Source organism: Vulpes lagopus, chromosome X, assembly GCF_018345385.1.
Source record: "Vulpes lagopus strain Blue_001 chromosome X, ASM1834538v1, whole genome shotgun sequence".
NCBI lineage: Eukaryota > Metazoa > Chordata > Mammalia > Carnivora > Canidae > Vulpes > Vulpes lagopus.
Window position 1 is genome coordinate 29,640,127 of NC_054848.1, and position 72,089 is coordinate 29,712,215.

The 72,089-nt window shown below is 35.5% G+C and overlaps 2 protein-coding genes across 2 annotated transcripts; both read left to right on the top strand.

Annotated features, from left to right (window-relative positions):
• Positions 1–5,075: 5,075 nt before the first annotated feature.
• On the top strand, positions 5,076–5,794 carry LOC121483141 (ferritin heavy chain-like). Its single transcript, XM_041741437.1, has one exon. It carries the CDS (start codon positions 5,243–5,245, stop codon positions 5,792–5,794), a length of 552 nt encoding a protein of 183 aa, XP_041597371.1. The 5' UTR covers positions 5,076–5,242.
• A 12,911-nt stretch (positions 5,795–18,705) lies between these two features.
• Positions 18,706–40,222, top strand: LOC121482465. Its single transcript, XM_041740381.1, has 3 exons — positions 18,706–18,807; positions 39,283–39,517; positions 39,843–40,222. The coding sequence occupies exons 1-3, from the start codon at positions 18,706–18,708 to the stop codon at positions 40,220–40,222; spliced, it is 717 nt and encodes a 238-aa protein (XP_041596315.1).
• Positions 40,223–72,089: the final 31,867 nt, after the last annotated feature.

A 72,089-nucleotide genomic window follows, 5' to 3' on the forward strand; every position in this document is an offset into this window, starting at 1 on the left:
GTGCACACACACACACACACGTGCTATAAAAATTCTTATCACTGCCAATGCTTTCAAAGAATCAGCACTTTCCTGGCAAGAGAAAATCAGGGGATAACATTACTAATAGACAACTGAGGGATGCCTGGGTGGCTCAGTGGTTGGGTGTCTGCCTTTGGCTCAGGGCATGATCTCAGAGACCGGGGATCAAGTCCCACATCGGGCTCCCTCCATGGAGCCTGCTTCTCCCTCTGCCTGTGTCTCTGCCTCTCTATGTGTCTCTCATGAATAAAAAAAAAGACAACTGAGTCATAAAGGCAATATCATTTGGCAGATTATTAATGAGCATTTCCTCATTAATTGTCATTCAAGAAATCATAACTTAAGGGCACTACCTGTATAAGCAAAAGTGAAATGTTCAATAATCTTTCTTACCTAAGGAATACATCCCAATCCATTCATTCATATTGAAATAAATGAGGTTTAGAATTCATTTTGGCAGAAAGCTACTAAGTATCAGATATTCCCTAGGAATTTGAAATTCCCTAAATAGGGACCTTAAGTATTCAGAGATGTTTTTGGAAAATGGCAAGTCTTCAGAAAATGAGTCAAAAGGACATTGTTTATTTTTCATGCATAAGCAAGAATTAAAGAATAAAAGCTCAAAGGGAAGATAACAAATGTGAATAATACACAGGAAGCACTTTACAAAAAACTGCATTTTTAAGTTGTGATTTTCACTGACTTTTAATATTTGCTGGTACAAGTAATTAGATTTTTATGAAAGAGGAAAACATCAAATAAGCCATTTAAAATGTGGAAGAAAAGTTTAGAAAATTCAAAAATGAGAGTAAATTGGTTATTCATGTCAAATTATGAAGAATAATGATCACATTAAATATAAGCTTGTCTTATTAACACTGGGTTAATATCACAGTAAGGTATGGAATAATAGGAAAATTTAAAAAATATATTTTTTCCTTAACAACTTTAGAAAAACATATATAAGTGTTTAGTAAAACAAAATACCTACAACTTCAACTAAGACATTCTGGATTTTTAGGTTGTGAAAACAAATAAAGGAAATCTCATCTAAATGGAGTTGGAGGGCAGCCCGGGTTGCTCAGCGGTTTAGTGCCGCCTTCAGCCCAGGGCCTGATCCTGGAGACCTGGGATTGAGTCCCACGTCAGCCTCCCTGCCTGGAGCCTGCTTCTCCCTCTGCCTGTGTCTCTGCCTCTGTGTGTGTCTCATGAATAAATAAATAAAATCTTTTATAAATAAATAAATACATACATACATACATAAATAAATAAATAAAATGAAGTTGGAAAGACCTGAACACTTCTAAACTGCCCCTCCCAATTTCCTTCTTTTTCCTTCTAAAAGAAACAGTTTAAATACATATTCAACATCAACACCCACTCATTTTTTTAATTTGGAATTAATAATGAGACTAAGGTTTTTAATAGACCTCTAAATCTTATAATTCATATTTTTGAGCCCCTACTATGTGAAATTTAGCATCAAACAAGTTAAACAGTCTTTGTCTTTTAAAGAAGCTCATCGTGATGGTCCAGCCAAACTTTCCAAACTACCTAGAGAAAAAATCAGTTCAAAATGTCACTCTCTGCTTTTACAAGATATGTACTTGAGCATATTACATACTGTCTAATTCACAATTTCTTTACCTGTAAAATATGAATCATAAAATAAAAATTAACTCAGAGTGTATCTGTAATGAGACCATACAGAATTAATAGCCCAGAGACAGATTAATATTGACTTTGGATTAATAGATAATATTGATTCTGGATTGATACATTACTTTTCATTACTCCTCATTAAATGATTTCTTTATACATATGCATACACACACATACATGTACACACATATATGCATATATACACACACACATATATATACATGTATACACAATTTATTTATGGAGAGTGACATAAGCTACCAACTACTGCTATCTATAATCCACTTCCCTACGAATATATCATCAAACCTACTGCATGTATTAATCTTTAAAGAAGTGATTAAAAAATAAAGAAGTGATTATATGGAACATTGAATAGCACCTCAATGCAAAAAAATGAAAATATGAGTTTACAGAACAAGCTTTTATGTTAGTACTAAAAAAATACCCAGCATAGGGCACCTGGGTGGCTCAGTCAGTTAAGTGTCTGCCTTTGGCTCCGATCATGATCCCAGGATCCTAAGAACGCGGGCCATATTGGGCTCCCTGCTCAGCAGAGAGTCTGCTCCTCCCTCTGCCCCTCCTCCCTGCTCAGGAGCTCTCTCTATCTCATGCTCTCTCTCAAATAAATAAAATCTTAAAAAAATACCCAACATATACTAGGTGCTCACTAGAAATATACTGAATGAATAAGAGTTAATCACTGACACTGTGCCAAAATTTACCGTCTAATGATTAGTTCTGTAACATTTTTAAATGATGAATGGAAGTAAAAGTCAAAGAGTTTTCACATCTATGGCACCACCATAAGTTTTCTGTGTTGACTCTGCACTTACTATGAATAATACTGTGATGGCTAATTTTACACGTTAACTTGACTGGGCCAGGAAGCACCCAGATATTCAGTCAAATATTATTCTGTGTATGCCTGTGAGAATGTTTTTCCATGAAATAAACATTTAAAACAGTGGACTGAGTAAAGCAGATTGCCCTTCCTAATATGGGTAAGCCTCATGCAATCGTTTGAAGGCCTGACAAAAATGGAAGGCTGACTTACCACTAAGAACCCTTCCTGCTTGATTGGCTTTGACCTGGGACACCGGGTTTTTTTCCTGTACTTTGACTTGAATTTTCTGGATTTCCAGCCTGCTGGTCTTTAGCTCTCCCAGTTCTCAACTTTGCCAACTGCAGATTTTGAGTTGTCAGCCTCCAAAATCATGTGAGCAAATTCTTTATTTTTATACACATATAATATACATGTACATATACATGTACTGTAAATAATATATATATACATATACACACACTTTTAGATATATATGTGAACGTGCGTGTATATATATACATACCCTATTGATTCTGTTTCTCTGTAGAACACTAATACAATACAAACACCACAAACATTTCAAGGAAACCTTTTTTTTTTTTTTTTTTCAAGGAAACCTTTATCTTATAGTTCTGTATAAATATTTTTAAGAAAAAAAATAAGAAAAAATATATATTTTTAAGAAACATGATCTGATTTGAAGTCTTCACATTCTATGCTTATATTTAGTTTTATATTCCTTATTTTAGAAAACCTGAATGCAATACTTTTGTTGATATTTATGTATATTTCCTTTGTGGAAATTTGAAGTTCCAGCCTGTGCTTCTTTATTGATTTCCCTTAGAAAAGTTGTTTTTTAAGTCTTAGGTTTCTTTTATTTCTCTTCTTCCCTAGGAGGTAATGATGAGGAATGAAATATTTGAGAAACACCATTATCACCCCCTTAGAAACCATTCAATAGTATTATTATTTTAAATATTTGAGGAGTATAATTATAGGGATAAATTATTAAATAATCTTGAGACATAATGAGAAAATGTTCTACAAAATCAAGATCTCCTCTACTTAAACAGAGTCTTATAATGAATTCTACAATGGAATCTCCCAAGAAAATTTTCGAAGTCTACAATTATATTAAAACTAAACACTGTTGTTAAGCAAATAAGGATTAAAATTTTCTCATTGAGAAATTGATCATGTAGTTCTTTTCCATCTGCAGTATGTGATTCTATCATTAAGGTCAACTTATCAAATAGGTGTTAGTCTATTTACAGAATCAACAATTAAATGCCTCTAAAACTGCCTAGGTAAGTTTACATCATGACATTTGGTATTTGTAGGCATTTTATCCTTAGTTTATCTGAGAGTACTTATAATAATCCTGTCACTCTTTGACCTTGAGAACAGAGACCACATTTGATTCTTCTGCATATCTCCAGAATCAAACACAGTGTCTGACACATATGTGGAATATCTACATTGTTGTTGCATTAATGCACAAATAAATGAATTATAAATACCTAGGTTGGTTTTATGTCTTCCATTATAATATCCTTGAGTTCTAACAATATATTGTCTTTTAAATTAAATTAAATTAAAAGGCAAAACTATAGAGACATAAAGTAGATTAGTGGTATGCAGGTCTGGGGAGTGACTGCTTATGGGGAGCCAATTTCATTTTGGATTGATGAAATGTGAAATTTGATTGTGGTGATGGTTGCACAACACCATGAATATACTAAAAACCTTGCAAATGCTCACTTTAGAAAGGTCAGTTTTATAGTATACAAACCGTATCTTAATAGAGTTGTTTTATTCTCGTTTGGGGGGAGGGGCAGGGAGAGAGAGAATCCTAAGCAGGCTACAAGCCCAGCACAGAGTCCGACCTCACAACCCTGAGATCACGACCTGGGCTGAAATCAAGAGTTGGGTGCTTCACTGACTGAGCCACCCAGGCACCCCTAGAGTTGTTATTTTTAAAAAGGGCCTGAAGGCAGTCTGCACCGGGACCCCTGGGTGGTGCAGTGGAATAAGCGGGGGACTCGCTTTCATCTCAGGTCCCAATCTTAGGCTGGTGAGATGGATCCCCAGGTAGAGCCGGGCACTTGGCACAGAGTCTGCTTAAGACTCTCGCTCTGGGGATGCCTGGGTGGCGCAGCGGTTTGGCACCTGCCTTTGGCCCAGGGCGTGATCCTGGAGACCCAGGATCGAATCCCACGTCGGGCTCCCGGTGCATGGAGCCTGCTTCTCCCTCTGCCTTTGTCTCTGCCTTTCTCTCTCTCTGTGACTATCATAAATAAATATAAAAAAAAAAAAAAGGAAAAAAAAAAAAAAAGACTCTCGCTCTGCTTCTCACCCCCCCACCCCCAACACTCTCGGTCTCTTAAATAAACAAAAAAATCTTTTAAAAAAAAAAAAGACACTCAGAACTGCCCTCGGCTTCCTGCCCCGCCCAGACTCAGATGGAACGTTGAAGGGGTGCCCCGTCGTGCCCCACGCCTCGCCCGCTGGCCCCGCCCCCTCGCCACGCCACGTGCCACGCCCCCTCGCCACGCCACGCCGGTCACGCCCTCGCCACGCCCCTGCGTTGTGACCACGCCCCCTCACCTAACGGATTCCACCTCCCCCCTCCACAATAACGGACTTTAAGGGACTTCACTCCTGCCACGTGGCATCGCCCGAGCCTGTCTTCGCACCGTGGTCGCCGTCGCCCCGCTGCCCGGGCCGCCAGCCATGGCCACCGCGCCCATCTCCCAGGTCCGCCAGAACTACCACCCCGACTGCGAGGCCGCCATCAACAGCCAGATCAGCCTGGAGCTGTACGCCTCCTACGTCTACCAGTCCATGGCCTTCTACTTCGACCGCCACGACGTGGCCCTGAGGAACTTCGCCCGCTTCTTCCAGCGCCAGGCCCGCGAGGAGACCCAGCACGCCGAGATGCTGATGGAGCTGCAGAACCAGCGCGGGGGCCGCATCCGTCTGCGCGACATCAAGAAGCCCGACCGCGACGACTGGGAGAGCGGCCTGAGGGCCATGGAGTGCGCCCTGCACCTGGAGAAGAGCGTCAGCCAGAGCCTGCTCGACCTGCACCAGCTGGCCACCGACAGGAACGACGCCCAGCTCTGCGACTTCCTGGAGGCCCACTACCTCCGCGAGCAAGTCAAGGCCATCGAAGAGCTGGGAGGCCACGTCACCAGCCTCTGCAGCATGGGGGCCCCGGAAGCCGGCCTGGCTGAGTACCTGTTCGACAGGCTCACCCTGCGCGACAGCCACAAAGACAACTGACCTGGGACTGACCCCTCCCCCAGGCAGGGCCCAGGGGGACTTCCCCGGGGCACCCTGCCGAGCGTGCCTGTTGCAGTATTGCCTTGGCAGAACGTAGAACGTTCGGGTTGTTTTCTTCCAGTTCTGCCATAAATAAATAAATAAATAAATAAATAAATAAATAAATAGAAAGTTGTTTGGTTTCAATAAAGTTATTTGGTTCAAAACTTAAAAAAAAAGGTCTCTGGTTGATTCCCGCGCAAACCCTTCACCTTTTAAGTTTTACAACAGGTATTCAGGAGTCTCTCCACCCACCCCTGCCCCATCTGTATGCAGCTCAGGATCTTGGGAGATGGAGGGGAGGTATTCCATGGAACCTGGAAAACACAAATCAATCTTCCCCTGATAAACGATGTAACGGTGGGGGTGGGCTGGGGTGGGCCGGGGTGGGCCGAGATGGGCCCAGATGAGCCGAGATGGGCACAGGTGGGCTGGAATGGGTCAAGGTGGACGGGGGGGGGGGGGGGATGGGGGGGGGGGGGGGGGCAGAAGGGCTGGTATGAGCCATGGGACCCTGGAAAATAGAATATCAATCTTCCCGTTATAAACGACGTGGTTATATGAGGATGGGGGTGGAGTGGGATGAGGTGGTCCCTGGTGAATGGAGGTGCATGTGAATAGTAAAAGTATAGAAACTATCCCCTGAAGATCATGACTGCAGTTGCATCTGGGGAAGAGGAAAAGGAATGTGATTGGGCAGGGATTAAAATAAAGGGGGTCTTGGCTTTATCAGAAATGTTTATCTTCATTAAATTCTGCAAATACTAATGGTTAGATCTGCATAGCAAAATGGAGGTCTTGGAGGTCAGAATGTCAGAGTATCTCTGACAAGCTCATCCTGGGCAACAGTGATAATAATAGGAAAGGAGTCTTAGGCCAGATTCAACATAGACACCAGCAGTAACTTCCCGTGGTCACCAATGCCTGCAATACATATTGCAATTACAAAATGATCACTTACGTATGTTTTCTTTAATATGTCTCATATGTATATCTCTCTATATAAGTGTATTTGTATACATTCCAAATAGCAACAGAAGAGTTTATTGTGGATCTCCAGACGAGATCCTGAATGTTTGCTTAGGAAGACACTGTTGAAAAGCACTGGATTATTATAAATCAATTTAGCTGCTTCATAGACCTTTCCTGAGTCTGGTTATATCTCTGCCGTTGGGTTTCATGAGTCCAACTTTGATTTAGCTTTTGTTATTTGCTACCAAGAAAACCTAAACTAATATGTCTTATTATCATGCCTTTACCAGGCTCCACTGTAATTATTTGCAGTAGAGTAAATAGCTCCTCTAGAGTAGTAAGTGGCATTTTTTCTTTATCCCTAGGACGAAGTTCACTGAAATGAAAAAGGAAGGCAAAAAAATTTTTAAGTTACCTGGATGGAAATACAGAGTAGGTGAAGACTGCCACCATAGGCATCCCTTTCATCCAAAAGTATTCCCTTTATAACTTACAGGTTTTAATTCCTTAGACCAGCCTTTCCAAGACTGTGTTCAGTATTGGCCAGTGCCACAAAATATTAGCAGGTGTTCAGTGAAAAATGGATTCATGGATATATATAAACACACACATATGTATATATATATATGTGTGTGTGTATATATATATATAATGTAGTCCTTAAATTAGCAGGATTTTTTGTTTTATTTTTCAGTTTTTGTTTAGGAATTTTAAGTCTTTAATGCAAATATATATATATATATATATATATACAGTGAATTTATAACAAGGGGATAAAATATTCATCATTTCTCAAACATTCTATCTCACAGAACAATATTCCAAAGAAAATAGCTTCAGAAACAACGTTAAACGATCTCATTGTCTGTTGTTTGAGAATCACATACGTAGCATCTAAACCTCACTCACTTTCACTAAAAAGTCATTTTAAAAAAAACTGGAATCTTTGCTATGAAGTTTCCAGCACCATAATTTTTTTTAGAAATTTTAAAGACTTTATTTATTTGAGAAAGAGAGAGCCCACAAGTGGGGGGCGGGAGGCAGAGGAAGAGGGAGAAGCAGACTCCCTGCTGAGCAGGGAGCCCAATGCAGGGATTGATCCCAGAACACTGGGATCATGACCTGAGCCAAAGACCAACACTTAACCAACTGAGCCACCCAGGCACCCCCAGCGCACAGTAAGTTTTAAGGCAGAAGTGTAATACCGAGCCCTCGCCATGAAAGTAGATAGGTATTACACACCTTTTATTTGGTTTCCTGATGGATAACTCCCAACACTGTATTTTTTCATCATATTCTAATTTCCATTTCCAAAAGAATGGCTTCTAGAAATGATGACACTGATATTTCTCCAGTATTTAAATCAAAGTTGACAGAAGGTCCAAACCTGCTAAATAACTTATATTCTTCACCTCTTTCTACCTATGTATTCATCTCACCAGTAGTGGAATTCTTCATTTTGATTTTCCAGATTAGACTGCAGAATTTTGATCACTAATATACCTTTTGGTGAAAGCAGTTGGTCCTTGAATTTTCTGGAAATGAGTTGCTTATTCCTCTCACCAAAGCATGCTAAAACTCCTCAAAACTCAGACATTTAATTCTGAGGAAAAAATGCAGCATATATGCTGCAAAGCATTTTACTAGTTAAGTCCAGGATAGTTAAATACATATATAGTTAATAATGTGCTTAATGTGCAGCATCTTACACCTCCATCTTTTTCCTCCAATAGAGATCATCAACATTATCTCTATCATTATTTGATTTTGAATGAGCACCCTATTGCAGTATGTTCCTCTCTAGGTTCAATGGAGGACCTATCAAGTTTCTCTCCAGCCCTAAAGTACATGATGCAATTCTATAAATTGAGACTGCATTATTCCCAAACAATAGTGGGCATGAGGCAATATCTAAATGTGAACTCTTGCAGATTTTTTTAATGCAAATTTGTTCCCACAACTAGTCTTAGGTATCAACACTCATGATAGATCCAATGAATTTGATAAAGTGCCCATTTTTCAGGCAGATATCAACATAATACAAAAACTATTATCTTCTATATATGGAAAATATTCTATCATTTTAATAAATGATTATATTATGCTAGAAAATAACAAGGTGATTAAAGTAAGCTTCTCAACAAGAACAGTATCTCAGTCTGGCCCATCTTATTAATCACAACTTTCATCTCTCTACTGTTTGGCTACTTAATTTGATTCAACAAGAATTTATTCTTAATAAATGAGTTCATGCAAGGGAATAAAAGTTAAATAAGACATGAATTTGGCCTAGTTAAATCAAATGTATTAGCATTTTGCCAATTTTCTAAGAGTAAAATACAAGTCCAATGTGAGACTATTTAATAACCAATTAAATCAGGAGTATAGACAGAGAATGTTTTCATTTATCACTCTCCACTTTACAAAGAGGTATGCTACACAATCATTCAACAAAATTTCACAAATGGGAATGTAGCATTGTTCAATAATGTATGAGGAAGAATATAAGCCAGCTATTCTTCCACTCAGAACAGTGGACTAAACATTAAATCTAAAGAATCATCATAACGACAATCATCTGGGTAAATTATGCTGTCAAAATAACATGTTAAGAGATTTCCTCTTTCTGATAAGGAGGGATGTTACCTGAGGGGGACAGAAACTTTGAGGAAGAACAATAATGTAACATGAACAACAGATTAAATTTCAGCAAATAAGGTTACTCATTTGTTTACATATTTTATGCTGTTCTTGCCTGGAGAAAGAGGAGGCACTTGAAGAGATATTTTACTAGTGCAGATCATATAGGAGCCTTCTTAAGGACTATAGGTAAAGATAACCTAAAAATAAAAATTTAGGGCAGCCTTAATGGAAGGTCTTTATATAGGAAAAAAATACACATACTTATTGAAGGCTTTTACAGCGTCATTACTTGCATACATTAATAAACACCGCTTATACTTACTGAGTTTGCCATTTATCAGGCATCAAGTTATGACATTTACATGAATTACCTCATTTCTTCCTCATAACCACACAAGAGATATTGCTATTTTTACCCCATTTATACATGATCATAGCAAAATTAGAGATATATTAATTCTCTGATATCTCACAATAATGGCTAAACTTGAATTTGAACACACATAGTCTGACTTGAAGACCTAGGCACTTAACCATTTGTCTATATGGTAATAACTAAATGAGAATCTTACAAGTCCTATGAGTTGTGATAATGTGGCAAAGTTTGCTCTGAGAAATTAGTAGGTAAGAGATCCTACAAGCCTGATTGTACATATAGAAATCTCAATCCAGCAGGACACACCCATAACAGATTAATCAGTTAAGTACCAATAATAAAAAATGACACAATCTCTGGTCTAAAAAGTCAGAGACTTCTGGAATTTTTCAAAGAACAGTAAATTTGGACACAGGGCCTTACACTTTGTATTAATAGAACTGCAACGATCCAAAAAAGTGAACCCTAGCTGTGATTGGGCAGAAGTCAATTGCTGGGATCTTGTGAAGAAATTCATTGGAAATAGGAAATAAAAATAGAAAGATTAAATGCAAATAGGAAGAGATTATTTTAAATGGCTAATAGAGTGAGCATATTTAGCCAATCAATATAATGCTTAGTGAGAAATAAAGATTATATGAATGAGCATTGATTTTTCAATCCAAAGTTGTTTTTAATTTATTTTTTAGCATGAAAGCACATGTACAAGAGGGATGGGGGAGGTTGGGGGAGAGGGGACAGAAAGAGTCACAAGCAGAGTCCGAGCACTGAGCATGTAGCCCGACATGGGACTTGATCTTACAACTATGAGATCATGACCTGAGCTGAAACCAAGAGTTGGATGCTTAACCGATTGCACAACCCAGGTGCCCCCCAATACAACATTCTCTGGTTAGTAACAGAGTATAATTACCCTATTGCTACCAATCTGAATCTCATATTTTGAAAAAAGATTTTCAATCCCTTTCCTCTCGAGGCCTCTAATAAAGTACTAGAAAATGGCACTGCTTTTTTTGCTATATTCTCCCAAAGTTTGCCTTTCTGGTTCTAAACATCATAGAAAGAGTGAGAATAGCAGGTCCCAAGAGTCATTATTAGCCAAGAAGGAGAGGATGAATTTACATCCACAAGGTTAAATGCTTTCTCTAAGAATTCACCTAAACTTTTTGTTTTCTGCCAGAGAAAACAAAAGTCTGTACTTATTTAAGAGAATTGGCAAACCAGGTGAAGGGGGTGAACAAATCTAGTATATCACTGAAGAGATCATTGAAACTGTTTCAGGTTCAGACAAGGCAGAAAAAGTGTGTTTCTAGGAATGTGCTGAAAGAGAGATGGAAGGGAATGAAGAACAAGTTCAAAAAGGGTGAAAGATGGATTCATTGAGACTTTAGAGGTGGTGCTCTGCTGTCACAAAAATGTGAACCTGATCACAAATAGAAGGGAGAAAAGAGGAGTTACTGGAGTTAATAAAGTCTAGGAACTGAGCAGAGGCTTTCAGAAGTGTCACTAGCATCAACATGGGCTCTTTTCTATACATCTATGTGATCTGCTTTGTGTTCTGAATTTCATGTCTATAGGATGCCAAGACCTTAAAATAATAATAATAAAATAACTACATTTCCATAGTGCTTTATAATGTGACATCATGGTGGTCACTTTTTCTAATTTTCACCTCACATAGAGCCCTTTGTTCTTATGATTGCAAAATTCATTCAGACATTTTGCCTTCTATGCCAAATCTTTTTTTTGGGGGGGGGGGCTGCTTCTCAGCTTTTCTTATGTGTTCAGGAAGCCACTTTCTTCAGATATTGGGTTAGTGTATGTGCCTGGAGGTTTGCGATTCAGAGACCTCTCCAGGGGGTTAGGGTTCGGTTTAAATTTTAGATTTAGAGTTAGAGGTTAGGGTTACGGTAAGTGTTAGGGTATATGCCTGGTATTTTGTAGTTCAGAGTCCTTTCCAGATAATAAACACCTGACTTCTGCTGGGGTTGGGGTTAGGGTTAGGGGTTAGAGGTTTGAGGTTAAGATATGTGCCTGGTGTCCTGCAGTTCAGAGCCCTCTTCAAAGGTAAAATCCTAGGCTTCTGCTGGTGTTAGAATAGACATGTATGCCAAAACATCTTAAGAATGTGAAAGATGAATAGGTCAAGGTGTTAGATGGTAAGATGTTAAGATATTTTTAGAACTGGAAAATTTGACTATGAGCATATTTCTTAGGTTTGAGCAAAGCCAGTTTAAAGTGTGTTTGTTAAAACACACACACACACACACACACACACACACACACACGATTTAGCTGATTTGGGGCCTGAGAGAAAAAGAATAAAGGAAATGTATACAATGTGTTATGAGTTATTTAAAGAAAGCAAGAAGTTCTGGAATTGGTCCTCACATGCCTTCAAAAGACTCCATGAAGTCATGTGGGTAACAAATGTCTACTTTTGTCTTGAGTGGTTAAGTCCATCAAGGTATAGAACAGCAGTTGCCAGCATGGGAAATAATTGAGCTGCCAGGCCAAGTAGCAGCAAGTCCATGGCTCTGAGTGGTGAAAACAGCGTGATGTATATTTGTGCAAAATTATCCCAGTACCAAATTCTCAATGCTTGCTGTGTCAGCATTTCTTTCCCCAGTTATACAAAGTCCCCAAGTGCTACTGATATATTTATTTTTCTTTTTAAAGGGACATAAACTTTTGTATTGGTTAAAGTAAAAAGAAAAAACTATACATGCTTATAAAACTAAATGAGTTGGTTTCTGTAGTAAAGTTATAAAATGTGCAAACTTTGTGTCATTGCTCTTGCTTTGTGATAATATGCTTGCTTGTTTCATTTTTGTTGGAAGAGACTAATATATTTAATATAAAATATAAATTAGAATCTAAAGCCCACAGTGGGAACTGAAATTATTATTACAATTTGAAGAATGGGGTGATATTTGTGAAATTATAGCTATTTTTCACTGGACTTCATGTTCAAAGATGTCTCTTCTGATGGTGATTATAATCTCTGTGTGTGGGTGTGATTGAGAAGCAAATATGTGATCAGAATTTTAAGGCGATAATTTAACTAATATAACATTTTCAAAGTTCTGTTCTATTAGCAAGTGTGCATTATCACAAAAATCTTCCTTAAAGAGAGAACTACGTAATTAGGTATTTCTAAGAGCTCTCGTTTCTTTTATTTATTGTTCAGGAAGCAGTAACCTAAAAGCCGAGAGAATTTTCATATCTAGACAGTGAATAAATCAGAAAAGTAAAATCTCCCTTCTCTGAGCCGAGTAAGTTCTTCAATGCAAAGTTGACAAATGTTTTTCTTAAAGCAGCAAACTATCAGGCTGATCAAAATCACTAGTGCATTATGAGTCAGAGCATAACTTTTTTCTTTTAAGATTTCATTTATTCATTCATGAAAGACAGAGAGAAAGAGAGGCAGAGACATAGGCAGAGGGAGAAACAGGCTCCATGCAGGAAGCCCGACGTGGGACTTGATCCCAGGACTCCAGGATCACACCCTGAGCCGAAGGCGTAGACGCTCAACCACTGAGCCACCCAGGCATCCCCAGAGCATAACTTTTGAAGCGTGTTCCAGTGTGACCTTTTGGATATTCTTGTACCGCTCCCCTTTACACTTTCTCTAATTTAGTTTGTTGAGCTGTAACCCTTTCTATACACATTTTCCTTCTATCATGTATATGTTGCTAATAGTGAAAATGCTCAATCAATTCAACCTAAACCGAAGTGAATTATGTTTCTATTGCCTTACGTATCAGTCCTAAAGTGAAAAGTTACCTTAATCTCTCTGGTTTATTATGATCAGAAGATTTGGAAAATGTCTCATGTAATCTGCCTATACTCACTAATGCCAACATACAGGCCCTGTCTCAGTTTTAGAAAAAATGCAAGCCTTACTGGAAAGGGAAGTCGTGATTGGGATCAATACTCAGTTGATCTGGCTTCTCCTGTCGTTCTACTTTATGTTTCAATTCTAGTAACTTGATTCCTTCCTGGGGTCAAGTCCTCACCCAATGACTCTGTCTCCTATCTTAACTCTGCAATTTGTCCTGACCTTGATAAGCAACCCAGCACATCAAGGGATTCCTCAGGACTGGGATTTTGATTTTCTCATGCTTCCATCCTTGCCACTTGAGACAGGATTCTGAACCTCAAACTCCATGCCTTACATGGACAGGCTAGCTTCCTGGCTCCTCACGTCTGTTGACAAGTAATTGGCCTGTCTGCTTACCACATCTTAATATATTACTTCCCTGTAGAGTATCAGTTTCTTCCTTGTACAGCAGCTATTACTGTAGGTCCTTGGACTGAAGTTACCTATCAGTTTTTCTCAAGATAACTGACTTTTCCTATCTGGCTGGACTTCCTCATCCTACCAGCAACTTCTCTGGTGAGTACATCTAGTTCCAGGTCCAGACTCTTCAAGACTGGCCCTCTGTCTTGCAATCAAACCTTCTGTGAAGACCCATTCTACAGAAAAAAACCTGAAATCCTCCATGCTGGCTAACACTACTTGCTCCAAGATGTCTTTGAAGATGATTATCACAGCATTCAATATTATAGAGTAGATATTTATCAGAACTTTCTACAAATCTTTTCTTCTTTCTGAAAATAATAGATTCACATCTCCAAAATCCAGTAGACATAAGAGCTACAAAAATTTAGATAAAATACGCACATTCTTTAAAAATCTCTTTGTTTTACCACATGTAAAATACATCTATCAGAAAAAGAATAGCAACATTTTTGTTTCATTATTAAAACACATTACCTATTTAAAGGAGTAGTTATAAGCTTGTCATGTAAAAGACAGCAATGTAAACACCACAAAAGAAAACTACTATCTCCATTAACATGACATTCAAATTAGTACATGAACTACAGAGACAAAGAAAAGCCATCAAAACTAGAGAGGAAAAAGTATGACCTTGTACTTGCTTCTTTCAACATCTATAGATTTTTAAAATTGGGGTTAAGTTGAATTTGATTCACATTTTCGATTTGTGCTTGAACATACTTTTCTCTAGAAAAATGAAGCCTTTTTTCACACTAATTACTTTAATCTATGTCATCTTCACTTATAATCTAACCTGATGAAGATGTTACTTCCTTAAAAATACCTTACATTATACTCTCAAAATTTATCCATTAGTGTCATTTGACATAAGATATGGGAGGTTAAATGCATAATAATGTAGCTCATAAGCACATCTATCTTTCTGATACAGAAATTTTCAAGATGACACTAGGACAATAGTATCAGATAAAATATAAATTTTCAACAAAAGCCCCTCTATTTCTAAAAATACATTCAAAATCAATGGTAAATCTTTTTGAGAGGCAGTATATCATGAATTTTAAGAATTTGAGCAAGACAGAAATGGGTAAAAATCCTGACTCTATATTTGCTGTGTAACTTTTGACAAGCCTTTCCTCCATTTCATTTGTCTACATAACCATACTTTTAAAAAATACTGAATGAGCTAATGTATATAATAAACTGCTTAGCAGTGTGCCTACCAGGTAGAAAGTGTTTAATAAATAGTAGCTAATATTATCATCTTACTATCAGTAATCACTATATTCCTATCTATAGTTCTTGGCCTTTATTTTCACTTAACTTGTATTACAATATTCTGAAATGCCTTTAATGACATTTTATCACAGACTCTATGTGGAGATTTCTAATATTTAATCAGGCTGTGGTATTTTGCTTTTGCAAAAGAGTGTGTTGAGATATGTAGAAAAGACAAATGAGAACATTAAAAAAGGTGCATTTTAAGCAGTATATTTCTTGACAATACATTCAGAACACAGGAAAATCTATTATTTTGTATGCATTCTTTTGGAACCTCTTGCCCAGAGAGGCTGTAGAACCATTCATCATTTCCTACTGTTTCTACATCTATCACACCTTTTCCCTCTAGTCTCCATACAACCTCCCTAGTTTTTCTGATTGTAGTAGCAAGCAGAACTAATCATGAATAAATTCAGATGTGGGACAAGCAGAATATATTGGCCAGATATGACCTGAGGTCTCTACAGTCCATGGCCCTCAGAGTATTCTTATCTATCATGGGAAAGAGTTTATTAGATCCCAACAGTGCACAAGACGAGGCTAGGCATTAGAGGAAGCAAGTTAAATGGGCATAATCTGCTAGCCCTGTCAGGCATCTTTAGGTGTTGATTATTTAGCATTTATCAAATGTCTCTTGTGCTGCCTCTGTCCAAACAAATCAAGGGTTCTGTTTTGAAAAAGCTTGCATCTTAATACCTCCAAAAAGAAAATAACTAGACTAGATATATGTATAGGAAATGCTGTAAATAAACTTATGAATTTTTTGCTAAGGAAAGGAAAAAATTGAGTATGATCCATCGTTCTTTGTTGTGGCACTATGGTATTGGTATTGCTGAGCTAAAATGTTGACAGTGGAGAGAAATTCAAGATAATGTGGTGGTAGGAACTAATACAAACACATCCCCATCTCTCCCTTTATTATAGAAGTCCCCTTTCTAGTTCTCATTTTCTCTGTAAGTCAGAAAACTTGCATTAAATGTATTTAATGTTCTCATAATTGTTCTCTTTTTGGGGTGTAGATTCAAAATAGGGTATAGGACGAGCACTGGGTGTTATACTATATGCTGGAAAATTGAATTTAAATTTAAAAATGTAAAAAAATTAAAAAATAAAAATGTAAAAAAATAAAAAGTAAGTACACTATTAAAAAAACAAAAAATGGGTACAGTCCCTACTTTTTAAAAAGAGATTTATTTATTTATTCACAAGAGACACACAGAGAGAGGCAGAGACATAGGCAGAGAGAGGAGGCTCCCTGCGGGGAGCCCAAGGCAGGACTTGATCCCAGGACCCCAAGGGATCATGCCCTGAGCCAAAGGCAGACACTCAACCACTGAGCCACCCAGGCATCCCGGGTATAGTTCCTACTTTCAAAACCTTAAGAATTCCTCACCTTTAGGGAGAGGAGACACATATACTTAAAACGACTAGCAAACAATCATAATAAAAATATTAAATTCTACATGTTATCACATAGACAATAGGGGCGGAATGGGAGTGGAAAAGAAATCAGAGAAAACAGAATTGTTTAAAAATTATGAATTCAATTAAATTGTAAGAGAAGTTTTAGTGTCAAATTTAAAACATTGCATGGGGTTGTTTTCTTTATGTTTATTATTAATTTTTTCTTTAAGCTGTAGAATTATGAGAGAATACTCAAGATTTACAAATGCTATTTAAACATGTAAACAAGAGATAGATTCCCTCATAAAGAAGAAGGAAAGAGAAAGAGAAGACTCTTGCATAGGTTGATACACTCTCTTGTTCTGGGTGACAAAATTATAAAGGTAGTGACTAATTGAAGATCAATGGAAAGACCCAGCTTTTAAGGATTGGACAGAGGAAGAGAATTCAGAAGATAAGACCAAGATAGAGGCCATAATGATTAGAAGAGAGCCAAGAGTATAGAGGCCCAGGATATTAATTTTCTGTTGTTTCAAGATACTTTTGTTGTTGTTATAAAAGCACTTAACAGAAGATCTGCCCTCTTTGCAAACTTTTCTGCATACAAGTGCTGCATAACAAAAAGAGCAACTTAAGCCAATATTTATTTATTCTACCACGGTTATGTTGGTCTGGGAACAAGTTCTCACAGTCTAAAATCAAAGCATCAGCTGAGTTTGTCTATTATCTGGAGACTCCAGGGAATAATCTGTGTCCAAACCCACTGAAGCTGTTGGTAGAATTCAACCATAGCTATAGGACTGTAGGAGTGAGGTCCACATTTTCTTGCTGGCTATTGGTCAGGGGCCTCTCTCAGCAAGTTAAGGCTGCCCACATTCCTTCACACATGCAACCCTACTCTTCACTCCATCTTTAAACCAGCATTGGTGAGTGAGATCCTTGTTGCACTTGGAATCTCTCTGACTTCCTTTTCTAAAACCAACTGGAGAAAACCCTACTTTAAAGGGCTCACTACAGGCAGCCTGGATGGCTCAGTGGTTTAGCGCCGCCTTCAGCCCAGGGTGTGATCCTGGAGATCCAGGATCAAGTCCCACATCTGGCTCCCTACATGGAGCCTGCTTCTCCCTCTGCCTGTGTCTCTGCCTCTCTCTCTCTCTCTCTCTCTCTCTGTGACTATCATAAATAAATAAAAATTAAAAAAAAAAAGACCACTCGGTGGCTGTTCATTCAGTGGCATGAGCAGTGGGGTCTGCAGACCAGGCTTCAGTGAGGGGGCGGGCGGCACGCTCCAGTCTTGAGTAGGGCACCCCGGGCAGGCACGGACAGCTGCGGCGTCCCTGCACACCTGGCTGCGACCTCAGGTTTCGTAGCAGTGAACTCAGGTGCTAGAGAGTTCCGTTCACCCTGAAGATCCTCCTGGTTCATAGCCTTTTTAGCAGCAGCATGTTGTCCAATCTCTTGAGGATCTCTGTGGAAGTAGGGATAAGTCAGGACCTCCCCTGAGTGCTCATGGGAGATGGTGCTGCGCATGCGCAGAATCTCCAGGCCAGAATCCACTGCGTCTGATCTGCTGAGAGGGCGTGTGTGCTGTGTGAGGTGACCAAGTCCACGTAGCCCAAAGGAGAATCTGTGTGATACAGACCAACGGTAGGCAAATTAACTTACCACACCTCTGTAAGAGGCTAGAGGTCAACCCTGGGATATAATAACTTCTGGAAGTCACAGCTCCCAGAAAGCCACCTGAATCTGATTAGTGAAGTTTCTAGGAGCCAAGTGGCCAGCAATAGACATGGCCCTGCTGGCAACTACAACTTAAAGCACAGCCCACTGGCCAGTATTCCTGAAGGTTAGGATACTGACATCAGCTGGATTTTCTGTGGCAACAGTGGCATGAACTGCCAAAAGAAGGTTCTCTCAGGTTCTCTTCAGATTTATGATATAGATGCCATCACTTTTTCCTTTGTAGATGTCCTGTTTCATTTGGAAGTCAAGGTTGGTGACACCTAATTGCGTTTCTGCTGCAAGGAATTTAAGGACATCCTCCGTCTTCATTTTCAAGAAGTCACAAGGTACAGACATAGTGAACATTTCCCTTTCTGACAGGAACCTAGAACAATGCTATATGGACTCTTCTTTGAGTAGCCGGGAAAGGTAGAATCTATTTTTTTTCTTTTTAAAATGAATGCATATCTCTTAGGTCTCTACTAAAGTGCCCCCAAAACTGGGATAGCCTGGTAGAAAATGCAAACTTACCACCCAGGTAAAATTTCCAAATATTATTTTCCACTGAAAAGAACTACCAGAGCTTCTTGAAGATATATCTGATTCCAAGCTGTGATAAAAAATATCCAAGGTGAGCCTAGTTCTCTTGTCATTTCTGAAATCCTATACCTAAACTCTCTCACAGACTAGAAAGGACACAGGAGGCAAGGTGAAGAGACTTTCATTAGCCAAAGATAGGACAATCTGAGGTTCAAAAAGAATAAATACTGAGATGTAGCAAACCTATTAAAATTGGTAATTACACTTACTAACATAATTATACTTAATCCTTCTTGTTCATCTCTTGAGATTTTACTTAGGCAAGCAGCTCATTATTCAGGAAATTCAAACATAACGTGAAACAATGAGACTTGCACAACACCACTTATGAAATATTCTTGCCAAAATAAAATAAAATAATATGAAATAAAATAAACTGAATCAACTGGACATCTAGGTCTCACAGTTACATGAAATTTTGACAAATAAGAAAATACAGGAGAATTTTATTTTTTATTTTTTTTTGTTTTTTTTTTTTACAGGAGAATTTTAAACACAAAACAGAATAGTATATGAAAACACAATAAACTAAAAAATATAGAAGTTAGGAAATAATATAAGATCAGAAATTGATAAAATTCAAGAAAAAAGAAATTTGTAAAATTCAAAGCAAATACAAATAGAATCAACAAGATAAAAGTTGATTATTTTTAAAACATAAATAAAAACACTAGTAAAATTAAGAACAGCAGCACATATAAACAATATGAGAGAGGAAAAGGGAGACAAACAATAAGTAAAGATAAAACTCAGACTACAGGAAGAAAAAGCAATGAAGAATTTTATGACAATGAGCTTGAAAATGTAGAGAAAATAGCCAATTTCCTGGAAAATAATTGTTATAAAAACTGACTCAAAAAACTTTGTCTTATCACAAATAAATTGAATCAGTATTTAAAAATGTAAAACAATAACAAACACAAGGACTAAGTGGTTTTCAGCCAAATCCTACCAAATTGCAAAAAAAGGATAAATCAAATTATATACACACATTTTCAGAGAATACAGAAAAAAATAGATTACTCCCTAATTCACTTAATGATGAAACTTTAACCTCAATAGCAAAACCTGGCCATGGCAGACAGAAAGAGAAAGAGAAGGTGATGACTAAAGCACTTATTAACAACATAAATGCAAAGATCCCAACAATATTAGCAAATTAAACCCAGCACTGCAAATATATGTAATACATAGTGACCAGTTGGAGTTTTTAGAGATTTTCAAGATTTTATTTATATAACAGACTTCGGCTGCCATGTTGAGAAGAGACTGACATGGGAGAAGAGACAGAGGTGGAGAGCAGCTAAAAGTAGAGTTTCCAGTTAAATTTTTATTGGCTAATTCTGGCAACTCTAGTTAAGAGGCTATTGCAATAATTGAGTTGAGATGTGTTGTTGGCTTGTACCAGGGTGGTGGCAAGGCAGATGGTGAGCAATGACCAGATTCTGGAAACATTTTTATATTAAATTCAACAGGCCTTTTTGATGATTTGGATAGGGGTTATTTTCTATACCTTCTGTCTATCATCATTTGCCCCACTCTGTTCTAAGCCATTATCATCACTTACTGCAGTTCTGAAAGTTTCCTAATTGTTCTGTTTCTTCTAGCCCTGTCCCTTTACAGTTCCAAATTTCCAGGCTAAGTAATATTTCTAAAAATGCAAATCTGATTATTTACTACCTAAGTATCTTCAATGACTTACTTTTGCCCTTTGGACAATGTCTAACTCCTTTTTTTTTTTAAAGATTTTATTTATTCATGAAAGACAGAGAGAGAGAGGGGCAGAGACACAGGCAGAGAGAGAAGCAGGCTCCATGCAGGGAGCCCGATGTGGGGCTTGATCCCAGGACTCCAGGATCATACCCTGGGCTGAAGGCAGATGCTCAACCGCTGAGCCACCCAGGCGTCCCTAATGTCTAACTCTTAAAAATAGATGAAATTCACTCTGGAAGGCCACCACTTCCACTATGCAACCTTCATCCTCTGTCTGGCTAAGTCCTATTCATTCTCTATTTCTTAACCTAAATGTGTCATCCTCAAGAAGACCATCACTGTACCATTGCAATAGGCTTACATAAAATTGTAGTTTCTCCTACTGTTACATTCATCAAGCTACATTATAATCATTTATTTAACTGGATGTTTTCTCAACTGTTTTTGTGACTTAGAGGAGGAGAAAGATGTAAGTATCTTGTTTATTATTGCATCCCTAGACCTTGAAGAATGTTTGACACAGAGTACATAATAAGTATTTTAAATGAGTGATTAATAAATTAGCTAATTATGTATTTACATTTCATATTTGCACAAGGATTATTGAGATCTACAAAATAACAAATGCTATGCTTCATAACAGCACACAAAAAGGTGCCACTAATTATTTGCTAAAAATAACTACATAGAATGAGTTTTTTTAACTTAGAATATAAATTGGTATATATGTTACAAAACACAATTTTAATGGCACACACTTTAACATTTTACTTTAAAAATAATCTCTTCAATCTCTGATTAACTATAACTTACTTCATTTCTATATTATGAAAATAAAATGCACTTTTATTTCTATATTTCACTACCTAGCAATAAGATGATTTAAAAAAAAAACACATTAGAGAACATTTCTTTTTCTTACTGTAACCAATAGTGAAAGATAATGAAGTAACTCTAAAATGGAAGTCCATGAGGCATAAGAATTGTAAAAAAGGACATATTTAAAACTGTAGAGAAAGATTAATAATTTAAGTGTGTGTGTTACTGATAAACTCAACCTCACATCAAAAAAAAAAGAGATACAGGGGTGCCTGGGTGGCTCGGTTGGTTAAATATCTGCCTTTGGCTCAGGCCATGATCCTGGGAATCCCAGATTTGAGTCCCACGTTGGGCTCCCTGCTCAGCAGGGAATCTGCTTCTCCCTCTGCCCCTCACCCTACTCATGCGCTCTCTCTCTGTCTCTCTCTCTCTCTCTCTCTCAAATAAATAAATAAAAAAGATATAACATGAAACTAGAAATATTGTGAGCTTGTGGCCTTTTTAAAGTAATAACGTTTCTCATTCTAGCTACAGTTTGAACCAACACTAATCTCATCCTATCTACCCCACTTAGTCATATGCAAAAATCTGATACACAGCCCCCAATGCCCAGAACTTACTTTCTAAAACGTTTTCTCTTCCTTTGTAAAAAAGAAGTAGCACTTCTTAGACAATAGCTGATCTTGTGACCTGGAACATATTATGACTCCCCCAAAATGAGGAAGATTTCAAAGGTAACTGGGATAGTGCAAGGATTATATGAATTCAGCTAAAAAAGATTCTCATTGTCTAAGCTTTGATGATAGATGCATAAGAGGGAAAATAGTACTATAATTATTTTGAATAAGTTGAGTCTGTAAATAAAAGCATGATCTTTAGTTATAATCATAAAAAGAAAATTTAATATGAAGTTTAACAAGAAAGTTATAATACAAATGAAAGGTGATATAGTAATTTTAACTTAATTCAGTAGTTAATTTTAATAATAAGGGAGTATAATGTATATAATGTTCTTTTTTCTGTTAATTATCTTTTTATGGGGATTCCTGGGTGGCTCATCTTTTTATGGGGATTCCTGGGTGGCTCAGCGGTTGCGCATCTGCCTTTGGCTCAGGGTGTGATCCCCATCTGGGGATGGAGTCCTGTGTCAGGCTCCCTGTGAGGAGCCTGCTTCTCTCTCTGCCTGTGTTTCTGCCTCTCTCTGTGTGTCTCTCACGAATAAATAAAAATAAAAATTAAAAAATATGTTTTTATGAAGAGTAATTTATACTTTTCTCAATATTTGTTATGCAAGCCAGATTGTTTAGGAAAATTAAGATCCTATAGAAAATTAAGATCCTGATTATAGCTGGTGGTTTCCCACCATACATGAGAAGAAAGAAATTTCAAATGGCTTATGAAAGATGAAGAATGGACCAAATATCATATTCCTCACTGACTACGACATGAAATCTCCAAATGACAAAACTAAATATAATTGGATGATGATAAAGCTTACTTGTTTTCAATACTGATAACAGACTAGATCGATATATAGTGTTTAATTGGCACCAGGCTGTAGAGCATTGGACAAGTGAGAGTGAAAGAATAGATTACTTTGGGAAAGCTGACCAGAGTATAAGATATCAAAACTTAAGAGAAAGATTCAAGTTTGATATAATTACTGAAGCTTTATAATTAAAATAATGGGACCAAGGACTCCAGTTTCACTTATCTTAAAGGGCACAACTACATCCCATGCCCCACTCAAGAATTAATTAGTTGATATCCAGAACCTACAACTTTGACTGGTTTTCTTGACATTTGGATTGTTTCCAATCTAAATACCAGGATGACCATAGCTGTAAACTTCCCAAATCTGCTTGGTGAGACAGAATTTATCTGTTTAATTACAATGGCTTCCTAAAAATCAAAACACTTCATCAGAAGTATATGAAATTTAAATATTTGAATAAAGTTTGCCAAAATTTCATTCAGAAAGTCTGTAATAATATAAACCATAAACAATAGTGTATAAGAGTGATTTCCCACAGTTGCCTTCCTAAGTGTCTATTCTCTTCTTTACTAACAGAAAGCACATTTCATGTGTTCAGCCCAAAACTACATTTCCTAGTGACATTGCAACCAAGAGTGAGCAAAGAGTTGAAGCATAAATCAGGTAAGTCTTCTGGATATTCTACATTCTTCTTCCTTTTCCTGCTTAGAATAAGGATATGAAGTAGGGCTATAGCAGGAATCTTGGAGCCAGAGAACTTGAGAATCAAAATTATTTGCTAAGGATGATGGTAACTTTGGAAGTGCCAATTGAGTCCTGGATTGCATACACATGTAATTTATTTTAAATGAGAAAGAAAACTCTTATCTTATTAAAGCCATTTATTAAATATGTTCTCTTAGGAATCCTTTTTAAAAATTATGTTTATAAAAATATTTATTCTTAGTTTAATTTTAACTTCTTTCAGGGCTTAGTATCAGTTCATCTTTACCAGGCTTGTATATTTGTGAGCTCTTTTCTCTGTCTTATCCAGTTTCAACGTTTTTAATAAATCCCACTTGTGATGACTCACAGACTTGTATTTCTGTCTGAGAACTCTCCTCAGAAATCCAGACTCAACTGCTTTCTTGAAATCTGAGATTTTCTTTTAAATGTCCCAAAGGATACTCACACTTAAAATTTCCCCCCACCCTGTACATGGAACATTCTCCCCAACACCGAACCCCCATCTTCTACAATATTTTAGCTTAATGAAAGACTATTAATGTCCAATCAATTGCACACATCAAAAACCTAGTTTTCAGTCTGGTATATCATTAAGATGGATACTTTCTCTATCTCCATCACCACCACTCTAATTCTTCATCTCTGGAGGTGCCCAAATAAAATGGTGTCATAGATAGCTTTCCTATATCCAAATTGTCCCCTTTTAATCTATCCCTAAATTCCAGTGTGAACTTTCAAACATGTAAATTTGAACATGTACCTCACACACAGACAAAACACACACACACTCTCTTACCTTAAATCAGTCAATAGTTTTCCCATGATTTTCAGATAAAGACCAAAAATGTTAATATGGCCTATAAGGCCATGCATATTCTGGTCCCTACTACTACATATGCATCATGTGGCACTATGATCCGCTTCTCTCCTCTGTAGCCACAGTGGCTTCTTTCAGTTCCATATCCGTGTCTTGGTTACTTTCTTCGCAGAATATTTGAAAATACCTACCCTTCATCCCAATGACTCTGATTACTACTATCATTCTTTAGTTCTCAAGATAATGAAAACTTTCTCAAGGATCCTTTTTGATTCCCTCTTTGGGTCATATCTCCTGATTCTCTCTCTAGCAATGTGTAAGTACAAGTATCACCTTCTAGTACTATGTGAAATTTTTGTCCTTAGTGCCTAACATAGTGTCGTCTGTAATAATGGTACTACATATAGCTATCATTAACTATTTTATGACTCAATCTATATTTGTGCTGACTAGAATATATCTTCAGGTGCTTCTTTTAAGAGAACATGGGTAGTTACTTTCTCTGCTCTTTGCACATAACATAACTGACAAACCACCTAGCATATAAATATTTTTTACTTTCTTTCTCAAAATACTGTGGATTCTACTCTACTCTCTTCTGCATTTATTATTGCAGAAGTTTCAAAGGTCATTTTTTATTCCTTAGAGTAAGACTGATTTTCTGCCTCCTTAATTTTAGAATTATTAATTTTTTCTTGAAATGTTTTAAAAATTCACTAGGATAAGCTGAGGTATTTTTCTAGGTAAGCACTTTGTCTTATAAGTCAAAACTTTCTTCAGTTGTATAATGTTTTCTTAAATTATATCTTCTATTGATTTTCTTTCATTACCCTTTGGTTTTGATTTCCTCCTTGGGAAAATAAATTTTCTCATTCTGTCTTCCCCATGTCTTATCCTATAGTTTGTGATTGTCTTCCCCTTTTTTTGTTATACTGTGTTCAGGGAAAGTGTCCTACATTTGTCCTCCACAGGATGGATAAAGTTTCTGCAACACCATCACTATGCTTCATTGTTTTCGACTAACTGAAATTCAGTCTACATTATTAAATCTTTGCCATGTTGCCTCGTCTCACTGAATTCTCTATTCCTTTCCTCCTGACTTTGATATCAACCCAATTTCGATCATGGTTTCTTATGTTTTCACATAGATTTCAACGCTCTTACTGAGAATGTAATATCAATTTCTTAAAACTAGTTTCTACTCATGTGGTACATTTTTCTCCTAAAGATTGGGTTTTTGTTTTGTTTTCTAATTGTTGTTGTTTTGTGATTTGTGACATCTATGAAACAGAAGATATAAAATTTTAGCTGTTGTTATGTCAGTTTAAGGTCTAAGTGAATTCTCCTTTCTTATAATAACTATGAAATGACTATTAAAATTATTTTCTTTATTTGCAAAACAAAGAGAACTGATCAGCCATGCAGCACCTGGTGCAAAATAGTTTTTATTGTTGCTCTTTTGTAATTGTAAGTTTTCTTTTTGTAATGTAATGCTGTTTGTAATGTTTGAGTTTTCTGGTCTAAGGAAGCATATCTTGGTCTCACTGCCTGGTTGTATGCCCATGAGGTTGAGATCTGTTTCTAGATAGTCTTAGAAATTCTTTTCATCCCTCAGCAGAGGTGATAAATAACTACATGCTCCAAAGGACACCATTCTCATAGTTCTCTCAACTCAGAATGGTACTGATTGTAAAATGAGAGGCATAAATGGGGCAGATTGGGGAAGACAGATGATACACCTCTCTTTTTTGAGGGGGAGAGTTAATTAATTTAACAGATAGATGACGAAGTTTTTATGGTCCCTCCTTATTTCTGTTGTCTATACTGTATTCTGCCTCATAAGCTTACTTATGCTTTAGTAAATAAAAATACTTCTTTGAGCCTTGAAGATTAAAGATTCTTAGTTTCCAATCCTGTTAAAATTTTGCAACTTTTTGGAAGATTTAATGTATATTCCAATGATTGGAGGGAAAACTAGTGGTCATTATCTGCCATCGTAACTTGAAAATCCCTACTAAATATCTGTAGCATTCTTAAGGAGAAAATTATTACTGATTCTAGAGACTAACTTACAAAAACTATTTTGGTACACAAATAAATGTGTTTAGACCACCTATCAGTATTTGAATTTTTCTTTTATAGTACTTTCAACTAAATTTTAAACTCCAATAATATTTTTATTTTTATATTTACAGTTCAAAATAACAATTAGAATGTTAAATGTACTGTAGATGACAAAATATATATTCATAGGCAATGCCAGATCTTTTGTTTCATTTAATCAACTATACCCTGATTAGTTAGCATTTGTGGGAAAATGAGTATATTTGATCAATGTAAATTGATGGTGAATTATTACAACCTCATAACTTACTTTTGTGCTGGTAATTTTTTATTTGAACTTACTACATAGAAGGCAAAGCCCCCTAGAAGTTAGAATGTAATTTTTACCTATATTTAATGATTTTTCTACACTACCTGCCTTTGATTATATTTTTCTCAAAATAAAATGTTGCACTTCTCTTACCAATGCTGTTATAGCACATATCCTAAAAGAAAAAAAAACTTTCATTGCTATAATAATTAACTTAAATGTATGTAACAGTTTTGTAGGAATTATTTAATTATTCAAAATTCATAATTGTTCACTGATACAAAGTAGAAAGAAGTATTTCTTATTAACTTACTTTGTTTTCTGAAGGGTTTTGATAGAATAGGTATATGAATAATATTTTAACAATAATTTTAGAGTTTTAAAAATGTTTTTTCATGGGTTAGATGTAAGTGATATTTATTTTTAATTTATACTTTGTCTGATTAGCAATGGAATTGGAGAGGACCTATAAAAATATACAAGAAAAGTACCACAATGAAAAGAAAAAACTTTATAAGTTATTGAATTTGTAGGATGGTAATATGTAATCTATAATAATTACAGAGGATGACAATGTCTGTCATTTATTAAACATTAAGCTTTGCTAAAGCAAAATAAAAATCTAAGGTGAATCTAACATAAAAATTTAAATTCAGAACATATGAATCTATATAATAAAAGGGAACATCAAATGGGAGCTACTTCGATCTGTTTAAAAATTTCTCATATTGGGGTGCCTGAGTGGCTCAGTCAGTTAAACATCAGACTTGATTTTGACTCAGGTAATGATCTCAGTGTTATGAGATTGGGCTCCACATGTGCTCTGCACTGGGCATGGAGCCTGCTTAAGATTCTCGCTCCCTCTCCTATCCCCCCTCTTTCTCTCTCTCTCCCACTCCAAAAAAAAACATTTTTCTTATATTATCATAGTATTAAATGGACTTCAGTAAGTCCCATCCATTCATTCATTCATCTACTTCATTCAATTTATGTAATATATATGTATTGAGCAGTTACTATTACCAGGCACATTTATTAACTGATAGGTTTATAGCAGGAAAAGAGAATACAGACAAAAATCTCTGATATCATGAAGTTTATACATTAGTAAGGAAAAGAGAAAATGAACATAACAGTAAGGTATATGTTATATGTTGATAATTGTTGGTCAGTTTAAGGACTATACACTGGGGTGGGTTGTGTGAGTATTCAAATTAAGATAGCAAAGGACCGGGATCCCTGGGTGGCGCAGCGGTTTGGCGCCTGCCTTTGGCCCAGGGCGCGATCCTGGAGACCCGGGATCGAATCCCACGTCGGGCTCCCGGTGCATGGAGCCTGCTTCTCCCTCTGCCTGTGTCTCTGCCTCTCTCTCTCTGTGACTATCATAAATAAATAAAAAAAAATTAAAAAAAAAAAAAAAAAAAAAGATAGCAAAGGACCTTATTCTCACCCAGATGAAATGACAACATATTTTCTCACCTCCAGATAATTTTGCTTGTAGACTAATTCAGCTTTTTTCTTACAAACATTAGTTCACATTTGCCATTAGTTCACATGCCATAGCAAATGGTTGATAAAGACCCCAGAGTTCCATCTTATGGTATACAGTATACATACTTTACACAAGAAAGTTATAAGTGCAAGTGTATTTAGTGATCCACCTTGGCCAAAGGAAAATTTCAGTATTGCTCCTGTGGGGGGAAGAAATTCTAATTTTTGTGCAACAACATTTCTCAGGGGCTTGTGAGGTTTGAGTGAGCTATACTAAATAAACGTTGAAATAACTAAACAAATTGCTGCATTGGCTTCATTAGTATTCACAATATGACCTTTGGAAAATATCTACCAAAAACAGTTTTGGTTTTGGCAGATTTGCTATTATTCTGTCATTTCTGAAAGTAATTGGAAAATAGGATCAGTTATTTCTAGAGACAAATTTCTGGTTCATGACATTAAGACCATTTAATCTGCATTCAGAATGTCTGTCATCCTCTTTGCTATTATAGGATACACATCTAATTAATTTAAAGTCTGCATCAGAAAATTAAAAAAAACTCAGAGTAAAAGGAAACTAAATTTTGGTCTTATTTTCTTCTATATGATATTGAAGCCTTATGAGAAGGCTTCTATTTATGAATTCTTCTATTTATATTAAAATTCAAGATTCTATAAGCATGAATACCTTATATGGGTCAAAGTATGACTTTTAAAAAAGTTAAAAATGACTTACACAAATATAATAAATGTTTTATTCAACTCATTAACTAATGAGGAAAACCACTAAGATGGTAAAACTGACTCCAAGATATTTCATGAAAAGGAGTTCATACAGTCAAACAAGAAAATATCTAAAATGTTTAAAAGTAAGGCTGCTAGGTTAGATACAAAATTCATTATTGTCCTATGGGATAATCAAACCATAACCATCAGAATTATCTTTTCTATCAGAGAGAGACTTGTATTTTTAGCAAGTAACCTCATAGTGTCTGGGTTCTAATCAAATAGTAAATAGCAAATGTAAACACAAGTACATTCTCCTAGAAAATTATATAATCCTAGGTTGAATTTATTAAACAATATTAGAATAACATTGAAAAGACACACCTTCCACCTTTTCTGCCTTTTTTGTCCAGTTTTAATAATTTTCTTAAGAATCTCCCTGTCTTAGGTCAGGCCAGTATAGCAAATAAAATACTAGGTAGCTAAAACATTTATTTCTCACAATTATGAAGGTCTGGAAGACCAACATCAAGGTGTCAGCATGAATGGGTTCTCATGAGGACCCTTTCCTGGTTTGCAGTTGGCCATCTTCTTGCTGTGTCTTCATGTTGCAAAAACAGAGAGATTATATCCCTCATGTTTCTTCTTATAAAGGCCCTAATTCTATTCATTAATGCTCCACCTTAATGACCTAATTGTGATCCATGGGTCTCATCTCCAAATACCATTACTTTGGGGATTAGGGTTTCAACATATGAATTTTAGGAGGACACAATCATTCAGTCCATAGCATTCCCTGTTTGGGCCATAAATAATCTCTAAATATCGATCAGGAAAAAAAGGTTAGCCTTATAGTTTAGATTATTTATTTTCACAAATGCAATAAGAGGTGTTAAATAACCCCATAAGCTTTCTTGATCATGTAGCATTTAACAGATACTGACCTTTTGTTTGTAAAGTTTGTTAAAGAATCCAAGATAGAACCATTTAAAAGATTCTGTAAAGTCTAGGCTAGGAAGTTAAGGCCAGGAAAATTTCTCCCATAGATTTTACTGTTGTATCCATAGAATTAGTAAATTCCCCTTTCCTCAAGTTCCCCAAAATATGCTAAGGTTTTTGGCCTGTCAGGAAGTTACTTTATCACTTGTGAGGCTGAAGCCTTGTAAGCTAGGTACCAGGCCAGTCTCCTATGAAGGTTCTGTAGGCATCAGTGCCTTTGTTCTTTAATGGTGAGCTTGTTGTACCTGATGAAAAGTGATTCATTCCTAAATATAACACCACAGAATGTCTTTGGTTGAACAATCAACTTTTACAATTTGAGGTAAAATGGAGACATATTCTTATTGAAATAATGAAAATAGCTTTACCACAAAAATAAGGAAACTCTAAAAATATTTGTTTCTGAATTATAAAACTTTATTGAGAATTAGATTCCCTTTTAAAATGCTTCATTTCTATTTACAAAAAAATAAAAAACTTAAAATTGAGGGTAAGAGATCTACAAGGAAGAAAAAGTGATTCCTTGTATATTCATCAGTAGAATATTGAAACAACATCAACAATACTCCAAACAAATAAACACTATTAACATTTTCTCATAAGTTTTTTTCAGTCCTAGGTAATTAATTCTTGTTTCCTTGGACGATGGATCAGCAGTCTGCCTCCAATGAAATCATCTTGTTCTGAAATAATCTTAGGAAGCCTAATTCAGCCCTCCAGTACTGTTAGAAAGATTTCTAAGTGATATAAGCTTGGCAATCTTTAGTCAAGAGTCTTTTCTTTCACATATCAATAATTAAGATATTTGGTAGTCCTTTCCTTGAGTCACAGAGACTGACTGACCTTCTTTATTGAATACAGGAGTTCTATCCTTAGAGTCTTCAAGTAAAAATCAGAGTAAAGTTCACCTATAGATGAGAATAAATGGCTGTTGTTAATTTATAACAGTAATCAAGAGTATTAAAATGGAAGTGAGCTATTAGGGTGTACAACCCAATACTATTTCATGAGATTCTTATCAATTGTCATTTGAGGATAATAACTGAATATTATAAATAATGAGCACATTGACAAATCCCAGGACCTTGCTGTGAAGTGTAAAATCTCTTAAACTTTTTTTTTTTAATTTTTTTTTTTATTTATTCATGATAGTCACAGAGAGATAGAGAGAGAGGCAGGGACACAGGCAGAGGGAGAAGCAGGCTCCATGCACCGGGAGCCCGACGTGGGACTCAATCCTGGGTCTCCAGGATGGCGCCCTGGGCCAAAGGCAGGCGCCAAACCGCTGCGCCACCGAGGGATCCCCCATCTCTTAAACTTTTATATTAAAGTCATTTTATGTGCAAAATTAACTCAGGTAAGGTTAAGTTTCCTTATTTATTAAATTATTCTTTTTATTCATCTCTTATTTTATTCATCATCTTATTATTGTACTTGTGTTTGCATTTGCTATTTACTATTTGATTAGAACCCAGACGCTATGAGGTTACTTGCTAAAAATATATTGAGCTAATTAATAAATAAATTGAGCCAAATAATCTTAATTTTTATAGTATCTTTTTTCTTGTTGTTAATTAGGAGAAAGAAGAATTCTTTGATTTTCTAGGGCCTGCTGGGAAATTTCAAAGATACTTTCATGTGTAAAGATATCTTAATTTTTTTAATTAAGGGTCTGGTCTAGGGAAGACAAAATCAAAACAGTTACCAAAGGAGATTTAAGTACTTGATTAAGATAAGATGAGGGCAGCCCTGGTGGCTCAGGGGTTTAGCGCCGCCTTCAGCCCAGGGCGTGATCCTGGAGTCCTGGGATCGAGTCCCACATCAGGCTCCCTGCATGGATCCTGCTTTTCCCTCTGCCTGTGTCTCTGCCTCTCTCTTTCTCTCTGTGTCTCTCATGAATAAATAAATAAAATCTTAAAAAAAAAAGATAAGATGATGGACACTTAAGAAACAATATTTGCTTATCTATTTAATTCAAGTGTCAATATAATGTTTTAAAATAAACTAGAAGAAGGTGACAAATGGTTGTAAGAATTTCAGCTCTTTAAAAATGAAGACTCTTTTTTTTCTTTTAGTTTTTAATAATCTATAACAGAGGTTAGCAACTGATGGCCCATAGGCCTAGTCATGAGTTCATGGGTACAGTTCATAAGCTAAAAGTAGTTTTGTATTTTCAAATGTTTGATAAAATTTAAATTAGGGACAACTTTTTGTGGGATATGAAATTTCAGTATTCATAAATATTATTGAACACAACTACACTTAATTTTTAATTTTTTTCACTTAATTCTTTATACCCTTGGGGAAGAAAAATTTTTCTCTATCTTTCAAGATTTTTTGGCTGGTATAATAATTAAATTAACATGAGATAGATTGACACACCTAATTTAATTCTGTACATAGGGGAACTGTGGAAGAATATAAGGCCCAGGAGCTGTCAGGCAATTGAGACTTATGCACCATCCAGAGCTAAGGAGAAGGGGGTAGGAGCCTGGAAATTCAAAAGGAAGGCAGATAATTCAAAAGAAAATGAAAAAGAGTAAATGTTTAGTAAACAAATGTTCGCTGGGCTGTACAGAAACATTGGGACACAGAGAGGAATTTTAGCAAACAGGCTTTGCTATGTTTCTCCCTGTCTACCACACCTAATTCATATTATACTGTCATTATCTATGGTGATAGCTCTCTCCTGGAGCAGGTCCTCTATTTAAATTATTTTAGGCAGTTAGTGGAGAGACAAAAAAGAAAAACTTCTTGAGTTTTCTGTTTCTTAACAATAATCAACTTAATGGGCACCTGAGTGACTCAGTTCGTTAAGCATCCATTTCTTGATTTGGGCATAGGTTATGCTCTCAGGGTTATGAGATCAAGCCACATGTCAGGCTCTGCCCTGGGCATGGAGCCTGCTTGAGATTCTCTCTCTCCCTCTCCTTCTACCCCCTCACCTTTCTCTCTATATCTCTCTCCCTCACTATAATCAACCTAAAATAATCTACATGCCAAAGAAACACATTTTATGGTGGCAAATGTCCCCCTTTCCATATATTGTCTATGGCTGCTTTTCCACTGTAGTGACAGATCTTATAGTCCTTATAGTCCTCCTTATAGTCCTCAAAGCCTAAGATATTTAACAGATGGCATTTAACAGAAAAAAAAAGATTGCTGACTGCTGTTCTAGAACTCGATAGAGTCAACACAAAGCACTGAAAATTTTTTGAGTGAAATACTGAATTCTGCTCTCTGAGCAGATTACACAAAGAGTAACCTTTTTATTCCTCCTTGTTAAGACTTAAACCTGTAAGATGAATTGTCATTTTAACAAAGAGAAAACCAACTAAAAGATTCACAGCTTCTTCTTTATAAATTATCTTGTGAATAAGCTCATCAACATTGAGCAAAATTTGTCAAAATGTTAATACATGTCAATTCTTCTTTTGAGTTCCATTATTTGCAATTATATAAACTAAAAGACTGAATTTCCTTACTGCAAAAATTCCACTACTTTCTCTATCCAGGATTTGTCTTTTGAAATAGACACCTTATTTTACCAACTTCTTTCTTTCTTTCCTTCTTTTTTTTTTTTTTGGATAAAACACATCCCATTACCTTGCACACACATCCGTGCTTTTCTACTATTATTAATTTAATAGAGTTTCAGTTATCCACAGTAACTATATCTCTTAACCAATTTAACTTCTTTTTCACAAGGTAAACACCTATCATACAAAACAATTAACAGATGAGCAAAACTCAGAATCCATATAAGAATCTTAGGAAGTTATGTACACACATCCATATTACTTTACATATAATTATTATTGTCTAAGAACTTTGTCAGAATTATGAATATAGTTTTAAATTTTTCACAATCCTAATCAATGTATAGAAAAAATTTGCCATCTGAACAATAAGCCAATATAAAAAGTTTGTGAATTTCAGAATTATTAGTCTCTTCATGAAAAAACAAACTTAATATAATAAAAATATAATACATTGATTAAATTATACTTAATACTTATAAAAACTTGAGAAAAGTCATGACACTGTTTTGAAACCAGCCTCATTTGTTCAGAGTTTCACTTTGAAAATGTGAACTTGGATTCTTACCTAAACATGCTCACAGTTTCTGTAAAAAATATTTTTGGGGTGCCTGGGTGGCTCAGTTGGTTAAAGGTCTGCCTTTGGCTCAGGTCATGGTCCCAGGGTCCTGAATCAAGCCCTGTGTTGGGCTTTCTGCTCAGTGAGGAGCCTGCTTCTCCTTTCTCTGCCTGTCACTCTGCCTACTTCTGTGTGCTCTCTCTCTCTCTCTCTCTCTGCCAAATAAATAAATAAAATCTTAAAAAGAAAAATGTTTTTCTCTTTAAAAGCTAGCATATTTAAAGTTTCAGCTTCTTTATTTTCTGTACACTTTTAGAAATGCTAGATATAGATACATTTATAAATCTCCATAAACCCATTAAAATAAAGCTCCATCAATTTTGGAGACTATATAACCTAATTCATTAATACTCCTTGGAGATAGAAAAATATTTCAGATTACAAGAGGCTCTTCTCAATTAGACACCCCAGCAGTAAGAGAGCTTACAGCTTCATTTCTCTACTTCAGTCATAAGTCAAAAATAAATGTAAAAACATAAAAATGTAGCCCTTCAGCTATTAAGAGACTATTTTTGGGGCTATGCTAAGTTGCAACAGTGTGATTTTTGTGATTGTGAGACTAACAAAGTAATTGTCAAACTTTATTTTATAACTTCCATGGAGCAGGACAAAGCAGATGGTAGTGAGATACCCACTGGGTCCTGCAGGACTGGGGTCTGGGGAGCCAAAACCTTGGCTGCACTCCAGGAAGAGTAAGGGATAACCCTCTTTGGGAAACTCCCTTACATTGGACTGAAAGAAAGCAAAATATACCACCCCAAAATATTCCTCTTTGGCATATTGATTATTTTAAGCTAGTTATTTTTAAGAAACAGCAGACACAGGTGAAGCTCTGAAAACTGAGTAGAACTTACTTTTTTGTAAGAAATATTTACATTTATAGAGAAATCTCCATTTGTAAGGGTTACTCTTTCTCTGTATCAAGAAGAGAAAGCTGACTCTAAATCTCTAGAAACTCTGATACAGAAGGCAGTGACCTAAATCTACATAACAACCTTACTCTTATTTATAGTCCTTTTCCTTGTAGCCTCTCATAACTGACTTCCCAGGCACAACATCTTTTGTTTTTAGCTGGAGATGAGATTTAAGATGTGACTTGGGTGATTCAGACAAATTACTCAGTTTTTCTGGGTCTCTACCATGTATACATGAGGTATACATGCTATTTTCTCTTGTTAATCTTTTTATTACAGGAGGATCTCAGCCAAGAACCTAGAAGAGTAGAGGGAAAATTATTTTTCCTTTCCCAAAGACATTGAAAATTCACTCAGAGCCAGGACCTATAATCTTTCCCATTGGTTCCCATTTTTATTCATCAATGCTTCCTTGATTGCTTTGAGAGGTTACTTCTACCTTCCTTCTAGTATCCTAGCTCTTAAAAACAAAAGCCATAGTAAGTACACCTGAGTTGGAGAATCACAATTGTTCTCTCTACAGGAAAAGATTGCAGAACTGAAAGAAAAGATAGTGCTCACACATTCGTGTTTAAATTCACTTATGAGGATTCTGGAAAGGAAATGTCTCTTGATCACTCCCAGACTGAATCAGAATGAAGACTCTGGTACCAACTTCAGCCTCTATTGTGATATTAAAAGAGAGGTTCTGCTAGATTATTTTTCAAGAATGACTGGCTTGAAGAATTGGGGAGGGGCACCTGCGTGGTTCAGTCAGTTAAGCATTGGACTCTTGATTTTGGCTCAGGTCATGATCTCAGGGTTGTGAGATTGAGCCCCACCCACATCAGGCTCTGTGCTCATGGAGCCTACTTAAGATTCTCTCTCCCACTCCCCAAACCTCCTTGCACAGTGCATACCCACATGCACACACATTCTCTTTCAGGAAAAAAAAATAATGGGGGAAAATGCGGTTTATTAAACTTACCTTTGGATTTATTTAATGAATCTTTATAAAGCTATTACTCAAAGGTAAAAAACTAAGGAATCTTTTGTTTAGATTTCATAGCTAGTTTGTCTTAGGAAATCACTTTAGCTTCTTGTTAATTTCACAATATTTATTGTGTTAAAAATCTTTTATCACGAATTTAAAGTTTATGAGACAATGTTTCATGTGTACTCTGGTCCACAGATTCATGGTTGGTCTGTAAATAGAATTGAAATTCAGACTGACTACTATTAACTCTTCACAGAGCAATTATTATATAAATGAGCCAATTTTTTTCCTTAAGTAAAATATTCTGCATATTCTATAGGTCATATCCAGTAAGTTGACTAAATGGTATTTGTCTCCCTTTTCAGTAGTAAATAACTAAATGTAATGCATAATATGAAGTAGATGATAAAGCATGTAAAACATATTCAGTGAAACGCTGTTTTTTTCATATTATGTTTTACATATTAGTTTGACAGATTCCTTCTGATTTAGCTTATGTAGTTTTATTACTACATTTTTACCATCATATCTAGCAATGTATCAGGAATGTCATAAATTACATTATTTTAAGCTCATCTATGGAAAAAAATAAGCATGAGTCACATGGAATATGTTTTGGCTAAGAAAATACAATGTTGAATAAATGCTTTTGTTTTTCTTAAAAAATTAAATAATGATATTTATGTTCCTACTTTTGGGGCAATTAAGCCAATGAAAATTAGGAATTAAATTTAAATGAAATAAGCTAATGAAGAGCGAATGTTATAGCTATGTAGGGTGCCTGAGGAAAAAAAAACAACAAAACTTATGTGAAACATATATGAGGAATATTATGAAAATTTACTGAAAGAGCTAAACAAATAGAAATAATGGATAGGAAGATTCAGTGTCAAATACTCAATTGTCTGAAATGCAATTCAAACAAATATCTTAATTGCCTTTCATGGATTCTGAGACCCTGAACTTGTGGTAATTGAAAACAAACTATATAGGAAATGGTAAAAGAAATAGCCAAGCTATTCTTTTTTTTTTTTTTATGATAGTCACAGAGAGAGAGAGAGAGAGAGAGAGAGAGAGAGAGAGGCAGAGACACAGGCAGAGGAAGAAGCAGGCTCCATGCACTGGGAGCCTGATGTGGGATTCGATCCGGGGTCTCCAGGATCGCACCCTGGGCCAAAGGCAGGCACCAAACCGCTGCGCCACCCAGGGATCCCCAGCCAAGCTATTCTTAAAAGAGAAAACAAAAGCTGGAGAGGGACACATATTCTGCTAGAAAATGAGATAATACCAATCAGTAGTCATTTAAAAGTCCTATACTAACATAGGGTCAAACAAGTAGAAATGGATGCAACCATTTAATAATATCAGATTTTATAAATTTGGGTGGTGGTGGTGGTATCACAGTATTTATTAAGTTTTATAATAACATATGTGTTATATATATTCTTCTTTATGGTATATTATTTATCTTTGATGCACATTGTCTCAGACCTTAGCTGGGCAGAAATTCAAGACCAACTTAGCAGGTGGATCTGGCTTAGGGTATCTCATGATGTTCGGTCACATGTCAGCCAGGGCTGCCAACGTCTTAAGAATTGACTAGAGCTAGAAAATCTGCATCTATGGTGCCTCACTCACATGCTTAGTGCTGTATTTTGGAAGGAGGACTCAGTTCTTTCTTACTGATTTCTTCTTACTGGGCCTACATGGGCTGCTTCATTTTTTTGTTTTGTTTTGTTTTATTGCCATGTGTCAGCTGGCTTCTCCCAGAAGAAGTGATTGAAGAGAAAGCAAGGTAGAAACTATAATACCTCATATGACCTAGCTTTTGAAGTCATACACCATCAGACACCTATTTAATAGGGGAGGAAACTACACAAGAGCATAAATATCTAAAATGTGGAGTACTGGATGCCATCTTGGGTGTTGGTTATTATAGTACATTTCATATATTACATTTTTAAAATAAAGAAAAATATCTTTCCTGGGCAATGGAATACCAACTAATCTCGCCAATTATGCTCTGAATACCGTGAAAGAATGCAATTTATATAATTATTTATTAAGCCATAACCTCACCCACAAGAAAAAATGCCACAGGGCTTATGCGAAATATTTACTTATTGACTGACTTATATAAAATAAATTTATCTAAAAGTGTTGGGTACCTTGATAAATAGGAAAAGCTTGATATCTTTACATAACCAAATGCTGCCATAATATGACAGACCATTTTCATTTCCAGTTTTTGTTTGAGGTTTGAACATACTTTTTTCTGCATAAAAATCAATGATTTTTGAAGAGTATTTTGGCCATTCCATCTATAATCTATATGTTACAGTACATATGAGAAAATGATAGTGTGACATTAAGTTATCTTTATACCTAGACCCTAACAAATTTAACTTTTAAAGGAATATTGCAATAAAAAATATGCTTAGTTCTTTCTATATTTATTTCAAAAACAGTAAAATTAGTGTTATTTCTCCTTTGAAATATGGATATAAGTATTGAGTAAGCATAGTTAATGGAATTTTGCATACTCACATATATCCTGTTGATCAAATAAAGTATAGTAAAACTATGAAGTTCAGTATTGTATTTGGAGCCAAAATGTTTTTGGTTTCTCCTCTGATGTAACAGAACTTTTCTATGCTGTTACAGGAGAGTTTTCATCTTTTACTTGGAAAATTGCAACACTACTACACAAGTCAAGTCTTAACACATTTAACATTTGCTTATTGAAACCAATGTCATAAAGTCAAATAGGTAGTCAATTTATTAAATTAAAATTTGATATGAGGTTCACCCTTGTTGTACAATAGCATTAATGGCCTCCCTCTTCTGCTCTCTGTCATGCTGAGCTGCTATGAAGCCCCTGCCAGTAAGTTCATAAGAGCTTAAAACCGTCATCACCACTCCAACTCTTATCAGGGCATAAAAATAGTTGAAGCAGATCACCCAGGAAAGCTCTTCATTGGTGGCCTCAATACAAAAACAATTGAGAAATCCCTTGAAACAGTATTTGACAAATATGGAAAAATAGTAGAAGTTATATTGATGAAAGATCATGAAACCAACAAATCAAGAGAATTTGCTTTTGTCACATTTGAAAGCCCAGCAGATGCTAAGGATGCAGCCAGAGATGTGAATGGAAAGTCCTTAGACCGAAAAGCCATCAAGGTAGAACAAACCACTAAACCATCATTTGAAAGTGATAGATGTGAACCACCTCTACCTCCAAAAAGCAGAGGCCGTCCAAGAGGTCTCAGAGGTGGAGGAGGAGGAAGGGGAGGAATCAGGGGACCTCTTTCATGCAGGGGACACATGGATAATGGTGGCTATTCTATGAATTTTAACATAAATTATTCCAGGGGACCACTTCCAATAAAAAAGGGGACCACCACCACAAAGTGGCTGTCTTCCTCCTAAAGATTTGCCTCTTCAGGACCAGTTCACAGCAGCAGTGAAATGGAAGGAAGGGCTCTGGTGCAATATGGAAGAGATAGTTATGGAGACACACCTTGAAGGGAACCCCTGCCCTCTTGTAGAGATGTTTATTTATCCCCAAGAGATGATGGGCATTCTACTAAAGACAGCATTTCAAGCACAGATTACCCAAGTTCTCCTGATACAAAAGATTAAGCACCACCACCAAGAGATTATATTTACTGTGACTCTGGTCATTCTAGTTCACATGATGACTACCCATCAAGAGGCTATAGTGATAGAGATAGCTATGGTCCTGATTCTAACTATTCAGATCATCCAAGTGGAGGTTCCTACAGAGATTCATATGAGAGTTATGGTAACTCATGTGATGTCCCCCTACAAGAGGGCCCCTGCCATCTTATGGTGGATGCAGTCTCTGTGATGATTACAGCAGCTCATATGATGGATATGGCAGAAAGCAAGACAGGCAGCTGAAGTGATCTCTACTCAAGTGGTAATGATTAGGATGGCAGACAAGAAAGAGGGCTTCCCCCTTCTATGGAAAGGAAGTACCCTCCTCCATGTGATTCCTACAACACTTCAAGCTGTAGAGCACCGAGAGGTGGTGGCTGTGGAGGAAGCTGATCTGATAGAGGGAGAGGCAGAAGCAGATATTAAAAACCAAACTTTGGACCAGAATCCCCATTCAAAAAAACAAGGAAACAAACAAAGAAAAACCCAATGACTATTAAAAGGAAAAAATGTGTTACCTTTTTAAAATTTCCTGTGAAGTTCTCATACCATTATTTTTATGTCCTTGTGAGGGGAAAAAAGTAAACTTGTTTAACCTTTCTTGACTTTATGACATTGCTTTTGGCAAGCAAATGTTAAATGTGTTAAGACCTGACTTCTGCACTAGTGTTGTATTTTCCAAATAAAAGTGTCCCAAAAGGCCACTTTCTATATCTGATTTTCCCCAGTAAATGAGGCAAACAATTCTAAGACCTTCCACAAACATCTAGCCATCTAAAATGGAGAGGTAAATCCTTCTGCCTGTACAAACAAGCTAGCTAATAGAGGATGGTAGGAGTATACTACTCTTAGGATTTCAGAGTGTCTTCAAACTGAAATCTCAATGTTCTCAGTATGAAAAACCTGAGATCATCAGATGCTTATGTAAGAAAAGTGCTCTTTGCCCAGCAAATCCAAAAAAAGTAAATGGATAATTCTGGCCATATTTTGCCTTTCTGATATTTCCTTGGAATCTACAGGAACCTCCCCTTTCCCCTCTCCCCAAAATACCATTTAAGTGTGTGCTAAGCAACTACAGAACACTAAATAAAAAGTTTGCCCAAAACCAAAAAATAAAAAATTTAATATGACTTCAATCTTCTTAAATTTGTTAAGACTTGTTTTCTGACCTATCATATGATCTATCCTTGAAAATGTTCCATGTGGACTTGAGAAGAGGTGTATCCTGCTGCTGTTGTATGGAATGTTCTATATTATATCTGTTAGTTTTATTTAGAGTATAGTTCAAGTTCAATGTCTGCTTATTGATTTTTCTGTCTGGATGACCTATTCATTGCTGAATGTGGAGTTTTGAAGCCCCCTACTAGTATTATATCATTATCTATTTCTTTCTTCATAACTGTTAATATTTGCTTAATATATTTTGATGCTCCTCTGTTGGGTGCATATAAATTCACAATTGTTACATCCTCTTGATAAATTGACCTCTTTATCATTATATAATTACCTTCTTTGTTTCTTGTTACTGCTTTTGGCTTAAAGTGTATTTTGACTGATGTAAGTATAATTTTCCCTGCCCTCTTTGGTTTCTATTTTCTTGTAATATCTTTTTCTATCCCTTTTCTTTAAACGTATATTAAAGCTAAAGTGAGTTTCTGGTAGATAGCATATAGTTGGGTCTTGTGTTTTTTTCATCCAGCTATTTTATGTCTTTTGATGGTAGAATTCAGTCTATTTATATTTAAAGTAATTATTGGTAGATAAGAACTTGCTAATACCATCTTGTTGTTTTCTGGTTGTTTAGTAGTTCTCTTGTCCATGTTTTTCTCTTTTGCCATGTTCCTTTGTGATTTGATGATTTTCTGTATTGGTATACTTTGATTCCCTCCACTTTGTCTTTTGTGAACCTACTATAGATTTTTACTTTGTGGTTACCCGGAGGATTACATAAAACATTTTAAAGATACAAGTCTTGTTTATACTGTTAACAACTAAACTTCAATAGCCTACAAAAACTACACTTTACTCAACCCATTTATTTTTTGTTTATTGAAATATATTTGGCATATAACAATGTGTAGTTTAAGGCATACAATGTGTTAATTTGACACATTTATATTTTGAAATATGATTGCAGTTATAGAATTAGCTACCACCTTATCATGTTACATAATTATCCTTTGGGTTTTTTTGTGCTAGATATAAATAAGATCTAGTCTCTTAGCAAGTTTGATGTGTTTATTATATAATGTTGTCAATAATCACCATACTGTGCATTAGATCACCAGGACTTATTTATTTGCTAGTTACAAATTTGTAACATTCAAACAATATCTTTCTCAATCCCTCCAGGCCCTGGCAACCACCATTTTATTGGTTTTATGAATTTGCCTTTTTCTTAGATTCCACATACTGCATTCGTCTTTCTCTGTCTGATTTATCTCACTTTCTCTGTCTGACATAGCTGAATAACATTTTATTATATATATAAAAGTTATATTAATAATTTATATAAATACATATATATATGTATATATATAACTTCTTTACCCATTCATCTGTTAATAGCACTTAAGTTTTCTCCATATCTTTGGCTATTGGGAATAATGCTGCAATAAACATGGTAATGCATATATCCCCTTGATATCTTGTTTTCATTTCCTTTGAGTATATTCTAAGATGTGGAATTGCTCGATGATTTAGTTGACCTATTTTTAATTTTTTGAGGAACCTCCATATTGTTTTCTATAGTAGTTGAGCCAACAGTGTACAAGGATTTTCTTTTCTGCACATCTTCATCAACACTTGTTATCTCTTGTATTCTTGATGATAGACATTCTAATAGGTGTGAGTTAATATCTAATTGTGGTTTTCATTTGCATTTCCCTGATTATTAGTAATGTTGATCATCTTTTCATGTACCTATTGGCCATTTGTTCTTTGGAGAAATGTCTTTTTAGTCCCTCCACCCACTTTTTAATCAAATTGTTCATTTTGTTGTTGTTACTGAGCTGTATGAATTCTTCATATATTGTGGATATTAACCCCTTATCTGATATATGATTTACACATATTTTCTCTCATTCCGTAGTTTGCCTTTTCATTTTGCTGATTGCTTCTTTTGCTGTGCAGAAGCATTTAAGTTTGATATAGTCCCATTTGTTGGTTTGTGCTTTTGCTGTTTGTGCTTTTGATTTCAGATTCAAAAAATTATTGTAAAGACCAATGTCAAAGGGCTTCCTTTCTGTGTTTTTTCCTAGGTATTTTAAGGTATGTGGTCATAAATCTTAAGTCTTTAATCCATTTTGAATTAATTTTTGTGAGTGGTGTAAGATGGGATCCAATTCCATTTTTTTGGCATACAGTTAGCATTTTTCCTCAGTGCCATTTGTTGAAGAGATTATCCTTTCTCCATTGAGTATTCTTGGCTCTCTTGTTAAATATTAGTTAGCCATATATGTGGAAGTTTAAATGTAGCCCCTGTCTTCTGTTCCATTGGTCTGCATGTCTATTTTTATGATGGTACCAAACCATTTTGATTACTGTAGCTTTGTAATATAGTTTGAAATCAGGGAGTGTGATGCCTCTAGCTTTGTTGTTCTTTTTCATGATTGATTTGACTATTACAGGTCTTTTGTGGTTGCATATAAATTTTAGGATTGTTTTTCTATTTCTACAATGTTTCTTTTATGTCTTTGATGTTACAGTTTACCTTTTAAGACTCTTGTTCTTAAAAAAGAAGACTCTTGTTCTTTAGCCTTATATAAGACTTAAGTAGTTAATACTCCACCATGTTATGGTGTTAAAGTATTCTGAATTTAACCATATTCTTGATTTTACCCATGTGTTAAAATTTTTCATATTTTCATATTACTAATTTGCATCCTGTCATTTCAGCTTGGAGAACTCTCAGCATTTTTTGTACAGTGGGTTTAGTGGTGATGAATTCCTTCAATTTTTGTTTGTCTGGAAAGGTCTTTATTCACCTTCATTTCTGAAGGACAGCTTTAACAGTAAAGTACTCTTGGCTGGCTGCTTTTTTCTTTCAGCACTTTGGATATACCATTCCACTCTCTCCTGACTTATAAAATTTCTACTGAGAAATATGCTGATTGCCTTAAGGGTATTCCCTTGTAAGTCATAAGCTTTTTTTTCTTGCTGCTTTGAAATTTCTCTCTTTGCTTGTGATTTTTTTGGACAATTTTATTTATAATATGTCTCGGAAAGGATCTCTTTAGGCAGATTTTTTGTTGTTGTTGACTGTGAGCAAGTCAGCAAGAGCTTCAAAATCTCTCCCCACATTTTGCAAGTTCTCAGCCATTATTTATTTAAATAATCTTCCTGCCCTCTTTTCCCCCTCTTCTCCTTCTGGAACTCTAGTAATTTTCAAATTGGTACCTTTGATGATATCCCACAGATCTTTTTTCTTTGTTCTCCTCTAAATGGATAATTTCAAAATTTCTTATAACTCACAGATTCTTTCTTCTGCTTTATTCATCCTGATCTTGATGGTCTATGTTTCATTTTTCATTTATTTCATTGTCTTCTTCAGCTCCAGAATTTCTGTGTGGTTCTTCTATATGATTTTTATCTCTTTGCTTAACTTCTCTTTTTGTGGATTGTTTTCCTGGTTTCCTTACATTGTCTTTCTGTGTTTTCTTGTAGCTCACTGAGTTTTCTTAAAACAGCTATTTTTTATACCAAATGTGTATTTTCAGTTATCCCCCCACAGCTCCCCAGTTTTTTGTGGGCAGGTACAAAGGACCCTTTAAGTGTTTCTGGAGTTTAAAGAGAGGAATGGGAGACCTAAAGCCTGCCCTGTCTGAATTCCATGCTGGAGAAGATAGGTTCAAAGGACTCCTTGTCTCACCTCCTGTCAGCACTGGCCAAGCCCAGGGCTGGGACCTAGGAGTTGATGATTTGGGGAACAGTGCTACACCTGTCTCCACTGTTTGTTTTACTTTCCCCCAAATGGATCTTTTTTCTAAGGGTCCTAGAGAATGGGAAATTGCTCCTGTAAATATATATTCTTAAAGGTGAAAAAACAGCTATTTTTGATTCCTTATCAAATAAATTACAGTTTTTGTGTCTTTGGGTTCAGTTACTAGAATTTATTGTGATCTTAGATGGTGTCATATTAATTTGATTTTTCATGATCCTTGAAGTTTTGTGTTACTCTTTCCAAGTGCAGTAGCTGTCGCCTCCTCAAGTCTTTACTATCTGCCTTTGGGAGAGAGATAATTTCTGTCAGCCCCTCTAGAGATTCTGGGGCTATCTCAGACTTTCTATGGGTACACCTGCTCCATGCTTTTTGCTCCCTATTGTGTCAGAATTCTTAAACTTGTATGCTTTCTCGGTATCCTGCAAGGCTCCAGGCCAAGTGCTGACAGCCTCCCTTTTTTTCTCAAAGGTAAAGCTAAAGCTTACATTTATGGTCTCTCCCTCCCTGGCCTGCAGATTTGGGCGAGCTTTCAGCTTTTCCATATGTCAAAGCTTGTTCTCAGCACTCACATCAGGAGCTTGCACCGAGAGCCAATCACAGGGTGGGGTGGGGTGTGCATAAGGTACACAGGACACTGTGGTTCCTATGGGCCAGCTGGGGAAGTAGGGAAGATCTGCAAGTGAGGCATTCCCACCTGTCCACGGATGGGCTCCTTGATGAAGTCTGTGATGCATTTAGTAGGATCTGTGTACCTTAAATCCCTTCTGAGAGTCCTATCTGCTTCTCTCACAGCCTCTTTCTACCCTCCAGTCATGTGGCTCACAATTTAGTACTCTGGATGGGGTGAAAGAGAAATAAGCTCTTTTGGCAGTATCCTGCACAAGGGCAGAAGCCAGATGCTTATGCACACACTCTCCTTTTCCTCTGCAGGAGAAACCATGGCCCAAGAGATCTTTCTTGCCCATAAGCTGTGCTGCCCAAGGGGTGATGCAGGTAAAGTCAAGCCATTTTTCTTACCCACTTCAATGTGTCCAAACTTGTATGTTTTTGTTCTAGCAATGTGCTGATACTTTTCCTCTGGAAACCTGGATTTTTGAAGGGTTATCTTGTTCATAGGTGATTGTCTAAGAGTTTTTCCCAAGGACTCCTGGACTTTGGCTGAGAGGGGCTGGTGCCAGTTTATAAGTCATTGCAGATTCCACATCTGTGACTGAGATCTGTCTGCCTATTACCCAACACACAGGTAGGCAGGCCTTCTCCCAGGTTTCTTGGTATGTGGTATTGAATCCCATAGCTCCCACAAAGGCATTTTGAATGGATATTGAAGTTTTATTTTTTGGGGGGGAAGACAAATATTAGGAATGTCAGATGCTTCCATTATGCTGACTTCACTTTCTTTTGTTTTCTTTGGAGACCTGTTTGAATCAGTTATTGCCTTGGTTTAACATAAGTTGATTTTTAGAACTCTGCTTGTCACATAGGAAACACTCAACTGTTGCTAAAAATAAATCTAAATTGTAGAAGGTAGCAGAAGCTTTCAATTTATAAAATCAAATGCCAGTGTGCAAATATATAATTATATATCACAATATATTAAAATGTATATTAATCTAAGTATAGAACTAAACCAAAATTGACATAGAGTTAAAAAGATTTTAATTTGTTCTTTATTTTGTCCTTTTTTCTGAAATAATGTACGTTTCAAACATCTTTTCAATTTCCAAAATCATTTTTCTTTATAAACTAAGTATATAGGGATTTTTCCCATTGCTTGGTAGATGTTTCTCCAAATAATGAAAATGTTAAGCCTTCTTAAAGACACTGTTTCAAATAAAAGAAATTATTTAGAACCATTATGTCTATTTGAGTAAATGAAAATATAATCCTCTCATATATCTCATGTAAATAAAAGATTTTAAAATGACTTATACTGAAAATTTGAGAATGTGAATTGTGTATTTTTAATCTGTGTATACCCCATGGCTCTTGGCAGAGTGCTGCTTGCATATATATGCACAACAAATTTCATAGAGAAAATAAAAGAAAAGCAGGACATATTAAAATGATGAAAGAAAATGAGAAAGTTTATTCTGCATAAAGATATACTCAGTATTTAACCATTTTTTAATATTCTTTTGAAACAAGATAAATGTAATGAAATCTCCTTAACTTGTCCTATCTAATAAATGAAAAGAAAAAATATTGTCTCTGTGGTAAGCATGCTCTGCCTTGAAAAATATCATAAAACTTCTCTTGGGTTTGAGGGATTTGGCAGCTGATCATAGTGGGAAAAATATATGACCACAAGGTGACAGTAGCACACACAACCTTTATGGGGCAATGCTTAGACAGGTTTGCTTTCAGACAAAGTCCCTCATAGTAGAAGACTATCCAGAGGCTACTGTCATTGTCCCTACTCAGAAGGGGCAGAGAGCATGAGAACTCCCAGGAGAGAGGGGACTCAGAAAAGGTGCCTAAATGTTAAGGTGATGTCACTTAACAGCACAGCAGGAACTCCTTGGGTCAGAGAGCTCCAATGGGCAGCAGTCACTTGGGATCTTTTAATAAGTCTCCTCATACCTATGGCTGGCATATGTTGGGTGTGGTTTGGTGAGATATACAAAGCATGCGTGCTCTAAAAAGTCAAAAATCTACTTGTTTGCATTATAATATATAAATGTATTAAATCAACATGTATACCTCAAACATACATACTGTTATATGTCAATTATATCCCAATGAAGAAAATAATTGGAATGTGAAAATATTCAAGGTAAGCTTCAGTGATCCTTTAAGCTAATGGATCTCAATCTGCAGTGAAGAAATGAACAGTATCTTTGGCTCATTTATATAACATGAATGTTCTTCATTACATCAGAAAAGTCATGCCACAGGAGATGCTAGCTACAGATAATCAGTTAGTACCCCATCTCATAAAGGCTTTTTTCATCTAGTAAAGTTATATTAATCTGACTTGAATTTTTTCAAGTTCATCATGTTTTATAAACTAGTTCATTTACTCTATGAAGTGAGAAAAATTACAGTATACCCATAAGGCTCAAATGATGTAGCAATTTGAAAGTAAAAATTTCACTTGTATTTTTGTATATATTTTTTTACAGAGAAAGACAGAGGAAGGAAAGAGGGACTATTATCCTTAAGAATTTAGAAATAGTCCTACTATCAAGATTTGCTTGCAAACAGAACCTGGGAGATATATTTTTAAAGGATGGAACTAAAAATTTTACCACATTAGAAATAGGTATCACCAAGGACTTAATTCAGTCAGAATAAGGAAGTACTAAGCTAGCCTACTTAAATTAGAAGCACAGATGTGTGTGGGTGGAAAATAAAGTCAGAAGATCTCAAAAGAGAGAAATGTTCCATCAAATATTTACTCTAAGCTGGCACTACCGAACTTGCATTGTACTAATAGAAGCATAGTTTAATGGGCTTATTTATCAGTGGGTTGTGTATACAGGCCAATCAGGACGCGGGAGTGGATAGTGAAAAACCATACAAAACAGTATAACAAAAACAAAAATCAATCAGTCAAAAATATTATAAATAAATACAACAAAATGTCTCTTATTTTTATAGAATTCAGTGACTTAGTACATTCACTGAATTCTAAAATACAATTCAAATTAAAATTACAGTTCAAAAATAAGCCAGTTTATGAAAGCACAGATGATGTGGGTTGTAATAACTGTTCTATAGTGCACTCAAATGTGCCCTTAATGGGCAGGAAACAGTTAATTCTACTTTCAAAATATGAGTCGATCATATTAGTAGAGTGTAGTTTAAATGCACAGAGACAATCTAGCTTTAAAAGTATAGTAGATTTCAAGAGTTCTAACTTACTCAAAATAACCATATGAGGGGGAATTAATACCAAGAACTTTCAAGCTGGACTTTAAAAAGTGGTTATTTTTAGTATTCAGATGAGGATTACTTTATATTGGAAATAGGATCTAGGAGAATCTCTGAGGAAGATGAAGAGTTAAGATATCTATCCACTCATTTTATGTGTGGTTGCCTGCGGTCAAATATGAATAAGCTCACTTCTAAAGTGACTGGATTTCTTGTAGGTAATATGCCTTTAAGCAACATTTCCAGTGCTTACTCTCCTGCTCATAGACTAAACATAGCATCAACCATTTGATTTCATCGAGATCCAATTTTGTTTTAATTGAAATATATTATGTAAAAAGTTAATAATCCATTGAAGTTGCAATTTACTAAATGGTACCCTTGTGGCTAGAAGAGTTTACATAGTTTCCTTAAGTATCTAATATACCACAAGGGAGTAGTTATGCCCCTGATGAAACCAATTGAATATGTGGGTAAAATTTTAGATATTGTTTGTTTATATAGTCTAATCAGTTTCTTGTAAAAGTTTCTATAATAAGGAAATGAATCAAAATCCAACACTTTTAAGTAAAGAGATATTTTTACCAATTTTTAAAATGGGAAGGAAATATGCATTAAATTTCTCTCTGTATATGTAAATATACATACATATTATACATTATAATAAGAAAAATATTCAATCTTTGTCCCTGTTTCCTGGCACAGAGCTCCTAACACCACTGGAATTTCCTGTGATAAAGGTGATAGGAACATCTTTTGTTCTAATGAGGCAAGTTTTGATGGGCCCCTAAATAGTTACAGGATGGGGACTGGTCCCAGAATGATCAAGCCTTGATTAGAAGCTTGGAAATTTTACCCCCACACATAGAGTGGAGAGGAGCTGGAGATTAAGTTAATTGCCAGTTGCCACAATTATGCCTATGTAATAAACCCTCCATACTCCTAATTGAAGGAGTTTGGGAAGCTTCTGAATTGGTGAACACATCCATGTGTTGGAAGGATGGCATATCCCAACTCCACAAGACAGAGGCTGCTGTGCTCAGAACACTTCCAGGCCTTATCCTCTGTACCTCTGACCTGGCTGTTCATTTGTATCCTTTATAACAATCTATAATAGTAAGTACAACTTTTATTTGAGTTATGTGAGTTATTCAAGCAAATTATCGAACTTGAGGGGGTTGGTGAGAGCTCAGACTTAGTAGCAGAGTCTAACAGAAATGAGGATAACCTGGGGACCTGATACTTGTGACTGGCATCTAAAGTGGAGGCAGACTTGTGGGACTGAACCCTCATATCTGTAAAGTCTGATACTAACATCAGATAGGCAGTGTCAGAATTGAATTGAATCGTAGTATATTTAGTTGTCCTATATCTATATCTATAAATGTATTAAAATATTTTAAAGTATACAGACCTGAGACTTAACACCAAAAAGCTGGATTTTAAGATTTAATGGTCATAAAACTGGTGCTAAAATAATCAAGTACAGTACATTGTTCTGTACTCAAATGTAGTTAATTTAGAGACCTTGACTTGGGATTAAATAGAATCAGCATATTAGCATTGGGAGAAACTTAAAAGGACATGTAAAACAATGCAACTGTTTCACAGATGAAGGTACTGAAGTCAAAAAGGTTAAGGGACTATTTCAACTTCATAAACCTAGAATCATCAAAACTGGAACTAGAACTGAATTAACTCTTAATCTATGGTTATTTTCACCATTCTATGTTGCTCTCCATTAATATGTCTATTTTAGTGTAGTAAGATTTCTGTACCTAATAACCATTTAAAAACAAATAAAATATCCAAATCAATGCACAAAGTTGAACAAAAAATCTTTCAGTGAAAATGACAGACCAAGTATGCACCCTTTTCTCCTTTTCCTCCTAAAACCCCATTAAGCACCAGTAAAGCAGTAAAGGAATAGAAAAATCTAAAAACCCAAAACAACAGAGAGAATGGGAGAAAAAGAATTTCTACAAGTTTCCTGCAGAATAGAATCCTGTGGGCTAGTGCAGCAAAGTGGAGGGAGTGAAAATCTAGAATGTGCATGGAAGGTAATGTAGCCAAAGAGAGATTAATCTTCCAATCAAAACCTGAAATAATTAACTCAAAAAGTGAGTTTTACCTATACAAGATAAAGTACCAACATTTGAAATGCCAGACATATTAATTAGCAGAAAGATGAAAAAATTCAGTCTTTTCTTATTGTTTACTGCCTCCCACGTGGGGTATGGAAAAATAAATTAGGCAGATGTACAGATGCAAAAACTCTTGAGTGCCAAAAAATAGTTAATTAAAATTGACACAAAGCATTGTCTACCTCAGAACAAGGGTCATTACTCTACCAATCTGTTCAGTTACTTTCAGGAAAACATAAAGTAAACAGGGGAAGAATTAACTAAGAATATATTACTGAATTCTTTCCACTGAGATAGTAATTTCTTTGCAGTTAGATAGATGTGACTGATTCATTAAAATGATTTTTGTTACTAGGTGATTCTCTGAAGGTTTAATTACTTTTCATTTAATTTTTAATTAACTAAAACCAACATTATTTCCTGTCTCTGTGTTAAACAATACTGAGACCAGGCATATGTTCTTTTCCTATGTTAAATTATATTGATAGCAAGGAAAAGTACCTTAGCTCTTGCACCAAGAAGTACCAACTCCTCAAAGGTAAAACTATGAGCCAAGTAATAAGCTTTTTTATCAAGACTAACATCTAGACTATTTCAAGCCTTTGCTTCACTGTGCCTACCAATTAATTGAAATTTATTATGTTACATATTTTGCCCATTACCAGTCAGTTTCCCACATTGCAGGACCTGCTTTAAAATCATCCATCCCAAACCCCAAAACTCTATAAATATGTTTTCCTAATTTCCTCACATTGAGATGCTGGTAACCTTCTTTCAAGATGTTCTAACTGCAGTATATCTAGTAAACAGACTTGCTTGATCAACAGGTGTTTCTGGTGGTCCTTTGGGAGTTGATCCTTGACAAAATGCTCAACCAAAGCCTTCTGACATGTTATCAATCATAAAATAAATGTCTCTTTTGTGCTTGGCATATGCTGGGGATACTAGTGGGATTTCAGGGAATTTGAGCTCCCGGTCTAGTATGAGCTATATCCTAGAATCAATCATTTCCATACATAGAGGCTTTATTAATAAAGTATTATCCTGCCTTTTTTTTTCTTGTGCTGGACCTGATGCTGATTTAGAGGTATAATTTAAAACTTGAAAATAATTGATATCAGAGGAAGTTTGGGAGATGGGCTTGGCTTAAAGTTTATTAGTTTGTATTCAAATCCATTTGCTTCTCTCCAGAACATAATAATACTAATTCAGAAGAGTAGGGCATATATTTTAGACATTTTTATAGTCATGGAGATATATTTTTGCTGATTCACCCAGTTCAGTCTGGTATGCAATGCTGAGATGATTGGCTAAATTTCAGATGTAGCCTGAGGCCATAGAACAGAACATACTCCATTGGTCCACAGCATATAATTCAATCTCATTACCATTAAGTTTCAACCAACTGGTCAAATCTCCCTAGGGTAAGTTCACATTTCAGGCCTGTCTGAGCCCATGAATTTTCACTGTAGTTCCAGGAATAGTTTGTAAAACAGAGCTGAGATGATTGGCATTATAAAACAAAACAAAACAAAACACTCTTCTCCCCTACATCAATGCTAATTTGCCTGGTGCTATAATGAAAAACCAGACCTCAGGTTTAGGTTTAAAATTATTCCTGTGGCTTATTCTAACAAGAATAAGTAAAGTAAATGGCCCCTTGAAAAGTACAGCCAAATGTTGCTCCAGTTGCTCTGATAGTTTTCTAAAGAAATTAACTCTTGTTTTAAAGCATTGAAGGCCTTTGAGACACAAGCTTTTATCCCTCTTCTTGACAAAAAAAAAATATGTATATATATATATATATATATATATATATATATATATATATATATACACACTGGCTAGGAATATGTGGTAATTGTTGGGATAGGAAGGGCAGTTACTTGAATAAATCTTTGGAAACTTCCATGTCATTCTCTGAAGATTTTGTGTAAATCTACTGTAGGGGTTAAATGTTTAAATAAATTGTGATTTGAGGTGTCTTACATCTTGTTAACTGTATTCATATTCATTACAGAAATCTTTGTTGTTAAACCCCGAGATACATTATTCCATTACCTTTAAATTACAATACTGTGATGCCTGAGTGGCTCAGTCAATTAAGCATCCAAGTCCTGATTTCAGTTCAGGTCATGATCTCAGGGTCATGAGATTGAACCATACATCAGGCTCCATGCTTAGCACAAAGTCTGCTTGATATTTTTTCCTCCTCTTCTCACCCCGTTCTCACTCTCTCTCTCTCTCTCTCAAGTAAACAAAGAAATAGTTTTTAAAAAATATAATACTTATGTCCATTATTTCATTTTCTCCTTCAAATGCAGTAGTGCCACTCTATAAAAAGCCAATTTTGCATATCCTGCCATTACTGCACATTCCATAAGCAGACACACATTTGATATAAATACAAATATTTTATATGCTTTCACATAAAATGTAAAATACAAATATTTAAATGCTTTTGTGTTCCAGGAGTGTATTTTTAACCAAAGCAATTACAATTATTGAAAGAAAGGGTGAAGTAGAAGAAGAAACTATCCTCAAATATATTTTCCATGGAAGTCTTGATCAGCTATTTGTTACTAGACCTAATCAGCTTCTGGAATCTAGAAAACCAAAGGGACTAGCAGAGAAAAACAGAATCCGTCTGTCAAGCTAAAATGATGTTGATGTGACTTAAATACATAAAAAATGTTGAATCTGGTCAATAAACCTTCTGAGCTAGATAAGCTCAAAAATGGGCACAGATGACCTCAGTGGGAGCTGAGGAGTAAGATGTTTCTCTGCATTAAATTTGGTCATCACTGTCCCTATGTTTACCGGCCTTTTGCATAGAAAACATGTCTTCCTCCCCCAGGAGGAAAATACGTCTTATGCATGGATTAAGCAATGAGAGTCTATAGTAATAATACTGCTAAAAATGCACTGCATTTATAAAGAAAGAAATTTTCAGTTCTCAAACACAAATTCTATGAGTGAGCATATGAATGAAGGTGATGGGGGAGGCTCGGAGGCAGGAAAGGAGGAAAATAGAAAAAATAAATGAAGGAAGAAAGAAAAATATAGATGATCCCCAACCTAAAATGGTCAACTTAAGATTTTCAACCAATGGTATGAAAATGATATGCATTCGTTAGAAACCTTACTTCAGATTTTGAATTTTAATCCTTTCCTGGGCTAAAGTATTGCACAATACTTTCTCATTATACTGGGCAGTGCCAGTGAGCCCCAGTTCCCAGTCAGCCACCTGATCACATGGAAAAACTACTGATACAATCATTCTGTTTTTTGCTGTCAGTACAGTGCTCCGTCAATTACATGAGTTATTCAACACTTTATTATAAACTAGACTTCTTGTTAGATGATTTTGTTCAAGTGTTCTGAGCAGGCTAAACTATGATGTTTAGTGGGTTAGTGTATCAGACACCTTTTTGATTTATGTTATTTTCAATTTACAGTGGATTTATCAGGATGTAATCCCATCATAAGTCAAGGAAGATATGTATTGAAAAGATTGGACAGGCTTAGAAAGTCTTTATAATTTTCCTAAGTCTTTCAACTTGTCCGTAGTAGAGTCAAATCTGAATTCAAGTCTGATGCCAAATCACTGACCTATACTGCCTCTAGAATTTCTATCACTGGTATCATTTCCACAGCAAATTATTCCTTGTATTGCTCTCTCTCCCTGAAGTTATAATTTTCCTTGGGTTTCTTCATTTCTGTGCACTCTAAAAAATGATTATTATAATCAAATATTTATCTACCTGCTAGATAAGTAGACTTTGGTTGGTTTACATGAGCTCCATGCCCTTAAACTTTGAATGTCTTTTTAATAGATTCCTAAATCTTATACTTCTGAATTCTTTTTGTTATTCAGATTCTTTTCTATTAATATGCCATATTCTATAAAGCTTCCAATCACTCATTACACAGACTTAAAATCATTGATAATCTAACAAATGCTTATTGAAATCCAATTAGTAATTTAAATAATGTTTCACCAGTTTGCAGAGATTAATTTTTTCATCCATTATGACATTAAAATGTGTTTTACATTGTAATTAGCATCAATAAAGTAAGGGAGTGAGCTTTTTTCATCCATTATGAGGAAAATGACATGAATTTTAATATCAGCAAAATACAAATGTTAATATCCTAAGTTCATGATGTTTATTAAGTGTACCCAACACTAAATTCCTTGTACATATTCAATTTTCTTAATAATTCCCTGCCAGATTTTAAATATAGTACATTATTTAGAACATGATCATCTGTACTTAAAAGATGCATATATTTATTTACTCACTTGTCCATTAATTCAACACCTACTTAGTATACTTTGTGCCGTATCTCTTCTTGGTGTTGAGTTTACAGTGATAAATCAAACAGAACAAGGCCATGCTTTTTGGTGCTAAATAAACAAATAAGTACGTAAGTAAGTATCTTTTGGTAAGTGCCATAAAGAAAAACAAAGAAGTACGTGGGAATTTGTATGCTATTCAATATCTTTAACAATTCACTGACAAATCAGATTAAACAAATGAACAACAGACTTCATTTTGGAGCAGCATCTTCGAGGTGACATGCTGAGCAGTTTCCTGATCATGGAAAGGTCTGAAGGGTCCCAGGAGTGAAGTTTATAAGTCTGAGCAGCAGAGGTCCACTCTGGGGGCTTAGAATAGAGGCTCTTTAGTAATCCTAATGGGATGTCCTTAAAACTCCACTGTAGCATGCTATGTGGTATTCAAAATTTGAATCACATAAAATGTGGGGTCACTATATTTTGAATTTAAGAAAAGATTGTTTTTCAAACAGCCTAAAGTGTCAAAAGCACAAAAGCAAAGAGAATGAAGCTTATGCTTTACATAACTGACTGCACATGGAAGTCAGAAATTCCCGAAGAATCCAGTAGTTATCACTTCCTAATCCTCACTCACTCCCATCCCCAATACAAGAACTTATCCCAGTTACATTTAAGGACAGGATATGGACAAAGGAAAGAGATCAGTGGCAGTAATCATCAGTCATGCTATAACCGGTGCATGTTATCATTTTTACCCTATTTAAAACTTTTAACATCTGAAATATACTTTAACATATAACATATACTCATGTTGAACCAAAGATTGCCTTCTTACGACTTCTCTTTGTTTATAACATTGTTATTAGGGGCAACACATTGTAAAGACAATTATAAAGTATTTTCTTAATCTTCCTTTGTCCCAGTTAACTGTTGTCTGTTTTTTTTTATAATAAGTTTATTTCTTATTGGTGTTCAATTTGCCAACATACAGAATAACACCCAGTGCTCATCCTGTCAAGTGCCTCCCTCAGTGCCCGTCACCCATTCACCCCCACCCCCGCCCTCCTCCCCTTCCACCACCCCTAGTTCGTTTCCCAGAGTTAGGAGTCTTTATGTTCTGTCTCCCTTTCTGATATTTCCTACCCATTTCTTCTCCCTTCCCTTCTATTCCCTTTCACTATTATTTATGCTCCCCAAATGAATGAGACCATATAATGTTTGTCCTTCTCCAATTGACTTATTTCATTCAGCATAATACCCTCCAGTTCCATCCACGTTGAAGCAAATGGTGGGTATTTGTCGTTTCTAATGGCTGAGTAATATTCCATTGTATACATAAACCACATCTTCTTTGTCCATTCATCTTTCAATGGACACCGAGGCTCCTTCCACAGTTTGGCTATTGTGGACATTGCTGCTATAAACATCGGGGTGCAGGTATCCCAGCGTTTCATTGCATCTGCATCTTTGGGGTAAATCCCCAGCAGTGCAATTGCTGGGTCACACACACATGAGAAAATGCTCTGCATCACTTGCCATCAGGGAAATACAAATCAAAACCACAATGAGATACCACCTCACACCAGTGAGAATGGGGAAAATAAACAAGGCAGGAAACCACAAATGTTGGAGAGGATGCGGAGAAAAGAGAACCCTCTTACACTGTTGGTGGGAATGTGAAATGGTGCAGCCACTCTGGAAAACTGTGTGGAGGTTCCTCAAAGTGTTGTCTGTTCTTTCGACAAATTTCCTACCTGGTTTTCTCCTTATACAGATATTATTCTGAATAGTTTGTGTATTTTATTTAATCTCACATAATCCTATAAAGTTATATTGTTATCCCCACTTTATAGATGAAAAAATTAAGGCATAGAGAGGTTAAGTAAATTGCTCAAGGCAACATAATTAGTATAGTCAAAGCTAGGAAAAAACTCACACACACCAGATTCATAGTCTTCTGCTTTGAAAAAATGTCCAGAATCACTTTCCAAGATATAGTCTTTATTATTGTTAAGTTATGTTGTCATGGAAGCCTAACCAGAGAATGGTCTTATATGTCGCAATGTGCTAACAGAAGTCTGGTCTTGCTTGTATTAAGCTGTTCTTGAGAAATAGGTCTTAATGATGTGTGGCTGTCAGAAAAGAACAGAAAACTTAATCATTAGCAACCAGCCTAGGTCAGTGGTTCTCAAATTTAAGTATACATCAGAATCACCTGAAGAGCTTGGAACAGAGATTACTGGTCTCCACTCCTGAGAGTTTCTCCTTCAATAGGAGTGGAGCCAAAAAATTTCCATTTCTATAAAGTTGCCAGGTGTTGCTGATATTGCTGTCCACAAACCACACTTTGAGAGTTACTGACCTAGAAGATTGGGGACTACAGTCCTTATATGTGTGCTTCAAATAACTGCAGGCCTACACACACCTAGACAATATGAGTGTACAGTTCTGATGCACTTCCTAATGGAGAGCTGCACATGATAAAATGATTGTGGAAGAGCAGAAAACTGTGCTATAACTTGTATTTTTCATAGGATCTTTGCGTGGGGTAAAATACCTAACACTGGATGACTTATAGTCAAAGGGCAGTGACTCTAATGTGCATCATGGCAAGTAGGACTTGAGAAAGTAGATTTACTTCTCTGGGCTATACTATGAAGAAGGCACATACTGCTGTGGTAGTCATATTAATATCACATATTAAGGTTGCTTTTAGTTCAAGTAGTGTCCATGAATCTATCTTTTCATGATTGGCCTGGGGTCATAGTAACCGTAGTTAGCAAACGTACACACACAAAGTGTCTATGAATGAGATCAGGGCATGAGGAGACCAAATAAGTGCATTACATCAATGCAACACACTATGCATTGAACATTAATCCCCCTTGTTTATAAAATGTCCTTTACCATATCACTACCATGGAATTTTGACTGGTTACCTTACTCTACCTAGTACTTAGCTTCTTACTATTTTCTGAGAACACACACACATGCACACACACACACATTTGCCTTATTAGCAGTTAATTTACTTTGTTTTCTTGTGTGAACATCAGGGCCCTTATCATGACGTTTTCCTAAAATATGATAATCGATTTTAAGAGAAATCTGAGGTAGGCTATTCAGAGTATAATTTTTTCATTGACCCACATTATATGCATACTGCAAATACATACCTTATTGCTTCCCTTCCTAAATTATTTGAGAAATATCCAATTTTGATTCCACCAATTTGACTTCTTTCTATAATTCAAAGTAATTCCATGATTCACATTTCCTGAATGGTCTCTCTTTTCCCCTTTTTCTCAACCTCTTTTTTTTCTGAATAGCTTTTTTTTGTGTTCCTCTATTGAGTGCTTTTGAGAAAAGTCCATCATTACTACCATTATATATTTTCCCAAGAAAAGAAAGTTGTAACAGTGATCACCAAGTTATCATCATCAACATGTCTGCATCTTTCTAAGGGGGCAGAGAATTTGTTGATTGTTCTCAAGTTCAATGCTAGAAAAGAAATTCGAGCTTGACTGGGGCAGAAACAATCTTCTCTCTCATTTCTCCATTACTGCTAGCAGCTCTGCTTTTGTTATTACCAAACAATTTTTAAATGTATGTCATCAGAATGGCTTCAAAAATTTTACCAAAAAATATCATATGGTATCTAACTAATATTTAAACAAAAATATCTTTTTAAACAAAAATATTTTAAAAGATAAACACAACAAACCTACAGAAAGTAGAAAACATAAATGCCTGAATAAAGGATGTATAACCTGACCAGTTTCCCAGAAGTTCCCCTATCAATCTCATACTTCATTGCTTTTTAAAATAATTTGATCATATATTCCTAGAATATATACTTCTCTTTTTTTTACCTATTTTTGAAATTAATATAAACAAAAACATACAATTCATATCCTTTTGTGTTTGGTTTCTTTCTCTTAATATAAAGTTGTGAATGCAGCTGTAAATTGTTTGATTATATTGTTGATGATGTTCTCTTATATGAATATCCTATAATTTATCCATTTTATTATTGGTGTACATTTGAATTATTTTCAGCTTCAAACTACTATACAAATGTTGAAATAAATATTCTTGTACAGAGATTCTGGTGCTTCTGCGCACATTTTTCTAAAGTATTTGTTTGGCATGTAATTACAGAACTATTGGTACATGCATCTTCAAAATTACTACATGATGACAAACTGTTCTCTAAAATGGTTTAACAATTTAAATTCCACACAGCAGTTTATGAGTTTCCATTGTTCTACATCATTCCCATCACTTGAATATGTCATAGTTTTAATTGTTTCAACAAACTATGCAATTTGGAAATATGTTGTAAGTTTACGCATTTCCCCAGCAACTCTTTCATTAACCTCTGTTCAATACTTTTACCATCTTTTCTTCTATCAAGATGTTTGCCTTCTAATTAATTTGTAAGAGTTCTTTAAGTCAGTTGCCAGTTGTATATATGATAAGTCTGTTTTCCTATCCTGTGGCATATCTTTTTGCTCTTGTATGTCTTTTAATAGAGTTCTTAATTTTAACATTTTCAAATTTATTAGTCCTGTTTCTGAATCACTGGTGCAATTTTGTCTTATTTAAGATCTATGTCCTTCTGAAAATCTGAAAAATATCCTACTATATTATCTTCTAAAAGCTTTATTATTTTTCACTTCATATTTTAGAGCATTAATCTATATGGAATTGATTTTTGTGTATTATGTGAAGTGGTGATCCAATTTACTTTTATTTAACAAGGATAACCAATTTCCCCAAAGCCTTTTATTGAAATGACCATTCTTAGCCATTTTAATGCAAGAAATATGTCTGTCATGAGTCAAGTAGTCATTTGACATACAAAAGTCATTTGGGGTTTTTCTAGTCTGTTCCCTTGGTCTGTTAATATATCATTGTGTCCAAAAGACTTAATAACTGTATTTCTAAAAGTATTTATCTGTAGATGTCCCTTTTTATTCTAGGTACATTTACAGAAACAGCTTATAAAATTCCATAAAAATTCTATAGAGATTTTGACTGGAATTACACTGAGCCTATAAATAAATTTAGGGACAATAGATATCTTTGTATTACTGAACTTTCCAATCCATAAACATGATATACCCCTCCGTTAATGTATGTTCCCTTAATGAGTTTTGAAATTGTATGGTTTTGCATGTTGACATATTAGATACCTTTTATCTAGATATATTCCTAAATGATTGCAATTTTATACTTAAAGTTTTATTTAATTTTTCAAATTTTTGGCATAAAGTTACTCAAATACTCTTATTTTTTTAGTAACTGTAGGCTTTGTTGAGATACATCCTTTTTAATTCCTGTGATTATTTGTGTTGTCTCACAAATGGAATTTATTAGTCCTCATTAAATTTTTTCAGATTGTGTTAGTCATTTCAAAGAGTCAACTTTTGGCTTATTCGTGATCTCAAATATATGTTTCTTTTATATTTATTAATATATTATTTTATCACCAAATTTTACTTTCTTCTGGATCATTTAGGCTTATTTTGCTAATTTTTGCCCCACCATACTGATGTGGTTATTTAATTCATTAGTTTTTAACCTTTCTTTTTTGATATGTACATTTAAGACTCTAAGTTTCCATCTAACTATAGCTTTAACAACATTCCAAAGGTTTTGGGACGCCTGGGTGGCTCAGTGGTTGAGCCTCTGCCTTCAGCTCAGGGCGTGATCCAGGAGTGCCAGGATCAAGTCACACATTAGGCTCCCTTCATGGAGCCTGCTTCTCCCTCTGGCTATGTCTCTGCTTCTCTCTCTGTGTGTGTCTCTCATGAATAAATAAATAAAATCTTTAAAACAGAATTCCAAAGACTTTGATATGTAGTATATTTTTCACCACTTTCATAATATTAGCCTTTTCCAACTTTAATTACTATTGAAAAATCAACTGGAGTGCAACTGCTGTTTATTTGAAGACAATCTTTTATGTTGTTTTACTATATCATATTTGCCTTTGTAATTCTGAAGTTTCACTGTAGCGTTTTTTTTTTAAGATTTTATTTATTTATTCATGAGAGACACAGAGAAAGAGAGAGGCAGAGAGACACAGGCAGAGGGAGAAACAGGTTCCATGCAGGGAGCCCGATGTGAGACTCAATCCCGGGACTCCAAGATCATGCTCTGAGCCAAAGGCAGATGCTCAACCACTGAGCTACCCAGGTATCCCATGAAGTTTCACTGGAATGTTACTATGTGTGGCGCTTTTAAATTTTTATTTATCTGGTTTGAGATTCATTGGATTTATTGAATTTATGAATTACGATCTTTCATGAGTTCTGTACAATTCTTAGACATACTCCTATGAAGTAATGCTTTGGTCATTTTATTTCTCTCCTAAACTGTTGGGACTACAAGTAAAGATACATTAGACTTTCTAATTGTATCTCTATGATTTTTACTCTTTTTTTCCATCTTCTTCTTTGTTTTTCCAGGCTACATTCTTGATATAATCTGCTGGACTATTTTTCACTTAACTCTCTCAACTGCTTCTAATATACTTTTGGTATTTCATTGTCAGTGAAATTTAGTCTCATTTCATCTCTCTAGTAACCTTTGAAATTACTTCTAGGATTATCTCCATTATATATATTTAGAAATCATGGCTTTCAACGGTTATGGGATTTACCCACGTTCACATAGCTAGTAAATAGTCGAAACAGCGTTTTCATTGGCCTGTAAGATTCCAGAAGTGCACTTGGAAAGAAATAAGTAAAGTACTGATGGTCGCCAGAGGGGAGATGGGTGGAGGTTGGATGAAATGGATGAAGGAGATTCAGGCTTTAATTTATGGAATAAATAAGTCATGAGAATAAAAGGTACAGCATAAGGAATATAGTCAATGATAATGTAATAGTGATGTAATGGAACAGATGGTAGCTACACTTATGAACATATCATAATGTATAAGTTTGTCAAACCACTAAGTTGTACATCTGAAACTAAGATAACATTGTGTGTCAACTATATTCAAGTTTTTAAATAAAGAAAACAAAACTTCAGACCATTATCCCTCATAGAAAAAAAATGAAACTAAATGCCATTGGAAGTATAAAGAAAAACTTAGGTCGTGACTTGTGACTTTGCTAATTCTAATTCTTTCTTCCTTGATGAAAATATTTCCAATGATATAACCAAATAATATTATAATATATGACACTCACATATAAAATATTAGTATTTTTAATTGCTTGACATTTATATATTGTACATTATATATATATATATATATATATATATATATATATTTACTTATTGTTTACCCATTATCTCTGTCTTTATGGGTAGAAGAAAATACATACTTTCTTTTTAGGTTTCATATGGGGAAGCTGCTAAAGTTCATGCTAAAATTATATTGGCTTTATTTTTGGTAGAATTTCATCTCCTGTTAATGCAAAAGGGAAAGAAAAACCACTCAAATTCAGAGCTTGATATACATATACTTTTGAGGAAAAGAAGTGGAGGAGGGGGAGAGAGGGGAAGAAACAAGCTAGCAAACTAAGTAAAAACAAAACAAAACAAAAATTCATGTGAATATCCTCTTTTTCCACCTTGTAGCTAGACCAGTCCAGTGACTTAATATTCTTCATGATACGATAGATGGGAAAAGAGATGTAGACATACCTAAAATCAGAAGAGGGAAAGAATTTACAAATCCTTACCTATCTATAGTTCACTGAATTAGCAAATATTGACACTTCTGCTGAAACATGCTAAATAATGGATAATCAAAGCACTTCTGAGAATATAACACATCCCCATATTTGCTTTTCTGCAGCTCACTGTAGATGTGCATTTTCAGAACTCTCTCATAAGCATTTTTTCAGCACAGTAAAATCTTGCTAAAAAGCACTTTATTAAAATATCAATTTTACCTTTTCAGAGAGCCTATGCCCTACATTCTTAGCAAAATTTAGTGAGTGCTGACTATAACAGACAAAGTCTGTAAGTAGGAATATTAGGTCCTTATTTTCCAACATCTGAATTAGGTCAGAGTTTTATAGAACAGTAGTTGTTTAGTGAGTGCTGCTATTTCTTAGTAATTTTACTCTTGCTCCCGCCAAAACCATAAAGGAAATGTCATTTTGAAGAGAACATTACTGCATATTTATAATAACCAACTATAAAATCCTATATTAAGCAATATTGTTGTTTGGTTTCTGTTTAAAAATGAACATTTATTGCTTACAAGTGAGTATGATCTTAATAAGAATCAATTATGAATAGACTGCACATACAAAAGAACTTATATTAATATAAATTTTAGAATTACAAATGCTAGTTTATTAAAATTTTGAATATACAAAAGCTTGCAGTAATAGAAAATTGTGCAGTTCATCCAATCAAAGGGTGGATATAACATTCAAATAGAAGAAAAGAAAGAAAAACATAAAGTGGGGCATTAATAAATGATTAAAAATAAATATTCATTATCAATAATTATATTTTAAAACTATAAATAAAATAATAAATGAATGAGAATAACATTCTTGTGAATAGTTGGAAATAGTCCTGCATTGTGACTTGATAAAATGAAAATTGATTAAGTTCATATCCATAGTGTGTGTTAGTGTTTTTTTAAAGATTTTATTTATTTATTCTGAGAGAAACAGAGAGAGAGAGAGAGGCAGAGACACAGGCAGAGGGAGAAGCAGGCTCCATGCAAGGAGCCCAACATGGGACTTGATCCTGGGCCTCCAGGATCACACCCTGGGCTGAAGGCGGCGCTAAACCGCTGAGCCACCTGGGCTGCCCATGTGTTAGTATTTTTAACTGATTTTAATATCTGTATTTATCTTCATAGTCTCTTTCCCTCCTTCATCCTACCAATGAATTTGAAAACAAAATTTTGAATATAAATGAGCATATATATTGAATTTGATATTGGTCATGTTTTCAAATTAAACTATAATATTAATTAAAATGTGCAATCAACGTATGAAAATATAATTGGTTAAATATGTAGAAAAACTCAAGTGACTGTACACAAGTCCAAATGAAACCTACGTTTTTATTTTCTAAGTACAAAAGTTTGGGACCTATACTTTATTTGCAATAAAAGTGGAAATGCTCCCTACATTGTCCACTCAAAAGACATCATGAAAAATTGAAATATACATTTCTGTAATTGGAATGGGAAGTAGATTTTTCTGTTTCCCATCATGGTTGTTTATGGGCAGAGAGATTGTTGAAAAAAAGTGCTATTTTAAGGGAAAATAGGTATGCCACATATCACGGAAACATCCAACTGACTGAATGTCCTACGATATACTGGCATTTTCCATTTGTGAACATTGGATATGTACACTCCGTAGTCACACTTTACCTATTGTAACTTGTTGGGGCTTCACACTTAGATACGACTCCCCCGCTTGTGCTCTCTCAAATAAATACACAAAATCTTAAAAGAGAAAGAGAGAGAGAGAGAGAGAGAGAGATTAAAAGAAAGAGAGAAACACAAATTCATTTATGAAGAAGCATCTGGATAAAAGTCATTATGAGAAATTCTATAGGTTTTTAAAAATTCATTTAAAAACTACACACTCTGAATGCTAGAGAATCCTCTCTGATTTCTATATATTATTATCAAAGTCTAGGCCCATATACACAGGTCAGTTTGAACCAATAGTAGAATATAGTCAATCGATTACTTATATTGTTTTAAAACTAACTATTGATTTGAGCAATTTATCTCATGCTTGATTTTCCAAGAGTTGTGTATAAGTAGGCACAGCTAAAGAATAACTTAAAAGTGTTACATTCTGATGTCAGAATTTATTTTGATTGCATTCTGTTTGATTTTAATAGCCTGCAGCTGTGTGACTATAAGGGCAGCTTTCTCCTTTCCCCAAAAGAACAAAATCTACATGGCAGAAGATAATTTCCTCTAGTCTCACTTGGAACCACCAAGAATATAAAATCATAGCATTTAGCCCCAATTTCCCTCCACTCTCTCAGTTCCATAGGAACAATAAATTCACTAGAAAAATCGTTATGAAAAAAAATCATGTAGATCTCAAAAAGTAGATTACTGAGGTTACTGTAGCAACTATTTCTTTAAAAAGCATTGCAAGGGGCAGCCCTGGTGGCTCAGTGGTTTAGTGCCACCTTCAGCCCAGGGTGTGGCCCTGGGATCACCTGGGATCAAGTCCCATGTCAGGCTCCCTGCATGGAGCCTGCTTCTCCCTCTGCCTGTGTCTCTGCCTCTTGTGTGTGTGTGTGTGTGTGTGTGTCTGATGAATAAATAAATAAAATCTTTTCAAAATAATAGCATTGCAATACAACTTAACCTGAAAGAAAATACTTAAGATGCTAAAGCCTATTGATTGCTTTGGGGCTGTTATACTTTAGCTACATCTTCTGGGCAATTTCTTAAGATTGTAAAGTCACACCTAAGAGTGACAACCCTAGATATACATTTAGGCGAGGTATCCAGCAGTTTAAGTAGTATATGTGCTGTGTGGGAAAAAGATTGGAAAATGAGATCTAAGTTTTAAAATTCGTTTAAATTTTCATATAAACTTATATTAACTGTTCTTTTGGCTCATTCTCTCCAGCTTTTGTTGACTGTTGAAAAAACATTTTTTTGATACTAAACATCTTCCTTTTTTCAGCTTTGCCTTCCTTGTCATGTTGTGGGAATAATTTTTATAAGAATTAACTTCCAAAAAAAAAAAAGAATTAACTTCCAAGATTATAATGTAAGTAGTAGGTTAGCCAAATATGACCCTTAAGGAAGATGCGGGTTTTTTCTTTCTGCATGGCTAACTGTATTACCTTAGGCAAATGATATAATCTCTCTGTTCTTTACTTCCCAACTTACTAATGGTAGTAGTTCAAAAAGCAATTGTGAAAATAGAACATACTTTAAACATGTAATAAAGTAGGATAATTTTTTCTACATATCCTCCCTCAGATATCTCCAAAAGGAAAATATAAAGAACAAAATGGAGAATAAACATTACAACAAATAATTTCCTCAGCCCCATATGACCAAGAATGAAAAGTCAGAACTGAAACAATGAAAAGGGTTACCAGTGCCACAACATACCTATTAAAAGTTAAAGACCAACATCCTGAAAGGCATAGCCAATGTTCCTTTGGTTAGAATGCATCAAGATCCAATGTCACGGGAAAGGTTGAAGAGGTCTCTGGAGAGTATTATAATACACAACCACAGGGGCGGGGAGCTAGTGGAAAATCATGTGTGCCTGCAGGTCATAAGCCATTTTTCTTTGAAGAGGAGCATAATTTGCCACTATAAAATATGTCTCTTTAACATTAAGGACTATCTTGAACTGGTTATTTTTTAAGAAACAGCAGACACCAAAGAAACTCTGAAAACCAAGTGGAAGTTACCCTTGTAAGGGACATTTACATTTATAAAAGAAATCCTTATTTGTAAGGGTGTCTCCCTTTCTGTACCAGGAAGAAAAGAATGACTCTACATCTCTAGAAACTCTTGTGATAGAGAAGGCATGGACTTAAATATGTGTAACAACCTTACCCTTCATTACTGTAGTTTGCCTGATAACCTCTCATATCTAGCTGGCCCCCAAAACACTACTTCTTGTTTTGTCTTTAGCTGGAGATAGTTTGGGCCATTTTGAGGAGTTACTCAGTTTTCCTGGGTCTCTCCCATGTTTACAGGAGGCATACAAGTTGTTAGTCTTCTGTTTGTTTTTTCCCTCTTAATCTATCTTTTATTATAAGGAGTCTCAACCAGAAACCTAGAAAGGTCAAGGGAAAATTGCTTTTCTTGTCTATATAGCGTATAAGATCAAACTATGAAAATAAATTGTACTTCTATCTGTTAGCAATGATCACTCCAAAAATGAAATGAAGAAGCAGTTTAATTCACAATAGTATCAAACAGGATAAAAAATTTAGAAGTAAATTTACCAAAAGCAGCATAAGATTTATATAGGGACGCCTGGGTGGCTCAGTGGTTGAGCATCTGCCTTCAGCCCAGGGTGTGATCCTGTAGTCCCAGGATTGAGTCCCACATCAGGCTCCCTGCATGGAGCCTGCTTCTCTCTCTGCCTATGTCTCTGCCTCTCTTTCTTTCTCTCTCTCTCATTCTCTCTCTCTCTCTCTCTCTCTCTCTCTCTCTCTCTGTCTCTCATGAATAAATAAATAAAATCTTTAAAAAAAGATATATTGAAAATTATAAAATATTTCTGAGATATATTAAAGAACATCTAAATTAATGGAGAAGGTCATAAACTGGAAGACTCCATATTGTCAAGATGGTAATTCTCCCGAAATCAATCTATTAATTTCTGGCAACTTGTCTTGTGAAACCAAATAAAGAAAACCTCATTTAAAATGGAGTTAGGAGGCCAGAATGGGGAGCTCTCAGCCCTACCACTCATCATCAATTGCAGACACCAACAGGAGGAAATTTACTTTACTACTCCAGCAGGAGGAAGGAGGAATTTCTTCTTGCCCAGCAATAAGTTCAGCCAATAAGAAAATACCACAACTCAGCCAATGAGAAAACATTACCACCTTGAACTCTGGCTCTCCTCCAATGGACTTTTCTTCAAAGCAGCACCTACCAACTTCCTTCTTTTCTCTATAAAGTAATGTTCCTCTCCTTTGATCTCTGGACCTGCCTGTGGTTTTCAATAACTTATATGTCCCAAGTTGCAATTCCTCTGCTATTCCCAAATAAAACCATTTTACTGGTAAAATAACTGGCTCTTTTACTTTTAAGATTGATATTCTCAAAATTCCAGTAGGTTTTAATGTAGGAACTGGCAAGCTGATTCTAAAATTTATATGGAAAAGCAAAAAAAAAAAAACTAGAATAGCCAAAACAATTGAAAAAGAACAAAATACTATCCATCAGGGCTGGAACTCATGGCCCTGTGATTAAGACCTGAGCTGAGATCAAGAGTTGGATGCTTAACCAGTTGAGCCACCCAGGCGCCCCTCTATAGAAATCTTTTAGACTTTTATCTCCTTATAGTGAAAAACACATAATCGTAAATTTAACAATTATTCCAACCTACTTTTTAGTCCCTTCTCCTCCATTAAATTCAAGTAAATTAAAGTTTGCATTAATTAGAAATGTTTTCCTGATTAAGAAAGGTTCTTTTTTTTTTTAACCCAGAAGTCTGGATATGTGGAATTAGTTATAGGAGTTTTTCAAAAGACCAACCATGTTGGGATGCCTCGGTGGTTCAGCAGTTGAGCATCTGCCTTCAGCTCAGGACATGATCTTAGAGTCCTGGGATCGAGTCCCACATCAGGCTTCTTGCAGGGAGTCTGCATCTCCCTCTGCCTATATCTCTGCCTCTCTCTGTGTGTCTCTCATGAATAAATAAATAAAATCTTTAAAAAAATAAAAATAAAAAATAAGACCAACCATATTAGCAAGGAAAATGGCTGTTAGCGTGGAAAATGGCTCTTGCATCCTTTCCGTCTACCACCTTCATCATATGCAGATTTGCTACTTTACAGTCGCATAAGGTTCCTGCAAATTTAGGCATCATGTACGTATAACAGCATCCCAAGCATAAAGTAATGCATAAGTGTAAAAGGCCTTCTCTGAGAAAACAAAAATATTTTTCAGAAGGCTCATAGAATATGCCTTGGATTTCATTATCCAAAAGATTATCTAGTAAAGGGACAATAGAAAATTACTATCCAGCATTCTTTGAGTCCAGATGCAAAAAAAAAAAAATGCCAATTAAAAAAAAATTATTTAAGTTCTATTTAATTAACATATACTTTATTATTAGTTTCAGAGGTAGAATTCAGTGATTCATCAGTTGTCTACAACACCCAGCACTCACTACATCAAGTGCCCTCCTTAATGCCCATCACAGTTACCCCATCCCTTCACTCCCTCTCCCCTCCAGCAACCCTCAGTTTGTTACCTATATCTAAGAGTCCCTTATGATTTGCCTCCCTCTCTATTTTCATCTTATTTTATTTTTCCTTCCCTTTTCCTATGTTCATTTGTTTTGTTTCTTAAATTCCACGTATTAGTGAAATCATATGGTATTTGTCTTTTTCTGACTGACTTACTTCACTTAGCATAATATCCTCTAGTTCTGTCCACATCATTGCAAATGGTGAGAATTCATTCTTTTTGATGGCTAAGTATTATTCCATTATACACACACATATACGTATGTGTGTACATATGTATGTGTGTGTGTATATACACACACACACACACCCCATATCTTCTTTATCCATTCATCTGTCAATGGACATCTGGGCTATTTCCATAGTTTGGCTATTGTGGACATTGCTGCTATAAACTTTGGGGTGCTTGTACCCCCTTTGAATCACTATGTTTGCATCCTTTGGATAAATACCTTAGTAGTGCAATTGCTGGGTCATAGGGTAGCTCTATCTTTAACTTTTTGAGGAACCTCCATACTGGTTTTTTTTTTTATGATAGTAACACACAGAGAGAGAGAGAGAGAGGCAGAGACATAGGCAGAGGGAGAAGCAGGCTCCATGCACCGGGAGCCCGACGTGGGATTCGATCCCGGGTCTCCAGGATCACGCCCTGGGCCAAAGGCAGGAGGTAAACCGCTGCGCCACCCAGGGATCCCCTCCATACTGTTTTTAAGAGCAGCTGCGCCAGTTTGCATTCCCAACAGTGTAAGAGGGTTCCCCTTTCTCCACATCCTCACCAACATCTGTTGTTTCCTAAGTTGTTAATTTTAGGTATTCTGACCAGTGTAAAGTGGTAGGTCATTGTGGTTTTGATTTGTATTTCCCCAATGCCAATCGTGATGTTGAGCATTTTTTCATATGTTCGTTGTCCATTTATACGTCTTTGGAGAAATGTCTGTTCATGTCTTCTTCCCATGCCTTGACCAGATTTTTTGTTTTTGGGTGTTGAGTTTGATAAGTTCTTTATAGATTTTGGATACCACCCCTTTATCTGATAAGACATTTGCAAATATCTTTTCCCATTCCGTAGGCTGCCTCTTAGTTTTGTTGACTGTTTCCTTTGCTGTACAAAAGTTTTTTATATTGATGAAGCCCCAATAGTTCATTTTTGCTTTTGTTTCTTTTACCTTTGGAGACATGTCTAGAAAGAAATTGCGGCACCCGAGGCCATAGAGGTTGCTGCTTGCATTCTCCTCTTGGATTTCGATGGGTTTCTATCTCACATTTAGGTCTTTCATTCATTTTTAGTTTATTTTTGTACATGGTGTAAGAAAGTTGTCCAGTTTCATTCTTTTGCATGTGACTGTCCAATTTTCCCAACACCATTTGTTGAAGAGACTATATTTTTTTTCTGATATTCTTTCCTGGTTTGTCAAAGATTATTTGACCATATTGTTGAGGGTCCATTTCTGGATTCTCTATTCTGTTCCATTGATCTATGTATCTATGTTTTTATGCCAGTCCCATACTACCTTGATGATTACAGCTTTGTAATACAGCTTGATGTCCAGAATTATGATGGCTCCAACTTTTTCTTTTTCAACACTCCTTTGACTATTCAGGGTCTTTTCTGGTTCCATACAAATTTTAGGGTTGTTTGTTCCAGCTCTGTGAAAAATCTTGATGGTATTTTGATAGGGATTGCATTGAATGTGTAGCTTGCTTTGGGTAGCATAGACATTTTAATAGTATTTGTTCTTCCAATTCATGACCATGGAATGTTTTTCCATTTCTTTGTGTCTTCCTCAATTTCTTTCATAAGTGTTCTATAGTTTTCAGAGTACATATCCTTTACCTCTTTGGTTAGGTTTATTCCTGAGTATCTTACGGTTTTTGGTGCCATTGTAAATGGGATAAATTCCTTGATTCTCTTTCTTCTGCCTCATTGTTAGTATTAGGAAGTGCAACTGGCTTCTGTGGATTGAATTACATCCTGCAACTTTGCTGAATTCCTGTATCAGTTCTAGCAATTTTTAGATGGAGTCTTTCTGGTTTTCTACATAGAGTATCATGTCATCTGTGAAGAGTTAAAGTCTGACTTCTTCTTTGCTGATTTGCTTGCTTTTTCTTTTTGTTGTCTGATTACTGCAGCTAGGACTTCCAGTACTATGTTGAAACAACAGTGGTGAGATTGGACATCCCTGTTGTGTTCCAGACCTTAGGGGAAAAGCTCTCCTATTTTTCCCTGTTGAGGATGATATTTGCTGTGGGTTTTTCATATATGGCCTTTATGATATTGAAGTATGTTCTCTCTATCCCTGCATGGCAGAGAGTTTTTATCAAGAAAGGATGCTGTATTTTGTCAAACACTTTTTCTGCATCTATTGAAAGGAGCATATGATTCTTGTCCTTTCTTTTATTAATGTGATGAATTATGCTGATTGACTTGTGGATGTTGAACCACCCTTGCAGCCCAGGAATAAATCTCATTTGACCTTGGTAAATGATTCTTTCAATGTACTGTTGGATCCTATTAGCTAGTATCTTGGTGAGATTTTTTGCATCCATGTTCATCATGGATATTGATCTGTAATTCTCCTTTTTGGTGGGTCTTTTTCTGGTTTGGGGATCAAGAGAAAAATGCCAAGAGTTTTATCAAAAAGAGATAAAAGGTAAAAAGATATTACGCATATAAGAATGTCTGCCAGAAAAGCTTTTAACTAAAAGCATAATTTTTAAATTATACAATATTTCTAAAATCATGTCTATCTAAATTTTTTACCAAAATTCACATGGAAATGCAAGCAATTATATTTACCAAATTCTGGTAATGTTTATTTCTGAATGGTTGAATTTGGGTTAATATTTCTGTTTTCATCTTAATCTGTTACTT

Coding starts and splice junctions, on each gene's coding strand:
- LOC121483141 (XM_041741437.1), top strand. CDS start 5,243: ATGGCCACCGCGCCCATCTCCCAGGTCCGCCAGAACTACCACCCCGAC.
- LOC121482465 (XM_041740381.1), top strand. CDS start 18,706: ATGAACTGCCAAAAGAAGGTTCTCTCAGGTTCTCTTCAGATTTATGAT. Junction 18,808..39,282: donor TGTTTCATTTGGAAGTCAAG/GTTGGTGACACC, acceptor AACTCTTATCAG/GGCATAAAAATAGTTGAAGC. Junction 39,518..39,842: donor GAATGGAAAGTCCTTAGACC/GAAAAGCCATCA, acceptor GGCTCTGGTGCA/ATATGGAAGAGATAGTTATG.